We start from the raw sequence: 72,089 nt of genomic DNA, 5'->3' as shown, positions 1-72,089 counted from the left end.
AATAACCGCGGACGCCGACCAGGGCCAGACCCACCTCTTTCCTAGGTGGTCTCAACCTACCTTGTCGCTCCGCCATAAAGATTCACTCAGAGGGCCATCGGGACAAACGTCCTTTCGGACCCAATCCGTGAATCACTCGCGGGTACTCTACAAGCCGACCCGACTTTCGTCACCACAAGTATCATATAATATGTATATAAGTATATATCCGTGATCACCTCCCAAGTGATCATGGCCCGATTGTATAGCATGGCAGAAAGACAAGAATGTAGGGCCATTGATGATAAACTAGCATCCTATACTAAGCAATTAGGATTGCAGGTAAGGTATCAATAACTATAGCAACAATGACAGGCTATGCATCAGGATAGGATTAACGGAAAGCAGTAACATGCTACGCTACTCTAATGCAAGCAGTAGAGAGAAGAGTAGGCGATATCTGGTGATCAAGGGGGGGGGCTTGCCTGGTTGCTCTGGCAAGAAGGAGGGGTCATCTTCGATGTAGTTGAACACACGGACATCGACAGCGGTCTCGGAGTCTACCGGAAATAAGTAACGGAGGGGGAACATAACAGAGCAATCAAATGTAACACAAAGCAAGATGCGGCAATACGTTGTGCTAGGGGTGACTTAACATAAGGACAGGTGATAGCGGTGAAGGGGGGAAACATCCGGGATAGTATCCCAGGTGTTTTGCGTTTTCGGACAGATGAACCAGAGGGAGAAAGTTGTGTGTTCGCTATGCTAGGGATGTGTGGTGGACGAACGGGCTGTGTATTCGGATTCGTCTCGTTGTTTTGAGCAACTTTCATGTATAACACTTTTTCATCCGAGTTACGGTTTAATTTATATGATTTTACAAAGTTTTATTGTTTTTCTGAATTTTATTTTAACTCAAAACAAAGGGAAATTGTTATGTGCACCCAGTGCACTGCACCCAGAGTGCACCAGTGTGGCTGACTGGTGGGGCCAGTCAAAGAGGGTGCCTGGGCCCACCCGTCATTGACCTAATAACTTACTTTTATTTTTTATTAAATTTTCCTTCTTTTTTGATTAAAAGGGGATGGCCCCACCCGTAGGTGATAGTGGTCTTTTGGCCACACGCATAGCCGTGCGCAGCCACCGACCGGCCATGGCCACGGCTAGGAAGCCGCGAAGCGGTAGCGGCGAGGCCTGAGGCAAGGCACGGCGACACGCGAGGTACAATGGTGGTGCGGCGGGCGAGGTCGGCAGCAGCGAGGCCGCGCGTGGGTAGGCGGGTGCGGCGGCGGTCATGGGGGGCGTGTTGGGCGATAGGGATCCGCGTGTGTGTGTGGGCCGGCGACCTACAGCGAGCAGCGAGGCACGACCGAGGGCAGGTGCCGGGAACGGTGACTGGAGGCGGCACGGGGAGATGGGGCCAGAGGTGGGCGACAAACGCGGGAAGCGTCGGCGAGGGTGAAGGCGGTGGTGGAGGCAGACGCAGCTCTCGGGCGGGCACGGCGCTGGCCGGGGAAACACGACACGGGGGGCGGGGGGGCGCAGGTAGGTCTAGGCGACTGCGGTCGCGGCTGTATGGTGCGACGCAGAGGGACGGAGCGACGCAGACGTGGTCAAGCGTCGGCGGACATGGCAGCGACAGCAACAGCACAGGAGGAGGAGCCGACAGAGCAACGCGGCGGCAACGGCGAGGCCAATGGTACACGGGCGCGGGCAGGGCTCACCGGAGGTAGTGGCGAATGCGGCCGGCACGGCGGGTCACCTGCAGCCAGGGGAGGCGCGCGCTCGCGGCGGGAAGCGGCGAGGCACGGTGGGGGCAACGGTGGCAGTAGCAGACAACAACAGCGGGGCGGCACCGCGGTAGAAGGAGGCGAGATGGGGTGCGGCAGTAGGCGTGCACGGCCGGCACAGTCGGGGACGCGGCCAAGGTGTGGCTCGGGTGCACGGGATGGGTTCAAGTAGGTGCACGCAAGAGCGCGGGTGCGGCCACGGCGAGGTCCGGCCATGGCGGACGAGGGAGCTTGGTGCTTGTAGGCTTCGGTGGTACAACACGAAATCAACGAGAAAACAAAGGGGAAATCGAAGGGAGCTCATAACGGGGCTGTAGGGCAAGTCAGTGTGCTCGGGGATGCGTCGGGGATGGACTGGAGTAGCGGCAAACGACGGCGGACGGAGACGATGTACGCGGAGATGACCAAGTTGATGGCGAGCGTATGAGACGTCCCGGCTCGATTCGATGCTCAGGATAGACAGAGTCGAGGGTGGTGGTCCTCCCGGACATCTTCTCAGATGACATGAAGGCCGGTGGCCATGACGACGACGGCGGCCATGGAGGGCGTCGTTCGGTTGTATGTTGCGGAGGAGATAATAGCGCGAGGGAGGAGAAGGGAGAGGGCTAGGGTTTGCTAGGATTGGGGGTGGGGGTGGGGTGGGGATGCCTTGAAGGCGTCGGGGAGGTCGGGGATGGCGCCACACACGGCCTGGCGCAGCCATGGCCGGCGGATGGCCGCCATGCCCTGCCCCGTCCTCTGTAGCGAGAGGAGGGGATGGAGCGAGGTGGGCTGGGCCGTGTGTGCACCGATGCCACTAGGGCCCATGTGCACAGTAGATCTCTAGGCCCATATTCTTTTTATCCTTTTCTGTTTTATATTTTTGACACCGTTTTCTATTTTCCTTTTGTACCAAACGATTTTTGGTGAATATGAAATTTGGCACATAAATAATAGGGATTATTTTGAGCTAGCAGAAAAAGTTTGGGGGCAATTGGAGTTAAATAAATAATCGTTAATTTTGAAAAGGCCATTTTATTCATTGTTGGACCACTTATTAATTGCTAGGAATTTACTTGTGAGTCAAGTGAAGTTGGTTTCAACATGGCAATGATCAGGGCAATCTGTAGTGTATTGTGAACATTTTAGATTTATGGTTTGAAAACTTTTATCGTCTAACTTTATTTTAAATTTGAATTCGATCGGGATTTAAATCATCGCGAGATTGATAACAGTCATCGCGTTGACGTGGCATCATTAGTAGAGGGTTACTGTAGCCTAATTATCCGGGCGTCACAGACCCCAAGTAGGATTCGGCCTACTTGGGCACCTCCTTGGCTGCTCCTTCCTCCCCCACCTATATATATGTGGTAGGGGGGCGCCACACAGAACCAAGACAATTGTTTAGCCGTGTGTGGTGCCCCCTGTCGGTGTCAAAACCGGCATATCTCGGGTAGGGGTCCTGAACTGTGTGTCTAAGGATCGAAGGTAACAGGAGGCAGGGGACATGGTGTTTACCCAGGTTCAGGCCCTCTTGATGGAGGTAAAACCCTACGTCCTGCTTGATTGACTTTGATGAGTATAGGGGTTACAAGAGTTGATCTACCACGAGATCGTCATGGCTAAACCCTAGATGTCTAGCCTGTATGATTATGATTACCCCCACGAACTAAACCCCCTGGTTTATATAGACCCCGAAGGGGGCTAGGGTTATACAGAGAAAGGAATCTTCATATCTGAGTGCCAAGCTTGCCTTCTACGCCAAGGAGAGTCCCATCCGGACATGGGGGAAAGCCTTCCATCTTGTATCTCCATGACCCATGAGTCCGTCCCATGTCATATAGCCCGGACGCCCGAGGACCCACTAATCCAGGACTCCCTTAGTAGCCCCTGATGAAGCTATGTACCTAGGGTAGGGTCATGGACCTGTCCTAACTTCCCTACCCAAGGACATCTCTAGAAGAAATCACCTTTCAATCGACTTGGAGGTGTTCCACTCGACAGACTCGAAGACACTCGACCAAGAAGCAATCACTCGACCAAGATCCAACCACTCGACGGCCAGGAGACCTAAAGTCACTCCGCACGCTAACGGTCGGTCATTAAGTAGCTTTTATGGTCATCATAGCACTTTATTAGGGGCATTACTAGTAACGCCCGACCTTAATGTATTTGAAACCCTGCATAATGAGGGCCGGAGGGGTCTAGCGAACTCTATATAAGCCACCCCCTCCTCAGTGTAAAGGGTTCGCACCCCTATAATTCATACACACATAATCCAGTCGACCGCCTCTGGGCTCCGAGACGTAGGGCTATTACTTCCTCTGAGAAGGGCCTGAACTCGTAAACCTCGTGTGCTTACAACTACTCCCTAGCTAAGATCTTGCCTCTTCATACCTACCCCCCTACATTACTGCCAGACTTAGAACCACGATAGTTGGCGCCCACCTTGGGGCCGGTGTCTTAGCGATTTGTTGGAGGAGTTGCGATTTTTTCCGATCCAAATCATCATGGTTTCTGGCGGAGTTTTAGTGGAGGGCCGCGATATCCGTCTCGGTGCGCTCACGTTCATCGCTGACGACTCCGCTTGGCTTCAGGAGGCTCCGCTCGACGTGGACGCACTCCCTGTCCGCGGGGCAACGCACTTTCACGCGTGTGTTCACGGCGTCCTCTTGCGGCAACCGTCGACCCATTATCGGTCAGCCCCTGTGTTGTCCTCCCTCCCTGTTTCCCGCCGGCGCAAGCGCTCCGGTCAGTCGAGACTTCAGCGGTGGGTGAGACATGTGGTGGCACGCCAGTCGGCCACCCCTCATGTCGCGGCGATCGAGCCCGACGAATCCCTCTACGGCCTGTTCGACTGGCTCCGCAGAGACCGCATCCGAGTGCGACAGCAGTGATCCGGCGGCGGAGGTTTTGATGGTCGATGGACCGCGCAGTCCTCCCGGTTTTCCCCGCACCGACGGAGGCGCAGGTGGAGGCGACCCGTCGCATCCCCATGAGGAATATCTCCCCGAGCCTCTCACGTCGCTGCAGAGAGAAGAACTTCGTCACCGGAACATGGATGCACTGCACACTCCTATCGTTGGAGAAACCCCCGAGGCTCATGCCTTGGAGGACGCGCGCCTGGCAAACTTGGCTGAGCACACTCGACTGGAGAACCTCCAGCGAGCACTCGACGAGCGTGCGCGACAACGGGTTCCGGAATCCAGTCGACGTCAGCTCTTTCCGCCCCCGCAGGTATATCGAACTCTGATTTAGAATTTAGCAGCTGCAGCCCGTATAGCAGAGTCGATTCAGCCTTCCTAGTCAGAGGCTGGCAGAGGCTTGCTACAGATCAAAGCGTTACTCCGGGCAGCAGGATACCAAAATTCCGCTGTTTCTCAGTCACGGAACAGGATTCATAGCAGATCCATTGCTGCAGACACAGTCCAGTCGGCTCATAGCCCAAGATCGCCCCCGAGGCGTGAGGGACGTGGGGACCGGCGTGATCAGTACGGAAACCGTGAGCAGTATGATCACCGATTCGATCATGATGATCGACGTCGAGTGCCCACCCCTCCCCCGAGGAGTGGACGATATGTGCCTCGACAGCAGGATGACAGGCGCCCTCATAGTGTTGGATGAAGGACTCCAGTCGACCCCAGGGAACCAGGCTTTGATGCGAGATCCATTCTCGTTCAAGGTTTGGTCAACAGGAACAGAGCTCACCGAGAAGGCCACGACAGAGATGCACCTACCAGCAGCAGAGTACATGTTTCGGGGCCAGAGTGCTTTAGTAGAGCCATCAGGGCCATTGTGATTCCTCCCAACTTCAGGTTGGCGACTGGAGTCAGTAAGTTCACTGGTGAGCCCAAGCCCGATACTTGGCTTGAAGACTACCGAGTGGCTGTCCAGATTGGTGGTGGCAATGATGAAGTGGCCATGAAGCACCTGCCTCTCATGTTGGAGGGCTCGGCCAGAGCGTGGCTGAATCAGTTAGCACCCAGTAGCATTTACACTTGGGAAGATCTCGCCCGAGTGTTTGTCACCACATTTGAAGGAACATGCAAGCGACCGGCAGGGCTGACGGAACTGCGGTCTTGCGTGCAGAAGCCGAATGAAACTTTGAGGGATTACATCCAGAGATGGATCACGTTACATCACATGGTAGAGAATGTGCCTGATCACCAAGCAGTCTGTGCCTTCAAAGAAGGCGTCAAGTACAGAGAACTGAATCTGAAATTCGGTCGAACCGGAGACATGTCTCTGAATCGGATGACAGAGATTGCCACCAAGTACGCTAATGGTGAAGATGAGGATCGTCTCCGGAGTGGCAAGCACAAGTCAGTCGCCCAAGAAACCAGAGGAGGAAATTCCAATCGGAAACAGAAGCGGAAAGCCGAGCCAGCTGCTCCTGGGGAAGCCTTGGCTGTAACTCAAGGAAAGTTTAAGGGGAAACCCAAAGGGCCTTGGAACCCCAAGAAAGTTAAAGATCAAGATAGAAATGATGTGTTGGATTTGCCATGTCACATCCACACCAAGAAAGATGAAGAGGGTAATCTCATTTACCCGAAACATACCACTCGATAGTGTCGGCTCTTGATCCAGCAGTTCCAGGGCAAACAACCCAAAGATAAGGAAAATGAGTCGGACAAAGTTGAGAACAAAGAAGACAGTGATGATGGATACTGTCGGATTTCGGGTTCCGGCAGACCCTTGAGGTTCGAACACTGGGGTGCGCACGTAGATTTCGCCTCATACCTACTTACACCCCTCCGCCACGCAAAGATCTAAACTATGGAAAGAACAACACAAGAGACATAGGGTTTATACTGGTTCGGGCCACCGTCGTGGTGTAATACCCTACTCCAGTGTGTGGTGTGGTGGATTGCCTCTTGGGCTGATGATGATGAACAATACAAGGAAGAACAACCTTGCGAGGGTCTGTTCTTGGCTGGGGGGATGAACCGCTGGGAGGAGTTCAGTCGCCCTTCTCTCTCTCTCTACAACTGATGACGCCTTTCTCCTCTTAACCCTTCACCCTTCACCCTGCGGGTGGCTGGTCCTATTTATAGAGGCCCTAGTCCTCTTCCCAAATATCGAGCGGGAAGGGAGCCAACAATGGCGGGCTAATTTGAAAGGGGACAGCTAGTACCGGCTATCCTGACAAAAGTAGTCTTCGCCTACACAAAGCTCTGGTGGTGACGCCGTCTTGGGCTCCACGATGACCTCCGTCTTGCAGTCCTCCCGGTCTTGGTCTTGTTGCACCGAAATGGCAACCTTTGCCTGATGGCTCGGTACTCCGCGGCTGCGCTTGCCCACTTTGCACCAAAGAGGAAAGGAGGACACTGCACAGGCTGGCACCCGCCTGGCGCCCTTGGTCGTCATGGCTTGCATCACGGGCACCTCATGAGGTATACTGCCTTGATCTCTCCGCCTCCTCGCAAGCCAGCCTGATGAGGCCGTGCCTGAGGAAGCTCCGTGTCGTCCGCCCCACGAGGCTTGGCCCCTCGCGAGGGTCTTGGGATTGTGTTGGTGAAGATGGGCCGCGCTGGGCCCCCCTTTGAGCCATGCCGCATGCCGTAGGCAGGCAAGTCTAGGGACCCCCGTTCCCAGAACGCCGACAGTAGCCCCCGGGCCCAAGGCGCGCCCGGACTTGGCCGTGCAGGGAGGCGGAAGGGCAAGAGCGAAGCGCCGCGTGGCGGTTGATTGGACGTGGGCGCCTTAGCAACCGCGCGAGTTGATAAAGGAGCGGCATCCACCTAGGCTTTGCTTCTTGCTTTCCCCGGTTGCTGCTCAGATCCCCTTTCTTGCGCCTCTCCTTCCTTCCTCCAAAATTTCCAGATCTACTCCGACCGTATGACCTAGGAAGCCATGGCGCCTCGTCAGCCCTCGGCCGTAGCTTGGTACTCGTCTGCCCTGGACTCGCCGAACGTGTCGGAGGCGAGCCTTGCCCGGTTGCGCCGGATGGCGACGGTGCGGGGCATCAACGGGGCGAAGGTGTTCAAGGCCTGCTCCGCCACCCCTGAGGGTCAAGGGAGCACCTTCTATCCGTTCTTCGTAAGTGCCATTGCTGCTGGCCTGGTGCCTCCCTTCTCCGATTTCTTCTTCTCCGTCCTCCGCCATTATAAGCTACAGGCTCTACATCTCCACCCCAACTCCGTCCTTCTCCTGGCAATCTTCGCCTATTATTGCGAGGCTCACATAGGGGTGTAGCCCTCAGTGGCCTTGCTGCACCACTACTTCTACCTCCGGACCTCTCGCGGTCCTGCTTCCGCGTGCGCGAGCTTCATCGCGTACGGTGGCGCCATTGCCATTTCGAACCCCAGGAAAAGGATTGAGGGCTTCAGGAGCAAGTGGGTCTTGGTGGATGCTGAGCGCATCCACCCTCGGCTGATCTTGCCCACGGAGCAGCCTACGAGCTCCAGCGATTGGGGTCGGGCGGAGCTCGCGGACCCCCGCGCGAAGCTGGTGTTGGAGAAGATGGACACGGATCTGAGGCCGGCCAACATGGCGGCGGCGAAGCTGACCGGTGCGTCGCTGCTGAGGGAATTCCTGGAGCACCAGCTGGCTCCGCTTCGGCAGGATCTTCTTGGCGCCGACCCCCGCTTGGTGGCTGGGCGCTTGAAGCTGGCTTCAGGATGGGTTTGCTCCAACGCTTCGATTCGGGCGACGCTGGTCCAGGCCTCGACGGCTTGCGACGAGGAGAAGCAGGCCGTCCTTGAGGCGAAGTCTGCTCATGACGCAGCCCTGGGGGAGGTGGTCGACGTCCGTGGACGTTGCAAGGCGCTGGAGGACGAACTGCAAGACTTGCGGGACCAGCTCGCGAACGAGGTCCGCCTTCACCAAGAGCAGGAAGAAGGCGTAAAGGCTCGCGAGGCGGCCGTCAAGGAGAGGGAGGTCAAGCTCAGGAAATGTCGCGACCGCCTAGGCGCGCTAGAGCAGGAGTTGGGAGCGAGGAAGGCCAAGCTGGACAACAAGGCCCTGGTTCTTGCCGAGGACCGCGTGGCCTTCACAGAGATGGAGGCGAAGGCTCGCTCCTCGCTGAGGACGCTTTACAACAGCGGCCTGGAGAGCCCGCTGGCTGGCGCTGAGGACGGCCCTGCCAAGCTGCTTCCCTTCCTGGTTCGCGCTCTTGAAGATGCCGCCCTTGGCCTTGGCCCCACGGGCGAGGCCGAGGCACATGTCCTGTCTTCTGCAGCACTGACGCGTGTCCTCACCCACATCTACCTTCGCGATCCCGGCGTCGACCTCGACAACCTGCTGGAGCCAGTAAGCGGCGAGCGTGCCGCTGCGGCTGCTGAGGCCGTGAAGGGTCGCGTAGAGGCTCTGCTGGGGAAGTTCCGAGCCTTCAGCACCAAGCCGAAGCAAGGCGCTGCCGACCCCACTGCTCCATGAGGCGAACCCACTCCGCGCTGCTCCACCGCCGACAAGCGACTCGGTTGTGGTTCCTGTCCTGCCTTTAATTCCTGCACATGTATCATGCCTCGGGGAGGCGTTTAAACTTGCGTTTGGCATTGAGATAACAGTGTGGACTGTAATATTTGCTTTTGAATTCCTTGAAATTGGCGCTTTTCCTTCCTACTTGCTTATGTTCTACGTCGGTAGAGCCCGGCCCCGCGCATGCCTCACCCAGCGTTGGTCCCGACCGGAAACCAGGACGGGGCCAAGGAGTGAGGGGCTACGTGACAAGTTAGGCTCCTGAGTCGTGATGCTCAGGAGTCCCCCTTGGCGCACGAACAGCAAGTAGGGAGGTGTGATGTGGGTGGATCTCCCGTTCTACGTCTGCAGAGCCCGGCCGCGCGCATACCTCACCCAGCATTAGTCCCGACCGGAAACCAGGACGGGGCCAAGGAGTGAGGGGCTACGCGACCAGTTAGGCTCCTGAGTCGCGATGCTCAGGAATCCCCCTTGACGCTCAAACGTCCTTTGTACCTTGGCTCCACTCGGGGAGAGACGCGCGACGAACCAGGCCCGGGGGGACCTGGCTGGGCAGCGTGCGTCTGGGTGTGACCCAGGCGCAGCCCCCTCGCGCGGCACTCCCGAGGGGAGGCGTTACGATGAGGCTAGACACCGAGCACTGGGCTCCTTGAGGTTGATGCGGCCCGGGGGCCACCCTCAGTTGTTTATCACTAGCGCGGAGCATAGCGCTTCCGTATGTGTACGGGCATAGCCGCTCCTCGGCAGTGTCGTCAGCCAACACGGAGCATGGTGCTTCCACTGGTACGTGGGAGGGGGCCCCCTCCGGGAGGAGCCCCCGGGGCGTGTATAGCCCCGCCCTGACACATGGCTGGAACGGTAGGGCCTGGCGAGGTGTATCTGGGCACCCGTGAGCCAGCGCGAGACTCACGGGGCCCTACCTCTAGGCGGATTGCGCCTGGCACTGGGCCTTATCTTGTGATGTGTCTCTGCAAATTTGGTTAGATGTCGGCACTCTACGTCCTCGGGTCCCGGCCCTCGAGCTGGTCTCAGCCGTCGCTGGTATGCCAGGTCGCAATGCTGTGGACAAGGCCAGAGGGTGAGGGCTGGAGAGCTAGTAAGAGCCCTGAGTCGCGATGCTCAGGTACCCCCCCTTTAACGTGCAAGTGGTCGGCATAGAGAAGAAGAGGTGCCGCGGACTGGCATTAAATAATCAAGCATGGTGGGTCCAACGCATAACCGGAAATAAACGCAAATGGGATACATGCCGCTGGGCCTGGCCCAAGCGACTTGGGGATCATGCAGTCCGAGGGGCGCCCCCAATAAGGTAAGCTAACAACATGAAATAAAAGGGATACATGCCGCAGGGGCGGACCCATGCGGCCTGGGAATAATGCAGCCCTGGGGGGGCGCTCCCAGCTGGAAGTGAAACTTGAAAGATGTCAGCTGATGACGTTGAGGACGAAGGGGTGTTGGTGTAGCAGACTCGATGGGCTGCGGAAGCCGATCCTCACGAGCCCCCAGGCCCAGGGGCCCCGAGAGGCTCCGGAGGCGCTGGTGGCTCCTCGCGGACCATCTCCATCTCCGCCAGGGCTGCGGAACGCCTGGCTTCTTGTGCCTCCGTGATGCCCCTCATGAGGCGCTGGTACGTGGCAGCCGCGTTCGGCAAGCCGTAAGGCATGCGAACGTAGCTGTGAGGTGGACCTCCGCAGCGCCCCACTCGCGAGGGCCAGAGGCGCTCCAGAGAGGCGACTCGGTTGAGCCCTGGTATGTCGATGCAGAAGCGCAGCCCACCATCCTCGCCTGGATGGGGAGCCGCTGCTGGTAGGCGGCGGCCGCCTTTCATGACTCTTGACTCCTGTAGCTCCTGAATGGCCTTGCTGACGAACTCCTGAGGGTCTTGCTCTCCTTGCCTTGCTCCTTCTTGAGGGAAACGTGCTTCGAACATGCCTCCATGTGGTGCCCAAGCGCCTCCCTCGTGACCCTAGCTAGGTCGGTGGCCCTCCAGGGGAGAGCCCCCGAGCCCTGCCTGAGGAGGGTGCCGGGCGCGCTTTCCTATGCGACGGAAGGAGGTTCCCCCTAGGAAGGCGCGGGCCCAGAGGGGCCTTCCTCCTGAGGAGCCGGGCCGGACGATGTCTTCTTCTTCTTGGGGGCGGTCTCGGGAAGCCTCCTGCTTCCGCGATCCGGGTCTTCCAGTGACGCGGCCTGAAAGGCTCGTTCCAGGGAACACACCGCATCCTTCTCTTCACAGGGCATGGTGATGACTCTGCCACTTCCTGGCATCTTGAGGACGTTGTAGCCGTGGTGAGTAACGATCATGAACTTGGCCAGTGCTAGGTACCCAAGGATGGCGTTGTACGGCAGGCGAATGTGAGCGACGTCGAAGTCGATGAGCTCGGTGCGGTAGTTGTCGCGTGCCCCGAAGGTGACAGGAAGGCGGACCTGCCCAATCGGGATGGTGGAGCCGTCGGTGACTCCGGAGAAATGCTTGGTTGGCTGAAGCTGGATGTAGGGCACTTGGAGATTGTTGAATGTTTCCACGGACAGGACGTTGAGCCCCGCCCCGCCATCGATGAGGGTCCTAGTGACCACCACGTTGCTGATGATTGGGGAACAAAGCATCGGGAGGACTCCGGCTGTAGCCGCACACTTGAGCTGATCTGCTGAGCTGAACATGATGGCGCACGCCGACCACCTGAGAGGGCGCGTGGCTTCGAGCCTAGGGAGGACTGCATTCACTTCGCGGGCGAACTGCTTGAAGATGTGTTGAGAGGCTGGGGCTTGAGCCCCGCCCAGGATGCAGGCGATCGCGCGCGGCTCCTGGAAGCCCCCGGCCCCCTCGTCCTGGTGACGGTCCTCGTTTCTCCTTGGCTGCGGCGGCAGCGGAGGGAGGCCTGCGTTGCCTTGCGGGCGATCCTCGCGAGGCTGATCCCTCTAGTCTCCCTCACGAGGCGGGTCTTGCCAGCGATCCTCACGAGGTTGATCGCGCCACCCTTGGCGCGGGCCACGGTCTTCCCAGCATCCTGTGTTCCTTCCTCCTCCTCGACCGTAGCCCCGGTCACTGCGGTCAGGGCGACGGCCGATCCTTCCTTCTCGCACGGCTCGGAGCTCTTGACATTCGTTGGTGTTGTGGGTGTGGAGGTCGTGGTACACACAGTACCGGCTGCCCTTGGAAGGTTCAGGCTGATCTCTGCCCCGCTTGGTGTCTGGTTCTGCCGCAAGCACGGCAGCCCCCTTGCGCTTCACATCCTTGGCCTTGGGCTTCTTCTCTTCTGGGTCTGCGGCAGGCAGCTCGAGGAGGGAGAGACGCCCTTCCTCGGCCCTGGCACACTTGGTTGCCAGGTTGAACAGCTCCAAGGAAGTGCACAGGTCTTCATGCATCGCCAGCTCCTCCTTCATCTTGACATCGCGCACGCTGTCGGAGAAGGCTGAGATGATGGCCTCCTCAGTCACCTTGGGAATCTTGAGGCGTTCGTTGTTGAAGCGCTGGATGTACTTCTGCGGGGTCTCCCCAGGCTGTTGCTTGATGCCGCGCATGTCGCTCACGGCGGGTGGCCGGTCGTGAGTACCTTGGAAGTTGGCGATGAAGCGGGTGCGCATCTCATCCCAGGAGGAGATCGTGCCTGGAGCCAGGTTCAGGAGCCAGGTTTGGGCCCTGTCCTTGAGCGCCATGGGGAACCAGTTCGCCATGACCTTCTTGTCTCCATTAGCAGCTTCGATGCCCAGCTCGTAGAGCTGGAGGAACTCTGCAGGGTCAGTCGTGCTGTCGTAACGAGGAGGCAGGTCTGGCTTGAACTTGCCGGGCCACGCGACGCTGCGTAGCTCGGCGGTGAAGGCGCAGCATCCTGCTGTGGCCACGGGAGGCCTTGGGTGATGGAGTGCTTGGTCTTGCATGTCCCCACGCGCTACAGCTGGGAGCAGCGCGGGGTCTTGACGTGCGGGAGCAGGAGCATGGTCGCGACGTGCTGGAGCGAGGAGCGCCCGGGCAGCTTCTTGCGGGTGAGGGACTTCTTGGCAGCTCTGCTCTTGCCGTGCTGGCACCTGACGGAGCGGGTTCCGCCCAGGGGCCACGCGCCTTGGAGCCATGGTGCCTTCCTGAGGAGGAGGCGGCCGGGGCGCCGCCGGAGCTTCGTCGCCCACGCGGGGCGGGGTGCGGTGCAGCGGAACGGACGGCGCAGGAGAGCCCCCTGCGACGCGGACGAGCTTGGCGACGCGGTCGATCCATTCTTCATAGATGTCGTCGACGGGTCATTAGCGCAGGAGCTCGTTTGCCGCGATGAGCGCAGCTCGAGCCTCCATGGGCGCGCAGAGCGTGCGGGACGAAGAAACAGCTGGGGTGAGCGAGGGAGTTGCGGTGCGGCCGTCTTGCCGCACTGACGGATGCTGAGATGATGCTTGCTGCTCGTGCCCCGCCGGGCCGGTGGCGGTGTTGACGGCAGGTGACGAGGAACGGCGAGGACGCCCGCCGCCAGGGGCCGTCTGGGCGACGCGGGAAGCGAGAGCGGCCCGGCGCTCAGCGCGGGCCCGACGAGCGTCAGACATGGGCGTGATGGTCGGAGGAGAACGGGGTGGTGGAAGACGAATCCCGGCGCACCCCTACCTGGTGCGCCAAATGTCGGATTTCGGGTTCCGGCAGACCCTTGAGGTTCGAACACTGGGGTGCGCGCGGCGATTTCGCCTCCTACCTACTTGCACCCCTCCGCCACGCAAAGATCTAAACTATGGAAAGAACAACACAAGAGACACAGGGTTTATACTGGTTCGGGCCACCGTCGTGGTGTAATACCCTACTCAGTGTGTGGTGTGGTGGATTGCCTCTTGGGCTGATGATGATGAACAATACAAGGAAGAACAGCCTCGCGAGGGTCTGTTCTTGGCTGGGGGGATGAACCGCTGGGAGGAGTTCAGTCGCCCTTCTCTCTCTCTACAACTAATGATGCCTCTCTCCTCTTAACCCTTCACCCTTCACCCTGCGGGTGGCTGGTCCTATTTATAGAGGCCCTGGTCCTCTTCCTAAATATCGAGCGGGAAGGGAGCCAACAATGGCGGGCTAATTTGAAAGGGGACAGCTAGTACCGGCTATCCTGACAAAAGTAGTCTTCGCCTGCACAAAGCTCTGGTGGTGACGCTGTCTTGGGCTCCACGATGACCTCCGTCTTGCAGTCCTCCCGGTCTTGGTCTTGTTGCACCGAAACGGCAACCTTTTCCTGATGCCTCGGTACTCCGCGGCTGCGCTTGCCTCCTTTGCACCAAAGAGGAAAGGAGGACACTGCGTGGGCTCGCACCCGCCTGGCGCCCTTGGTCGTCATGGCTTGCGTCACGGGCACCTCATGAGGTACCCCGCCTTGATCTCTCCGCCTCCTCGCGAGCCAGCCTGATGAGGCCGTGCCTGAGGAAGCTCCGTGTCGTCCGCCCGCGAGGCTTGGCCCCTCGCGAGGGTCTTGGGTTTGTGTTGGTGAAGATGGGCCGCGCTGGGCCTCCCTTTGAGCCACGCCGCAGGCCGTAGGCTGGCAAGTCTGGGGACCCCCGTTCCCAGAATGCCGACAGATACCCCCAGGTCAATTCCACGTTGATGATTTTTGCTGATGTTGAAAGCAAAAGTTGACTGAAAGTTATCAACCATGAGGTGAATATGGTTGCTCCGGCGACACCCAGTTATCTGAAGTGGTCTTAGACTGCCATCACATTCGACCAGTCCGATCACCCAACGCACATTGCCACCCCTGGGAGGCAAGCTTTGGTGGTCGACCCAGCTGTTGAAGGCACTCGACTGACCAAAGTCTTGATGGATGGTGGCAGTGGTTTGAACATACTGTATGCTGAGACGTTGAAAGGGATGGGCATTCCGATGTCCAGACTCAGTACCAGCAACATGAGTTTCCATGGAGTCATTCCTGGGAAGAAGGCTGAGTCACTCGGCCAAATTGCTCTTGATGTGGTTTTCGGTGATTCCAGGAATTACCGCAAAGAAAAGTTGACATTCGAAGTTGTGGATTTCCAGAGTGCTTATCACGCTATTTTGGGCAGGCCAGCTTATGCACGCTTCATGGCTCGACCATGTTATGTGTATCTCAAATTGAAGATGCCTGGCCCCAAAGGTGTGATCACTATTACGGGCAATCAGAAGAAAGCAGAGGAGTGTTTTCAGAAAGGCTCAAAGATCACTGATGCTCAGATGGCAGTGGTGGAGCTGCAGGAGTACCAGAAGACTGTAGACCCGAGTGATTTGTTGCGAGCCAAGAAGCCTGCTACAGAATCAGCTTTTCAGTCGTCTGGTGAAACGAATCTGGTTCACATTCACCCGACCGATCCGAGTGCTGCTCCGACTCATATCTCAACAACACTCGACTCCAAATAGGAAGAAGCGCTCATCCAGTTCCTCCGTGAGAACTGGGACATCTTCGCATGGAAGCCTTCTGACATGCCGGGTGTTCCCAGGGGGCTGGCTGAGCACCGCCTACGAGTCGACTCAAAGGCGAAACCTGTCAAAGAACATCTCCGACGGTCCGCCGTCCAGAAGAGAAAGGCTATTGGTGAGGAGGTGGCTCGGCTCTTAGCAGCGGAGTTCATCCGAGAGATTTACCACTCCGAGTGGCTCGCCAACGTTGTCATGGTCCCCAAGAAGGACAAGTCACTTCGCATGTGCATTAACTTTAAACACATCAATCGGGCCTGCCCGAAAGATCATTTTCCTCTCCCCCGCATCGACCAGATAGTCGACTCGACTGCGGGATGTGAGTGACTGTCTTTTTTAGACGCCTATTCCGGGTACCATCAGATCTGTCTGTATGGACCTGACGAGATCAAAACAGCTTTCATCACCCCATTCAGGTGCTTCTGTTATGTTACCATGCCATTCGGCCTCAAGAATGCCGGAGCCACATTCATGAGGATGATTCAGAAGTGTTTGCTCACTCAAATCAGTCGGAATGTGGAAGCATACATGGATGATACCGTGGTCAAGTCACGGAAGGGTTTCGACCTGCTGACTGACCTTGCTGAAACCTTTGCCAACCTCAGGAGGTATGATATCAAGCTTAATCCATCAAAGTGCACATTCAGAGTTCCTGGCGGAATGTTACTCGGTTTTCTCGTTTCTGAACGGGGAATCGACGCCAATCCAGAAAAAGTCGGTACTATACTCCGGATGAAATGTCATGTGCGCGTGCACAATGTCCAGAAGCTTACTGGTTGCTTGGCCGCTTTAAGTTGATTCATCTCTCGTCTCGGTGAAAAGGCATTGCCTCTTTACCGATTAATGAAGAAGTCAGACAAGTTTGAGTGGACTCCTGAAGCTGATGCAGCATTTGCAGAGCTCAAAGCTCTGCTCTCCACCCAGCCGGTGCTTGCTACCCCAATCAGCAAAGAGCCTTTGCTGCTTTACATCGCAGCCACAGGACAAGTCGTCAGTACGGTACTTACGGTCGAGCGGGAAGAAGAAGGAAAAGCCTTCAAAGTTCAGCGCCCAGTATATTATGTTTCTGAAGTTTTGACCCCATCGAAGCAAAGATATCCTCATTGTCAGAAGCTTGTATATGGGATTTATATGACCACAAAGAAGGTTGCTCACTACTTCTCTGATCATTCCATTACAGTCGCCAGCGACGCTCCATTGTCAGAGATCCTGCACAACAGAGATGCAACTGGTCGAGTGGCAAAATGGGCGATTGAACTCCTTCCTCTAGATATCAGATTTGAGGCAAAGAAAGCTATCAAGTCCCAAGCAATAGCAGATTTCCTCGCCGAGTGGATTGAACAGCAACTGCCGACTCAGGTTCACTCGGAGCATTGTACCATGTTCTTCGACGGCTCCAAAATGCTTAATGGTTCCGGTGCCGGGGTATTATTGGTCTCCCCCCGAGGAGATAAGCTCAGATATGTTCTTCAGATCCACTTTGATTCCTCCAATAACGAGGCAGAATATGAAGCACTTTTATATGGGTTGCGCATGGCCATTTCACTCGGCGTCTGTTTCCTCATGGTCTATGGCGACTCAGGTTTGGTGGTTAATCAAGTGATGAAGGAGTGGGACGTCAGAAGTCCAGCCATGACTGGTTATTGCAATGCAGTGAGAAAGCCGGAGAAGAAATTCGAGGGGTTAGAACTTCATCACATACCCCGACTAAAAAATCAAGCAACTGATGATTTGGCGAAAATAGGTTCCAAAAGAGAAGCCATTCCCAGCAATGTGTTTTTGGAACACATCCACACACCATCAGTTCAGGAAGATCCCTTCACTGAAGAAGCCCCGCAGCCAAAAAGTGCCACGGATCCGATTGAAGTTGAAGTTCCAGCTGTGGTCGACCTGATCATGGAAGTTTTGGTCATCACTCCCGACTGGACGGTACCGTACATCGCGTACATCCTAAGGAAAGAACTCCCAGAGGACGAAGAAGAGGCTCGACAGATCGTCCATCGATCCAAGGCCTTTACAGTCATAAAGGGACAGTTGTATAGAGAAAGCGCGACTGGAGTCAGTCAGAAGTGTATAACACCAGAAGAAGGTCAGATAATCCTTGATGATATCCACTCGGGGACCTGTGGTCATCATGCATCCTCTCGGACCATTGTGGCTAAAGCTTACCGAGCGAGATTCTACTGGCCAAGGGCGAATGAAATGGCGAAAGAGATAGTCGACAAATGTGAAGGATGTCAGTTTTACTCCAATATGTCGCAAAAACCTGCGTCAGCCCTGAAAACCATTCCACTCGTCTGGCCCTTCGCTGTTTGGGGACTAGACATGGTTGGACCACTGAGAACGGGCAGGAGCGGCTTCACTCATGTGCTAGTAGCAGTCGACAAGTTCACCAAATGGATTGAAGCTAAGCCTATCAAGAATCTTGATGCTTGCACTGCTATCAGTTTCATCAGAGAGTTGATATTCAGATATGGAGTTCCGCACAACATCATCACTGACAATGGGTCAAACTTCGATTCTGACAATTTCAGAGCCTTTTGCGCCTCTCAAGGCACACGAGTCGACTACACTTTAGTCGCTCACCCCCAGTCGAATGGACAAGCGGAAAGAGCAAATGGTTTAATTCTCAAAGGACTGAAACCCCGACTGATGCGCGATCTCAAGCACACCGCAGGTGCATGGGTCGACGAGCTTGCATCAGTTCTTTGGGGATTGAGGATAACCCCGAACCGATCGACTGGAAGAACCCCATTCTTTCTGGTCTACGGAGCCGAAGCAGTTTTGCCGAGTGACCTGCTTCACAACGCACCCCGAGTCGAGCTCTACTCTGAAGATGAAGCAGAACAAGCCGGGCAGGACGCAGTCGACCTCTGGAAGAAGAAAGAGAAATGGCCATGATCCGATCGACCATCTATCAGCAGGACTTGCGTCGATTCCATGCCAGAAATGTGAAGAGTCGAGCCTTCCAAGAAGGAGACTTGGTCCTCCGAGTGGATCAACAGAAACCACACAAACTCGCTCCTACTTGGGAAGGTCCCTTCATAGTCACCAGAGTCCTCCACAATGGAGCGTACCACCTTTATAATGTCGATCGCCAGATTGATGAGCCACGAGCCTGGAATGCAGAGCTGCTCCGCCCCTTTTATACTTGAATTCTCACTCGGATGAGATGTAATAAGAAAAACTTCTGTAGTTTATCTATCAAAGACAAGAGCATTATAATTTTCCCAGTGATTGTTATTGTTTTTGTTTGCGTGAGAAATCCCCCAGTGGGTGGCTTAGCTACGAATCTGTTTCGCCTAAGTTTGTAAAAATAATTTCCTACCGAGTGGTGAGCCAGCCTCCCACTCGGAGGCTTAGCTACGAACCCGTTTTGCCTAAGTGTTTGAAAATCCTACCGAGTGGTGAGCCAGCCTCCCACTCGGGGGCTTAGCTGCAGTCTAGTACCCGCCTAAGTTTGAAAAATCCTACCGAGTGGAGAGCGACCCTCCCACTCGGGGGTTTAGCTGCAGTCCAGTACTCGCCTAAGTTTGAAAAATCCTACCGAGTGGAGAGCGACCCTCCCACTCGGGGGCTTAGCTGCAGTCCAGTACTCGCCTAAGTTTGAAAAATCCTACTGAGTGGAGAGCGACCCTCCCACTCGGGGGCTTAGCTGCAGTCCAGTACTCGCCTAAGTTTGAAAAATCCTATCGAGTGGAGAGCGGCCCTCCCACTCGGGGGCTTAGCTGCAGTCCAGTACTCGCCTAAGTTTGAAAAATCCTACCGAGTGGAGAGCGTCCCTCCCACTCGGGGGCTTAGCTGCAGTCCAGTACTCGCCTAAGTTTGAAAAATCCTACCGAGTGGAGAGCGACCCTCCCACTCGGAGGCTTAGCTGCAGTCCAGTACTCGCCTAAGTACGAAACACATCCCAATCCACAAGGACGACGAGGTGCAGGTCGACTGCCACCTTCTCCTTCGGAGATTCGCCACAAATACAACATGCGCTCCATCCCAATCCGCAAGGACGACGAGGTGCAGGTTGACTGCCACCTTCTCCTTGGGAGCTTCGCCACAAATACAATGTGCGCTCCATCCCAATCCGCAAGGACGACGAGGTGCAGGTCGACTGCCACCTTCTCCTTCGGAGCTTCGCCACAAATACAACGTGCGCTCCATCCCGACCCGCAAGGACGACGAGGTGCATGTCGACTACTACCTTCTCCTTCGGAGCTGCGCCACAAATACAAAAGTTGTCTCGAGTGAAGAACGAGTTCCACTCGACGGAGAATTCATGAAGATATTCAACGATAAACCAAGTTCAAATAAATCCTAAAGGTTCCAGACTGCAGATCGAAGTGCTCGGGCATTCAGCCCGAAAGAGTTTAACGGTTACAAAAATCACTCGGCATTCTGAGGCAAATTTAAGGTGGGGCCTAAAAGTTTGTTCACTCCGCAGGAGGAGGACTGGCAGGCTCGACGAACTCGTCCAGGTCGACACCGTCGGCGATCTGAGTGGCTGCAGCAATAAAAGTCTCCATGAAAGATCGGAAGTCATGCCTCTAGGTGTTGGCGACCTTGATCGCTGCCAGCTTATCTTCTCGCGCCTCCTTGCAGTGGACACGAACCAAAGACAAAGCCACATCAGCTCCACACCGGGCGGAGGATTTCTTCCATTCTTGCACTCGGTCAGGGATCTCGTTCAGTCGAGTCATCAGAGATTCCAGATCATTCTGAAGCGTCGCCCCCGGCCAAAGCATCGAGTCGATTCGAGAGACAACCTCCTTCAGGCGTGCGAGGTATCTTGTGGTGCTAGCGATACGGGACTCCAATCGGAGCACGTTCATTGCAGTTTCGTCGCAGACCGGGGAAGCGATAGGGTCCAGACCCGTCTCGACCCTTCCAGTTTCTTTATCAAAGTCTTGACAAAGTTCTGCAGCCAAAAGTCAGTTCAATCAACCGAGCAAAATCCGATGGCAAGCATCAACACAGTCGGATTAAAAGAAATACCTCCCAGCACGAGATAAAGCTTCTTGGCAAGGGTCCTCAGATAAGCTTCTGTGTCGTTCCTCTTGTGGATCGCAGACTCCAACTTTTCGTTCAGGGCGACCTTATCCTTCTTCAGGCTGGTCACTTCGCGGTTAGCTTCATTAAGACAAGATGTCAGCCTAGTCACCTCTTCTTCAAGCGTTCCGACTGAAGCAAGCTTCTCGTCTGCGAGAACGGTTTTGTCTTGGGCTGCTTTTTGCGCAGCGGCGAGGTCCGAGTCCTTCTTGTCCAGAGCCAACTTCATTTTCTCTGCAAAAGAAATAATCGAATCAAAGAAGAGACCAAAGAGATATATTGAAGTTCAGTCGGCAATCAGTTACCTTCCATACCAGTGGCCTCGTCTTGAGCTTTTTTCAGATTTTGCTGAGCCAATTCCAAGTCAAGGTTTAGCTGGATCTGCTGTTTCTCCAAGTCAGCAAAGCGAGCTCCAAGATCACAAGATTTCTGCAATCAGGGAGGGGAAGTTATTTTACAGCGAAAAACGACAAAGACAATAAATACTAAGACTATGGTCGACTGCCCGCAGCCCACCATAGTCTCGGGGACTACACCTAGTGGGTGCACTTTGCGTGCCCCTACCAGTTCTGATCCCACTCGACCGGCCCGCCGGAGTCGAGTGCAGGGAGTAAAAAAAGAGAGAGAAAGAACAACTGCGCCATCAAGAAAGAAGAATTCAGACCACAGAACTCAGACCACAGTCGACTGCCAGCAGTCGACCGCGGTCTCGGGGACTACACCCAGTGGGTGCACTTGGCATGCCCCCACCGGTTCTGATCCCACTCGCCCAGACCGAGTGGAAGAGCAAAACTACCAAAAACGACAGCAACTCGACACGGCCAGACTAGATCGAGCAAAAGAATCAAAATACAAAGACTACAGTCGACTGCCAGTAGTCCACCATAGTCTCGGGGACTACACCCAGTGGGTGCACTCAGCGTGCCCTCACTAGTCCGAAAATTCAATCGACGCACCCAGTGGGTTTACAGATGCAAAGATTTTCGGAAAGAGAGTCTTCAGATAGCATATCCTAACAGAACAAGCGGTGACCAACTAACCTGAACATTGCTTTGGAAAGCCGAGCTGGCGTCATAGGCGGCCTGACTGGCAGTAACGCCCTCGATGCGGCTATATCTCCCACGTGTCGAAGCACGACTCAGAGGCATAACCGCATTGAAAGCAATGCCGCAAGTGAGGTAACCTTCGCAAACAACCCATGTAATACAATAAGGGAAAAGATACATAGTTGGCTTACAATCGCCACTTCACACAATACATGAATAAAGCATTACAACATCCAAATACAATCAAGGTCCGACTATGGAACCAAAATAAAAGAAGAACCCCAAATGCGACAAAGGTCCTAGATTGACCCCAACAGGGCTCCACTACTGATCAACTAGAACGAAACAACACAAAGGACAAGATCTTCATCGAGTTCCTCCTGAGCTTGGTTGCATCATCTGCACTGACTCATCGGCACCTGCAAGCTGGTTTGGAAGTATCTGTGAGCCACGGGGACTCAGCAATCTCGCACCCTCGCGATCAAGACTATTTAAGCTTATGGGTAAGGTAAAGGTAAGAGGTGGAGCTACAGCAAGCAACTAGCATATATGGTGGCTAACATACGCAAATGAGAGCGAGAAGAGAAGGCAAAGCACGGTCGATAAAAGTATGATCAAGAAGTGATCCTAGAACAACCTACGTCAAGCATAACTCCAACACCGTGTTCACTTCCCGGACTCCGCCGGAAAGAGACCATCACGGTTACGCACGCGGTTGATGTATTTTAATTAAGGTCAACTTCAGGTTTTCTACAATCGGACATTAACAAATTCCCATCTGCCCATAACCGCGGGCACGGCCTTCAAAAGTTCAAAACACTGCAGGGGTGTCCCAACTTAGCCCATCACAAGCTCTCACGGTCAACGAAGGATATTCCTTCTAGCGGGAAGACCCGGTCAGACTCGGAATCCCGGTTACAAGACATTTCGACAATGGTAAAACAAGTCCAGCAACACCGCCCGAATGTGCCGACAAATCCCGATAGGAGCTGCACATATCTCGTTCTCAGGGCACACTCAGATTGTCTAAACTTCCGGTAGGCCAGCCCAGAGTTGCCCCTGGTGGCCACCGGCAGCTGACAGTTTGGACCAACACTCAGAGGAGCACTGGCCCGGGGGGGTTAAAATAATGATGACCCTTGAGTCTGCAGAACCCAAGGGAAAGAAAAGTCTAGGTGGCAAATGGTAAAACCAAGGTTGGGCATTGCTGGAGGAGTTTTATTCAAGGCGAACTGTCAAGGGGTTCCCATTATTACCTAACCGCGTAAGGAACGTAAAATCCGGGAACATAACACCGATATGATGGAAACTAGGGTGGCAAGAGTGGAACAAAACACCAGGCATAAGGCCGAGCCTTCCACCCTTTACCAAATATATAGATGCATTAATTAAATAAGATATATTGCGATATCCCAACAAGTAAACATGTTCCAACAAGGAACAACATCTCCATGTTCCAACAAGGAACAAACTTCAATCTTCACCTGCAACTAACAATGCTATAAGAGGGGCTGAGCAAAGCGGTAACATAGCCAAACAACGGTTTGCTAGGACAAGGTGGGTTAGAGGCTTGGTTCAACAATGTGGGAGGCATGATAAGCAAGTGGTAGGTATCGCAGCATAGGCATAGCAAAAGAGCGAGCAACTAGCAAGCAAAGATAGAAGTGATTTCGAGGGTATGATCATCTTGCCTGAGATCCTACAAGGAAGAAGAACGAGTCCATGAAGAAGACAAACGGACGTAGTCGGACGAATCCTCACAAACGCAACGTTATCGGAACTAACCCGAAGAAGCAACACCGGAAAGAAGCAAACAACATAGTAAACAACCACGACATAAGCATGGCATGATGCACAACCAAGTATGATGCATGTCCGGTTTAATGAAGCATGGCATGGCAAAGTGCACAAGCAATCCTATAAATTAAGTGGAGCTCAATATGCAACGGTGCATATTGACGAAACACCACGACAAGTTATTTGGTTCGATCTCATTTATGTACCTAACAATATTAAATGTTGATTAACATGGCAAGGGGTGAAGCACAACAAAACTACATATCTAGGCAAGTTTAAATGAGGCCGGAAACAACGAACAACAATTCCGGTAAAACCCCATATGCATATTTTAAGGTTTGGTACTGTTCTGCCCTAAACACAATTTTAGAGTTGATAATCATGCAAAGTAAAGTCGCCATGATAAACTAGGCATTTTTCCACCCCATTTACATATAAAGTTTGTTAAGTTTGGAGCTACGGTTATTTGGTTATGAAATAAATCATTTTAACAAGTTATTTAAGCAAATTAAAACAATCAGCTATTTAAACATTTCAAACGTGGATGAAAGTTGAAAATTTTTAAACTACATTAAATTCTAAGCATTTTACATATATATTTTGTTTAATTTGGGTGCAAGCATATTTAGTTATTAACAATACAAAAGAGTGGCATTCCTGTAATTATGCATACACTGGAAAAATACTAAAACCACAGAAGGGAAAAAAACATACGTGGGCCGGATTGCAACACAGTGCAGCGGCCCACGAGGAGATTTGGCCTGGCGGTTGAGGTGCAAAATAAACAGGAAAACATAGCAAAAAATGGGGCCGACTGGGAATTGATCCCGCGACCTCCTAAATAGAGGAGCAGCATGTTGACCGCTACGCTACTACTGCTTATTTGTGTTAAATGAGGGCGTTGCAAGAGTTGAACCGAAGCAAAGGCCAGGCCTTCTTCTTCGCGAATCACCGGCGAACTGGGTGACGGCGCCGGCGAGCAAGACGGCGACCGTCGCGAACATAGGCTGACGGCGGGGCTGCGGAAAAACATGTGTTTGTGCACGCACAGCAAGGCGGGCGCGTGCAAAGGCTAGATGTGCGGGAGCTCGAAGACGAGCCCGTGCTCGCCTCATGCATGAAGAGATCAATGACAGGAAAGAGCTGGGAGTTGCAGCTGCTCACCATGGGGGTTTTGCTAACGACAGATCGTACGGAGGGGCGACGGAGGCGGTGCTGATCGGCGAAGAAGGCGGCGGGAGCTGCAAGGCCATGGCGGAGGATTCGGGTCGTTGGTTCCTGTCCCCGACGAAGAGAGACAGAGAGAGGTGAGACAGAGAGAGGGAAAGGGAGAGAGGGCGCGAGGGAGGCCCGGCGGCGTGACCTGGAGGTGCTGGTGATCATCGGCGGTGAGGTGAGGCGGCGGGGACTCATGCGCGCGAGGCTGCAGGAAGCTCCAGCTGTTTGATGGACTTGGCTACGCGGACGCCGGGGTTGGGGTCCTCGGCCGCGGGGTGTGGAAGGAGGAGCTTATGCTCCTGGTTGCTGCACGGGGACGAGGAGGTGGGCACGGGAAGGATGGATCGGAGGGGATGCACTGGCTGGGCGAGGAGATCGAGGAGGATCGGGCGAGGGGATCCCGAGGTGGGAGGCGACCCGGTGGCGGCGGTGGAGGGACAAACCTCCTAGATTCTAGGGTTGGACCCGTATATATATAGCAGGTGGATCTAGCTAGGGACTAATTGGTCCCTCGACTATAATCGGATAGCCCGAAATAATTAGGTTAAGAAGTCCAAACAAGAATCCGATGATGATTTAGGGATGTTTGGGGATGATCCGGATGCAATAGTGACGACTGCCCGGGTCAGGTCCGGGACAGCTTTCGGACGCGCGCGCGAGGAGGGCCGATGCACCAGGCAAGGAGGGGTTTCGGGGCCTGGCGGTTGATAGCGGTCTGTGCAGAAAGCTTTGGGCTGAGAGAAGAGAAGAGAGAGAGACCCAACGACTGTTTCCGGAGACCGAAAATGTCCGACGTTAGACCGGCTATACTGCCGCTATAGTTATCCGTTGGGGCATCAAACGGACTCCGAATGCGATGAAACTTGGCAGATGACCTACTGACAACATAACAACACCGCACACCAAGTTTCATCCCATTCCGAGAACATTTTCCCGGCCACTTATAAAATAATATTTTGGAGGTACCGCGGGCGCGTGCGAGTGTGGTTGGGCTCAGAACGAACAACGGAGAGAACGGGGAGATATGGACAAATGCAAGTTTTGAAAACATGATGATGCAATACACATGATGACAGGACAAGATGCAACACGCAAGAGAATGACGTGGCAATGCCAGCGAATAACTGGAAGACACCTGGCACAACGGTCTCGGGGCGTTACAACACTCCACCACTACGAGAGGATCTCGTCCCGAGATCTAGAATGGCACTGGAGGGAAAACAGAAGGGAAAGAGAAGAGGTAAAATTAAGTTGCTTCTTTGACAAACGAGTGAGACCAAAGAACCTTGAAAAGGTTAATCCATTTCGAGAAAAGAATACAACGGAGATGAACGAAGTTGAAAACACTCCATTAGAAAAAGAGGAACAAGGGAGAACAACTTCGGGAAGCACTCCGATTGAAAAGAAATGGAATTGAATAAGAACTTGGCCAGATGAGAACATACTTGATGAAATCACAACACACTGCCTCCGAAACTATTGAATGAATGTAACAAGGGGTAAGAACGATTTCAGACGGCACTCCGGTTGAGAAGGGAGCCAAAACTTGACAGAATGGGAAGAACTTGAAAAGAGGGCATGACACTCCGGTTAAATGGATAACCCAAGAAAAGAACATGATCCTGACAAAACAAGAAGATGGGTTGAAGAGAGCAACATCACAATGCCTCCAAAAAAAAGAAAGAATGGAATGGAATGAACGAAGGGAAACAAGATCTTGAGGGAGCACGCTTACAACAAATGCTAGAACGGAGTTGTAGGAAAACCAACAACAAAAAGAATAAACTTGATATGGTCTTATGGAATATATCTCAAATATATGAGGTGACAACCTGCCGCTCACGGGAAAAGAATTGGATTGATATGAACAAGGAGACGAGAAAGCTATATCACCGGGAGGATAAAAGAATAACTTGGGTCATTTATAAGCACCATAATAGCAACAAACCTTAGAGAAGGCTTTAGGTGAAATATAACCCAAGATAACTCCAATGACGAGATTGATGGATTTAAAATATCTCGTTCATGAAAACATGTGAATCATGAAACATGAATTCAAATTATCAAGAATGACATAATACCACCTCCAATGATACGGAAGAAAGAATTGCACTCCGGATTACAATATGAAGAAAGCTTGAGCTTCTTAGGAAAGAATCTCGATGAAAAACTTTGAGAAGGAAATTACATCCTTGAAGAACCATCATGTAGAGCCTTGATGAGGAACTCCGTTAAACAAAAGAATGATCAAACGGAAGAAAAAAGGAGTTGAAAACACAAGGTGAAAATTTGTAATGATTTAGATGGATCTCCGTGACGAGGTAATTGAGAGAACTTGGAACTCCGGGAAAAGAAAAATGAACAAATGAAAACGAGAATTTGATGAGCCTCCGGAACAGGGAATTGAGTTCACTCGTTGAAACAAAAATAAGAATTACGTTATGCATATCCTTCACCAATTTAAATTGATGACAAGCAACGGATTTGGCATACCACTTATTCTCGTTGAAAGGATTAGGAGAGATATCGATAACTTGATAAGGTCTTCAATGAAACACCGGTAGGATTGAAAATGAACGAAGTAAAGATAAAGAAACACCGGGAAAAATTAGCAAATGAACGAAGATACATGAGAGGGTTTAGATCCATGGGAACAAAGAGATCATGAACGGATTAGAGGATATTCGAACGATGTGCCGGTAAAATTAGGAGGATGATAACTGACAACTGAGAATGAATAAATCTGAATTGGTGGACTCCGGATAACACACTGAGAAGACTCTTGAATTGCTCCGGATAGGTGAAAAGAATTCTCACAATCAAAACAATTATGAGAGGATGGCAGAGAATGGGGCAAGATTTAAAAGAAACTCTTCTTCGGTCTTCAAAATCCGAGAATGACGATGAGAAACACCATCATGAATTATTTAGACACTTCGGAATGAAGAATGGAAAGGTTGAGCCAACGATGAAAAGAATTTAACCGATCTTGGAGAAAGACATTTGACTGATGCCAATTCATTCTTACGTCAAACTTCGAAAAGAAATTTGAGGATAGCTCCGGGAAAATAAGAAGAGTCAGGTAAGATCCTGGGAAAAGACCTGTGGGTTAGGGCCTACTCAAAAGAAACACCATTGAATGATTACTTAGGAAGAGATAATGCACCGGTTAATTAAATGACTAGAATGAGATAACATCCTCGAAAGAGCTTGAACGAAAATAGAGTGTAAGCACGAATCTTCGAGATATCTTGAGCACTCCGGAACAATAGAATAGCGAGCGGTGAAAGATTGTGAGGTGCACCGGCATGAGAAATCATTAGAAACGAGGGAAAAGGGATATGATCAACACCAAAAACTTGAATTGGTTCCACCGGAGAAGAAAAAGAGCAAATAATGATGAACTAGTAGAGCATCTTCATGAGAACCACCGGGTAAGAACATGAAGGAAAAGAATGGCGAGACTTCACATGAATAAAAGGATACTTGATTACTACATCGGATTCCTTGCAGAAAAGGGTGGGAGGGTGGGAAAACAAAGACAACTTGGTATGGATGAAACAAACACCGTTGAGAAGAAATGATAATTGATCTTGCTGATGTTGAAATAATCGGATCCACTTGAAGAGAAAACACGCCGGTGAAAAGGATTGACAAGACAATCTTGATGATCAAGAAGGATTGGTATCCACATCGGAGTATGAGAACACCATTTGGGGAAGGTATGGAATCAACACTTGACATTGAAGCAACTCGAATACCACAACTCAAAACAAAACAAAGGATTGACTTGCAGAATAAGCCAGAACAAACATATGATAGAGATTTCATCCGTAGTTTTCGTGGTGGGGCCTACACGGGCTCGATCGTACATCCTCATCATGTACAAGGCAGTGCACATGACATATGAAGCGTCCCCGATTCGGCATAGCCAAGGACTCTTTAAGACACAACGAGACCACTATAAAACCGATCGTGAATAGGCAGACCACTAGACGTCAAACCCCAATTTCATATCATACACCTGTCGGAAAGATATCCTAAGAGCTACTTGAATTCCCACTTATGAAACTCCCGAACCTTTCCGGTTATGCAATCAGGTGTTGGGGATACAGGGGAAGCATAATATCTCACCCAAAACTAGCAAATCCTACATCCAGCTGTATCCATCCTTCAACACATAACCAAGAAACCTTCGGAAATCATCTACCTCAACCTTTGAAAAGCATCCGTTATACGAGTTATGGCAATACTCCCGAACTCCCGCCCCAGTACTGGGTGGCGTCGAGGTTATCTCACCAATGAACTGCATAAAAGAGATTTTCGATGTCGGCGTACTAAACTCAGGTATTCCAGAACTGCAACGATAAAATTGTGACGATAACACCTCGGAGCTCAACTCCCCGGGACACTGCCACAACCCCTAAATGACAGGAGGCACCAAGAACAATGTTCTCATCACAAAACCATCGAAACGATTCCAAGATACCCGCGTGATCCTAAATTTTTTTAGTGAAATTTGAGAAGAGAAGAGTCAAAACTCTACGTCAGGATGCCTTACCAGAGCGATGAGGGGACTGGGGAGTAAAAAGAATTCCTAAACTCTTATATAATTCCTAAATGACTCAAAACATTTTCTAGACTCAACTCGTCCGCTAATTCGATCAAGCAGTGGGGGCTCCTAAGGTCGGGGATGGCTTTGATTACCAACTTGTAACGCCCTCGATGCGGCTATATCTCCCACGTGTCGAAGCACGACTCAGAGGCATAACCGCATTGAAAGCAATGTCGCAAGTGAGGTAACCTTCGCAAACAACCCATGTAATACAATGAGGGAAAAGATACATAGTTGGCTTACAATCGCCACTTCACACAATACATGAATAAAGCATTACAACATCCAAATACAATCAAGGTCCGACTATGGAACCAAAATAAAAGAAGAACCCCAAATGCGACAAAGGTCCCAGATCGACCCCAACAGGGCTCCACTATTGATCAACTAGAACGAAACAACGCAAAGGACAAGATCTTCATCGAGTTCCTCCTGAGCTTGGTTGCGTCATCTACACGGACTCATCGGCACCTGCAAGCTGGTTTGGAAGTATCTATGAGCCATGGGGACTCAGCAATCTCGCACCCTCGCGATCAAGACTATTTAAGCTTATGGGTAAGGTAAAGGTAAGAGGTGGAGCTGCAGCAAGCGACTAGCATATATGGTGGCTAACATACGCAAATGAGAGCGAGAAGAGAAGGCAAAGCACGGTCGATAAAAGTATGATCAAGAAGTGATCCTAGAACAACCTACGTCAAGCATAACTCCAACACCGTGTTCACTTCCCGGACTCCGCCGGAAAGAGACCATCACGGTTATGCACGCGGTTGATGTATTTTAATTAAGGTCAACTTCAGGTTTTCTACAATCGGACATTAACAAATTCCCATCTGCCCATAACCGCGGGCACGGCTTTCAAAAGTTCAAAACCCTGCAGGGGTGTCCCAACTTAGCCCATCACAAGCTCTCACGGTCAACGAAAGATATTCCTTCTAGCGGGAAGACCCGATCAGACTCAGAATCTCGGTTACAAGACATTTTGACAATGGTAAAACAAGTCCAGCAACACCACCCGAATGTGCCGACAAATCCCGATAGGAGCTGCACATATCTCGTTCTCAGGGCACACTCAGATTGTCTAAACTTCCGGTAGGCCAGCCCAGAGTTGCCCCTGGTGGCCACCGGCGGCTGACAGTTTGGACCAACACTCAGAGGAGCACTGGCCCGGGGGGGTTAAAATAATGATGACCCTTGAGTCTGCAGAACCCAAGGGAAAGAAAAGGCTAGGTGGCAAATGGTAAAACCAAGGTTGGGCATTGCTGGAGGAGTTTTATTCAAGGCGAACTGTCAAGGGGTTCCCATTATTACCCAACCGCGTAAGGAACGTAAAATCCGGGAACATGTGACACCCCAAAAATTTGGCCTTGTTTTAATGGATTAAAATTTTGCCAGGATTTAAAACTTTGAATTTTTGAGCTCCATTTTGATTTTTAAATCATTTCCTTCCCTGTTATTATGAGTTTTTCCCAGAGAGAAAACTTTTCAAATATGTTATTGGACTTGTTTAAACTCTCAAGTAAAACTTTCCCTTATCCAATATAACTAATTAACTAATTTAGTTGCTTGATCATTGTTTTTTTGAAAATGGTTTTTCAAGGTTAAATGGCCTTATTTGAACTACAACCATTTGATAAATTCACTTAAAATTCCAACCAAAATTTGGAGATGTCATGTGATGTTTTTAAATCACTTTTGTACAAAAATATCTTTTATTTATGTAATAATTTGAGCTCTGCATCAACTTTTCCTTCTCTGGTCCAGAGTGCATTTTGCACTACAACCCTTTTAAATATTTCTTCCTGGCCTCCACCAAAATTATGGGATGAGGTTAATGGCCTAAGATTCCACATTATGCAAAAACCTAGTGCTGTTCTTTGAAAATATTGAGTGAATCAACCTCATTTTCATTCTGGACCAACTTGATGGTTTGTACAGCAACCATATTTTTGCTTGCTCTTTAACCCTTGATTATTTCTCCTACTTGTAGTCCTCCATGTTAAACCCTTAAGTCCAGGAGCATGCACCTTTTGGATCATTTTTGGTTCATGAAATAATGCCATTTATTTCCTGTCCAGAATTGAAGTTTTGTAAAACTTGCACTAACAAGTTGCTGCATTTGACCAACTAACCCCACCACCCTTTTGTACATCTGAAGAGACCCCAATCTGGAAGATTTGGCCACTCCAAGAAAAGCCTAGGTGCCTGTGGCATTTTGTCAAACACCTTAGGGGCATGATCAGTTTTGACATGATTTTTGTTTTGCACTGTGACCTTGCACCTCTGATCAAACTAGCATGTCCACTAGCATCTCAACTAGCCCTAGACTAGAACTGCTAATCCTCAGCTCCAACCAAGCCATCTAGCAAGCCACGGCTTTTCGCCGAACAGATGGTGGGCGTGCTCTGGGCGCGCCCAGAGCGTGCGTTTGGCACGCCAGTGCGCTCGAGCCGCCGCGTCTCGCCCCGCACCCGTTCCGACTCGTTCCGGCCCTTGGCCAATAGCTGCTAGCACGCCACGTATCCCCGCACCGCCACGCCACCCCGACCACCCCTGGCACCCCACAGCGCCGCCACCAGAGCCCTCTTGGCGGCACGCCCGCGGCCGCATCCACCACCGCCATGGGCAGCACTGCCCCGACCACCACAGCGCGCCAGCTCGCCTCCATGGACAGTGGAGCTTTCGTCGGTAGCTCCTGGAGCCGACCAACCACCGCCACGTCGCCATGCAGCACAGTACGGCGGTCGCCGACGTTCTTATCCTCGGCCATCATCGGAACCGCCCCCGATTGCCTATATAAACCCACTCCGAGCTCTTCATGCTGGACAGGAACCCTCCTCGATGCCATAGCAAGGCCCCTCTAGCTCCCATTCCTCCAGAGGCCGTCGTTCCCTCCATCTCTGGCAGTTTGGGCCGCCGCCGCCCTCCGGTCGATTCCGAGCAACCAGAGCTGCTTCCCCTCCATACTCTCCTCCATTAGCTCCAAATCGACCCCAAGAACCCTTTCCCACTTCCATTTTCACCCGGGAGCCACGGTATGCCGAACGCCATTCCCTCCCGAAGCTTCCCCTCCGCCATGGAGGAAGGTGCTCTCACCCTCAAGCTCCCCCGCGCCCCCAACCACTGCAGATGGATGCAGTTCCTCCTCCCGATCACCCCCATATCGCGAGCGCATCGAATGGTGGCTTGTGTCGCCGGGGATCGCCGTTGGAAACGGCCCGTGTCTCTGTCGAGGCGCGCACGGGGGGGAAGAAGATGAACCCGACAGGTGGGGACCACCTGTCGGTGAGCCAACCCAAGCCACTAGTGGCGCAACCCGACCGATACGTTTTTCTCTGGTGGAAGCGTATTTCCGGTAAGTACGCGACCAATCTCAGAAGACGTAGTCCAGGCGAACCGTTTTCCGTTTTCTATCTTTTTTTTAAAAACAGAACTTTGACTAAACTTTGACTGGGCTTAACTTTTTAAATATAACTCCAAATGACTTGATTCTTTTTCTGTTGCTTCCCAAATATGATCTAGTTTATTTTAAGATTTAATTGAAAAAATTTCAGAACAACTTTTTGCGCTGTTTTTATTTTGTGTGTTAATTCATTTATTTCTAAAATAGGATTTTTGAAGAGAGGAGAAATATTTCAAGAGTTTGGAATGCACCCTGCCTTCCCGTGACCTGAAGGCAAGCATTCTGAACCCTGGCATAATATTTTTGTGTGTTCGATGACACGTTCATAACATCACCTCACTTTGGAGAAACTTGTTATTTCATGTGATATGATCATATGCATGAGTGCATATTAGTGATTTCCATGCTGTTGGAAATGAACACACTTGTGATAATAATCACCCTCATATGCCATGCATGCATACCGGCAGGAACCTGGGAAAACCTCTGCCTTGGGTAGGCATGAGTTTGTCGCCGGTCTCCGTCGGGACGGTTATGTCTGGTATGGCATGGTAAGGTGATATGAGCGGTGACTCAGCTGGATGAAATATATTCGTTATGCTAATCATGCAGGGAATACTTAAACCTCCTGAGTCGACCGTAGATCGAGTCTTGTGCCAGTAACCCCCATACTTGTTTTGTACTACCACTCATCTCTACAGCAAGTAGAGTACGGTTCAGTAAGTTGTCAACCTCTTTCTAGCACACACCGTATAGAGAGGCCATGGTGGAAGATACCGGTTGTAACTGGTAGGCAGGCCACCTGGTCCGGGGGCATGGGTGTTTCCGGTTGGGACCGAGAGGGGAGGCCACCCCTTAGAGCGCGCGATATAAATTTGATCCCATGCTGTTGGAAATATGCCCTAGAGGCAATAATAAAAGTATTATTATATTTCCTTGTTCATGATAATTGTCTTTTATTCATGCTATAACTGTATTATCCAGAAATCGTAATACACGTGTGAATACATAGACCACAATATGTCCCTAGTGAGCCTCTAGTTGACTAGCTCGTTGTGATCAACAGATAGTCATGGTTTCCTGACTATGGACATTGGATGTCGTTGATAACGGGATCACATCATTAGGAGAATGATGTGATGGACAAGACCCAATCCTAAGCATAGCACAAAGATCGTGTAGTTCGTTTGCTAGAGCTTTGCCAATGTCAAGTATCTTTTCCTTAGACCATGAGATTGTGCAACTCCCGGATACCGTAGGAATGCTTTGGGTGTATCAAACGTCACAACGTAACTGGGTGGCTATAAAGGTGCATTACAGGTATCTCCGAAAGTGTCTGTTGGGTTGGCACGAATCGAGACTGGGATTTGTCACTCCGTGTAAACGGAGAGGTATCTCTGGGCCCACTCGGTAGGACATCATCAGAATGTGCACAATGTGACCAAGGGGTTGATCACGGGATGATGTGTTACGGAACGAGTAAAGAGACTTGCCGGTAACGAGATTGAACAAGGTATCGGTATACCGACGATCGAATCTCGGGCAAGTATAATACCGCTAGACAAAGGGAATTGTATACGGGATCGATTGAGTCCTTGACATCGTGGTTCATCCGATGAGATCATCGTGGAACATGTGGGAGCCAACATGGGTATCCAGATCCCGCTGTTGGTTATTGACTGGAGAACGTCTTGGTCATGTCTGCATGTCTCCCGAACCGTAGGGTCTACACACTTAAGGTTCGATGACGCTAGGGTTATAAAGGAAGTTTGTATGTGGTTACTGAATGTTGTTCGGAGTCCCGGATGAGATCCCGGACATCACGAGGAGTTCCGGAATGGTCCGGAGGTAAAGATTTATATATGGGAAGTCCTGTTTTGGTCACCGGAAAAGTTTCGGGCGATATCGGTAATGTACCGGGACCACCGGGAGGGTCCCGGGGGTCCACCAAGTGGGGCCACCTGCCCCAGAAGGTTGCGTGGGCCAAGTGTGGGAGGGGACCAGCCCCTAGGAGGGCTAGTGCGCCCCCCACAAGGGGCCAAGGCGCAAGGGAGAGTGGGAGGGGGCAAACCCTAGTCCAGATGGGCCTTAAGGCCCATATTGGTGCGCCTCCCTCTCCTCTCCCCTCTTGGCCGCCTCCCCCTTTGCCATCTAGGGCTGGCCGCACCCCTTGGGGGTGGGAAACCCTAAAGGGGGCGCAGCCCCCCCTTCCCCCTATATATAGTTGAGGTTTGGGGCTGCCATACACATGAGTTCTCTCCCTCTTGGTGCAGCCCTACCTCTCTCCCTACTCCTCCTCTCCCATGGTGCTTGGCGAAGCCCTGCGGGATTGCCACGCTCCTCCACCACCACCACGCCGTTGTGCTGCTGTTGGATGGAGTCTTCCTCAACCTCTCCCTCTCTCCTTGCTGGATCAAGGCGTGGGAGACGTCACCGGGCTGTACGTGTGTTGAACGCGGAGGTGCCGTGCGTTCGGCACTTGATCATCGGTGATTTGAATCACGACGAGTACGACTCCATCAACCCCGTTCACTTGAACGCTTCCGCTTAGCGATCTACAAGGGTATGTAGATGCACTCTCCTTCTACTCGTTGCTGGTCTCTCCATAGATAGATCTTGGTGATTCGTAGGAAATTTTTGAATTTCTGCTACGTTCCCCAACAGTGGCATCATGAGCTAGGTCTATTGCGTAGATTCTTTGCACGAGTAGAACACAAAGTAGTTGTGGGCGTTGATGTTGTTCAATATGCTTACCGTTACTAGTCCAATCTTGTTTCGACGGTATTGTGGGATGAAGCGGCCCGGACCGACCTTACACGTACTCTTACGTGAGACAGGTTCCACCGATTGACATGCACTTGGTGCATAAGGTGGCTAGCGGGTGCCAGTCTCTCCCACTTTAGTCGGAACGGATTCGATGAAAAGGGTCCTTATGAAGGGTAAATAGCAATTGGCATATCACGTTGTGGTTTTGCGTAGGTAAGAAACGTTCTTGCTAGAAACCCATAGCAGCCACGTAAAACATGCAAACAACAATTAGAGGACATCTAACTTGTTTTTGCAGGGTATGCTTTGTGATGTGATATGGCCAACAAGAATGTGATAATATATGTGATGTATGAGATTGATCATGTTCTTGTAATAGGATTCATGACTTGCATGTCGATGAGTATGACAACCGGCAGGAGCCATAGGAGTTGTCTTTATTTATTGTATGACCTGCGTGTCATTGAAGAACGCCATGTAAACTACTTTAGTTTATTGCTAAACGCGTTAGCCATAGAAGTAGAAGTAGTCGTTGGCGTGACAACTTCATGAAGACACGATGATGGAGATCATGATGATGGAGATCATGGTGTCATGCCGGTGACAAGATGATCATGGAGCCCCGAAGATGAAGATCAAAGGAGCTATATGATATTGGCCATATCATGTCACTACTCTATTTGATTGCATGTGATGTTTATCATGTTTATGCATCTTGTTTACTTAGGACGATGGTAGTAAATAAGATGATCCCTTACAAAATTTCAAGAAGTGTTCTCCCCTAACTGTGCACCGTTGCTACAGTTCGTCGCTTCTAAGCACCACGTGATGATCGGGTGTGATGGATTCTTACGTTCACATACAACGGGTGTAAGACAGTTTTACACAGCGAAAACACTTAGGGTTAACTTGACGAGCCTAGCATGTGCAGACATGGCCTCGGAACACGGAGACCGAAAGGTCGAGCATGAGTCGTATAGTAGATACGATCAACATGAAGATGTTCACCGACGTTAATTAGTCCGTCTCACGTGATGATCGGACACGGGCTAGTTGACTCGGATCATGTAATCACTTAGATGACCAGAGGGATGTCTATCTAAGTGGGAGTTCATAAGATGAACTTAATTATCCTGAACATAGTCAAAAGATATTTGCAAATTATGTCGTAGCTCGCGCTTTAGTTCTACTGTTTAGATATATTCCTAGAGAAAATATAGTTGAAAGTTGACAGTAGCGATTATGCGGACAGTAGAAAGCTTATGTCCTTAATGCACTACTCAGTGTGCTGAACCCCAAACGTCGTTTGTGGATGTTTCGAACATCGAACATACACGTTTTGATAACTATGTGATAGTTCAGTTAAATGGCTTAAGTAAAGGCACCAAAGATGTTTTTCGAAACATCGCAGAACATATGAGATGTTTCGAGGGCTAAAATTGGGATTTCAGGCTCGTGCCCACGTCAAGAGGTATAAGACCTCCGACTATTTTCTTAGCCTGCAAACTAAGGGAGAAAAGCTCAATTGTTGAGCTTGTGCTCAGATTGTCTGAGTGCAACAATCACTTGAATCAAGTGGGAGTTGATCTTCCAGATGAGATAGTGATGTTTCCCCAAAGTCATTGCCACCAAGCTGCTAGAGCTTCGTGATGAACTATAACATATCAAGGATAGATATGATGATCCTTGAGGTATTCGCGATGTTTGACACCGCGAAAGTAGAAATCAAGAAGGAGCATCAATTGTTGATGGTTGGTGAACCACTAGTTTCAAGAAGGGCAAGGGAACAAAGGGATACTTCATGAAACGGCAATTCAGCTGCTGCTCTAGTGAAGAAACCCAAGGTTGAACCCAAACCCGAGACTAAGTGCTTCTGTAATAAGGGGAACAACCACTGGAGCAGAATTACCCTAGATACTTGGTAGATGAGAAGGCTGGCAAGGTCGATAGAAGTATATTGGATATACATTATGTTAACGTGTACTTTACTAGTACTCCTAGTAGCACCAGGGTATAAGATACCGGTTCGGTTGCTAAGTGTTAGTAACTCGAAATAAAAGCTACGGAATAAACGGAGACTAGCTAAAGGTGAGCTGACGATATGTGTTGGAAGTGTTTCCAAGTTTGATGTGATCAAACATCGCACGCTCCCTCTACCATCAAGATTAGTATTAAACCTAAATAAGTGCTCTTGCACCTAAAGGAATGGTTTATTGAATCTCGATCGTAGGGATACACATTTTCATGCCAAAAGATAAAAGATAGTAATGATAGTACCACTTGCTTGTGGCACTGCCATGTAAGTCATATTGGTATAAAACGCTTGAAGAAGCTCCATATTGATGGATCTTTGGACTCACTCGTTTTGAAAAGTTTGAGACATGCGAACCATGTCTATTGGTGTATACGCATGAAGAAACTCCATGAAGATGGATCGTTTGGACTCACTTGATTTTGAATCACTTGAGACATGCAAATCATACCACATGGGAAGATGACTGAAAGCCTCGTTTTCAGTAAGATGGAAAAAGATAGAAACTTATTGGAAGTAACACATTTTGATGTGTGCAGTCCAATGAGTGCTGAGGCATGCAGTGAACATCGTTATGTTCTTACTTCACAGATGATTCGAGTAGATGTTGAGAATATTTACTTGATGAAACACAAGTCTGAATTATTGAATGGTTCAAGTAATTTCAGAGTGAAGTAGAAGATCATTGTGACAAGAGGATAAAATGTCTATGATATGATCATAGAGATGAATATCTGAGTTACGAGTTTTGGCACACAATTAAGACGTTGTGGAAATTGTTTCGCAATTAATACCGCCTGGAACACCAGTGTGATGGTGTGTCCGAACATCATAGTTGCACCCTATTGGATATGGTGCGTACCATGATGTCTCTTATCGAATTACCACTATCGTTCATGGGTTAGGCATTAGAGACAACCACATTCACTTTAAATAGGGCACCACGTATTTTCGTTGAGATGACACCGTATGAACTATGGTTTAGAGAAACCTAAGCTGTCATTTCTTAAAAGTTTGGGGCTGCGACGCTTATGTGAAAAAGTTACAGGATTGATAAGCTCGAACCCAAAGCGGATAAAATGCATCTTCATAGGACACCCAAAACAGTTGGGTATACCTCCTAATTCAGATCCGAAAGCAATATGGATTGTTTCTTGTACCGGGTCCTTTCTCGAGGAAAAGTTTGTCTCGAAAAGTTGAGTGGGAGGATGGTGGAGACTTGATGAGGTTATTGAACCATCACTTCAACCAGTGTGTATCAGGGCACATGAAGTTGTTCCTGTGGCACCTACACCAATTGAAGTGGAAGCTTATGATAGTGATCATGAAGCTTCGGATCAAGTCACTACCGAACCTCGTAGAACGACAAGGACACGTACTGCTTCGGAGTGTACGGTAATCCTGTCTTGGAAGTCATGTTGCTAGACAACAATGAACCTACGAGCTATGGAGAAGCGATGGTGGGCCCGGATTCCGATAAATGGCTTGAGGCCACAAAATCCGAGAGAGGATCCATGTATGAAAACAAAGTGAAGACTTTGGAAGAAATACTTGATGGTCGTAAGGCCATTGGGTACGGATGGATTTATAAAAGGAAGACAGACAATGATGGTAAGAATTACCATTAAGAAAGCTCGACTTGTCGTTAAGATATTTTCCGACAAGTTCAAGGAGTTGATTACGGTGAGGTTTTCTCACTCGTAGCGATGCTAAGAGTCTGTTGGAATTGGATTAGCAGTTACTGCATGATTGATGAAATCTTGCAGATAGGATGTCAAAACATTGTTTCCTCGACGTTATACTTGAGGAAAGGTTGTATGTGATACAACCGGAAGGTTTTGTCAATCCCGAAAGATGCTAATAAGTATGCAAAGCTCCAGCAATCCTTCTAAGGACTGGAGTGAGCATCTCGGAGTTGGAATGTATGCTTTGATGATGATCAAAGATTTTGGGTTTGTACAAAGTTTATGAGAAACTTGTATTTCCAAAGAAGTGAGTGGGAGCACTATAGAATTTCTGATGAGTATATGTTGTTGACATATTGTTGATCAGAAATGACGTAGAATTTCTGGAAAGCATATAGGGTTATTTTGAAAGTGTTTTTCAATGGAAAGCCTGGATTAAGCTACTTGAGCATTGAGCATCAAGATCTATAAGGATAGATCAAAACGCTTAATGGTACTTTCAAATGAGCACATACCTTGACATGATCTTGAAGGTGTTCAAGATGGACCAGTCAAAGAAGGAGTTCTTGCCTGAGTTGTAAGGTACGAAGTTAAGACTTAAAGCTCGACCACGGCAGAATAGAGAGAAAGGACGAAGGTCGTCCCCTATGCTTAAGACGTAGGCTCTTCAGTATGCTATGCTGTGTACCGCACCTGAAGTGTGCCTTGCCATGAGTCAGTCAAGGGGTACAAGAGTGATCCATGAATGGATCACAGGACAGCGGTGAAAGTTATCCTTAGTAACTAGTGGACTAAGGAATTTTCTCGATTATGGAGGTGGTAAAAGAGTTCGTCGTAAAGGTTACGTCGATGCAAGCTTAACACCTATCCGGATAGCTCTGAGTAGAGATACCGGATACGTATAATGGAGCAACAATTTAGAATAGCTCCAAGTAGAACAGTTATTTGGAATAGCTCCAAATAGAGCGTGGTAGCTACATCTAGGAGATGACATAGAGATTTGTAAAGCACACACGGATCTGAAAGGTTCAGACCCGTTGACTAAAACCTCTCTCACAAGAAACATGACCAAACCCCAGATCTCATTGAGTCTTAATCACATGATGATGTGAACTAGTTTAGTGACACTAGTAAACTCTTTGGATGTTGGTCACATGGTGATGTGACCTGTCAGTGTTAATCACATGGTGATGTGAACTAGATTATTGACTCTAGTGCAAGTGGGAGACTGTTGGAAATATGCCCTAGAGGCAATAATAAAAGTATTATTATATTTCCTTGTTCATGATAATTGTCTTTTATTCATGCTATAACTGTATTATCCGGAAATCGTAATACACGTGTGAATACATAGACCACAATATGTCCCTAGTGAGCCTCTAGTTGACTAGCTCGTTGTGATCAACAGATAGTCATGGTTTCCTGGCTATGGACATTGGATGTCGTTGATAACGGGATCACATCATTAGGAGAATGATGTGATGGACAAGACCCAATCCTAAGCATAGCACAAAGATCGTGTAGTTCGTTTGCTAGAGCTTTGCCAATGTCAAGTATCTTTTCCTTAGACCATGAGATTGTGCAACTCCCGGATACCGTAGGAATGCTTTGGGTGTATCAAACGTCACAACGTAACTGGGTGGCTATAAAGGTGCATTACAGGTATCTCCGAAAGTGTCTGTTGGGTTGGCACGAATCAAGACTGGGATTTGTCACTCCGTGTAAACGGAGAGGTATCTCTGGGCCCACTCGGTAGGACATCATCAGAATGTGCACAATGTGACCAAGGGGTTGATCACGGGATGATGTGTTACGGAACGAGTAAAGAGACTTGCCGGTAACGAGATTGAACAAGGTATCGGTATACCGACGATCGAATCTCGGGCAAGTATAATACCGCTAGACAAAGGGAATTGTATACGGGATCGATTGAGTCCTTGACATCGTGGTTCATCCGATGAGATCATCGTGGAACATGTGGGAGCCAACATGGGTATCCAGATCCCGCTGTTGGTTATTGACTGGAGAACGTCTCGGTCATGTCTGCATGTCTCCCGAACCGTAGGGCCTACACACTTAAGGTTCGATGACGCTAGGGTTATAAAGGAAGTTTGTATGTGGTTACTGAATGTTGTTCGGAGTCCCGGATGAGATCCCGGACATCACGAGGAGTTCCGGAATGGTCCGGAGGTAAAGATTTATATATGGGAAGTCCTGTTTTGGTCACCGGAAAAGTTTCAGGCGATATCGGTAATGTACCGGGACCACCGGGAGGGTCCCGGGGGTCCACCAAGTGGGGCCACCTGCCCCAGAAGGTTGCGTGGGCCAAGTGTGGGAGGGGACCAGCCCCTAGGAGGGCTGGTGCGCCCCCCACAAGGGGCCAAGGCGCAAGGGAGAGTGGGAGGGGGCAAACCCTAGTCCAGATGGGCCTTAAGGCCCATATTGGTGCGCCTCCCTCTCCTCTCCCCTCTTGGCCGCCACCCCCTTTGCCATCTAGGGCTGGCCGCACCCCTTGGGGGTGGGAAACCCTAAAGGGGGCGCAGCCCCCCCTTCCCCCTATATATAGTTGAGGTTTGGGGCTGCCATACACATGAGTTCTCTCCCTCTTGGTGCAGCCCTACCTCTCTCCCTACTCCTCCTCTCCCATGGTGCTTGGCGAAGCCCTGCGGGATTGCCACGCTCCTCCACCACCACCACGCCGTTGTGCTGCTGCTGGATGGAGTCTTCCTCAACCTCTCCCTCTCTCCTTGCTGGATCAAGGCGTGGGAGACGTCACCAGGCTGTACGTGTGTTGAACGCGGAGGTGCCGTGCGTTCGGCACTTGATCATCGGTGATTTGAATCACGACGAGTACGACTCCATCAACCCCGTTCACTTGAACGCTTCCGCTTAGCGATCTACAAGGGTATGTAGATGCACTCTCCTTCTACTCGTTGCTGGTCTCTCCATAGATAGATCTTGGTGATTCGTAGGAAAATTTTTGAATTTCTGCTACGTTCCCCAACACATGCTACGCGAGGTTGTAGCCTCCCCACTTAGAGTTTGCTTAACAGGTGCCGTGGGTGATTCCAGACACGTGTGAGATAAGCTGGTGTGTGCAAGTTAGGTGTGTTTTCAACAAAAAGACCGTAGACGGAATTAGTCCTGCTGGACTAAAGAACCCCGTTACACGTGGGTAAAGAGTACACCCTCTGCAGAGAATAAACCTATTCGAATAGCCGGGTCCATGGTTAAGGATTACAGTCTGGGATGGGTCAGGTGTCGGTCTTAGTGTCGGTCTTCGGAGGTGAAACTGTTAACCAGAAATGGAATTACTACTCTTGACTTGTGATAACTATGATTATTATTATTGTTGACTAACCCGTGATATTATTGTTATTATCGAGTATCTCTGGGATGGTTCTACCTCCGGGATATTCACTATGATTGCTTCTTTTAAAGCCCTTTATGTGGTGTCGCTCAGACGCCCGACTGTGGCATTTCTTTTAAAGCCCTTTATGTGGTGTCGCCCAGACGCCCGACTGTGGCATTTCTTTTTTAAGCCCTTTATGTGGCGTCGCTCAGACGCCTGACTGTGGCATTTCTTTTAAAGCCCTTTATGTGGTGTCGCTCAGACGCCCGACTGTGGCATTTCTTTTAAAAAGCCCTTTATGTGGTGTCGCCCAGACGCCCGACTGTGGCATTTCTTTTTAAGCCCTTTATGTGGTGTCGCTCAGACGCCCGACTGTGGCATTTCTTTTAAAGCCCTTTATGTGGCGTCGCCCAGACGCCCGACTGTGGCATTTCTTTTTTTAAGCCCTTTATGTGGCGTCGCTCAGACGCCCGACTGTGGCATTTCTTTTAAAGCCCTTTATGTGGTGTCGCCCAGACGCCCGACTGCGGCATTTCTTTTTTAAGCCCTTTATGTGGCGTCGCTCAGACGCCCGACTGTGGCATTTCTTTTAAAGCCCTTTATGTGGTGTCGCTCAGACGCCCGACTGTGGCATTTCTTTTAAAAAGCCCTTTATGTGGTGTCGCCCAGACGCCCGACTGTGGCATTTCTTTTTAAGCCCTTTATGTGGTGTCGCTCAGACGCCCGACTGTGGCATTTCTTTTAAAGCCCTTTATGTGGCGTCGCCCAGACGCCCGACTGTGGCATTTCTTTTTTTAAGCCCTTTATGTGGCGTCGCTCAGACGCCCGACTGTGGCATTTCTTTTAAAGCCCTTTATGTGGTGTCGCTCAGACGCCCGACTGCGGCATTACTTGTTATTTGTTTCATAAATTTTTATACTACCATATTATTGCATTTTTATAAATAACTTGCTTGCACGCATTAGAGTTTCATTTATCTTTTGTGACTGACGTCATGAGCATAAAATATTTTTAGCACATCATTGTTATATTATACCTGTGTTCATAATGTTTGCGAGTACATTCAAAGTACTCACTGGCTTGTCCCTGGCTATTGTCTTGGCCAGATTTTTCTTGCATGGAGAGGAGCGACGCGATGCCAGCCCCGGAACCCACTCTATGGAGATAGCAGCCTCACGAAGATAGGAATTAACCTGGTCAGCTGTTCCCGTGGGAAATGGAGTCCCATAGACACTGATGTTTCACAGCTCGCTTCCGCCATCAACCACTAGAAACCATTTGTTGTACTCACAGGCCAGAATGATCTTGTACTACATATTTTGTATTTTGCTTGGAATTTCTGTATCAAGTTGGAGCCTCATCAGCTAACAGTAATCCTGGGGCTGATGAGCACGACGGTCTTTTCTAGAAATTTATTACCCCGGAAAACCCGGTCGTGACAGACTTGGTATCAGAGCCAGGCTGACCATTGGCTAATCCTATCTTAGCCAGGTCAATAAACTTAGGCAAACCAACCCACCAGACCATAGCCAAACCCCAGCCAAGCTTCTCGTGCAAGATAGCCACACAGTGACCCCGACACCGTTTGGCAGTCGGGCCCAACCTATCAACCTAACCTGTCACTCATGCGCCAGAGACCGGCCCCTAAATAGTCCTTTCTCGCAAGCGTTCAAAGGAAGACTCCGTCCCCTTTTCCTTATAAAAAGGGCACGCTAGTCCCAACACAGCACCGCACAACCTCTACCCCAAACCAAGCCACAATGCCTGGACCTATAGTGCACAACGAAACCACAGCAACCAACCTTGGAGGTTTTGTGACCATCCTCGCAAACCTCACCCGTCGTGCCTATGCGTTAGAGGAGCCACCAGAATATGTTGTGTATCAAGGACCCATGAGCGGTGAAGACCATCAATTCTGGGCCACTGTGCACATTTACGGTAGGAGTCTAGCACCCGAGCGCCCCTACAGGTTCACCGGAAGGACAACTTCCTTTGAGCCACAAGCCATCCAGCTAGCCGCTCGAGAGGCTATAGTTCATCTCAGGCACTTGTCGCCCAGAGTTAAATGTCGCTCATTCCACTACTACCCCAGACGTGAAGGGTATGGTAGACCACCCCAAGTTGCCAACGGAGATCACGAGACGGACCCCGCATTGTTGCACCTAGTGCGCTATGTAAGTGCACTAGAGGCACTGTTCGACCAGATCACTATTGATCTAATTGCAGCTCGTGGAGAGCTGGTTCGTCGAGCCCCGGCGAGAGGAGAAAACGAGCCCAACACCGACAACCCAGTCGTGCTGTTTGGACAACCTATCGAGACCCCGAGATCTGCCCCAGCCATCGGCCAAGGTGCTGCGATAACCCCAGAGGTGCTTCGTTGCATTTTGGGAGCACACTCCAACGGGGTTGTGGCCAACAATCCCCGCGATGGTCATCATCACTACCCCGACCCTGCAGTTCCTCCGCCATCTCCGACTAATCCCGGCAGAGAGACACGTGGAGAAGCCTCGACATCCATCAGGCACGCCCGTTTAGACATAAACGAGGTAGACTAAGCCGTATGAGTAGCACCAAGTTTCAATGTATCCTCGTTTTGTAATCATGCGACCATGTATATTAACGCAGCCTGTCGTTGTGCCTCTGTTTTAATAGTAGCCTTGCATATTTAGTCAGCGCATAGCTGCATATTTTTCCGGGCACAACTACCAAAACCAACCCGACGACAACCACAGTAACACGTCTCTTTATGAGATATGTGTATCTCTGACACTGGCTCGACCTTTGGAGCTAAGCTGGCAGATTTATTACCTTTCACCACGGTAAAACGACCCGGCTCCATTGCTATATAAAGGCCACCTTGTGACCTTACCCAGCAACCCTCACTTTGTGCACAACACTCACGCTTTTTCCTGTCATGCCGAACCCCAGCATTCATCTGAGGACCCCAGATGCAACCCCAGGTAGCTTTGTCAAATTATTGTGGGATTTTACCCGCAGTACCATGGGTTCTACCCAGCCACCCCAGTACGAGCTATTCAAATCGAGGATCACCCCATCCACCTCGGAATATTGGGCAGCAGTACACATTCCTCCTGTAGACCCCAATCAAGATCCAACAGAAGTTTCCTTCATGGGGAAATCTATGCCAACCCCACACTTGGCCATAGAGGCTGCTGCGAAAGAAGCAATTGCTCGTCTTCGATCCGCAGTACCCTATGCCCGCGAACGAGGATATTATTACTTTCCGAGTCGTGCAGCACCCGGAGAAGTAATATCTTTTCCCGGTGGACGTATTGAGAGAGACCCAGTTCTGGCCAACCTTATCCAGTACATCATTGCTCAAGAGCATTTAAACCAGCGAGTGATGGATTATCTCCAGAGCCTCGCAGATTTAAATCCTCAGATTGCCATCGGCAGACCACTGAGACCCGACCCGGAGAGACGCATACATCGACTGGTCAATCCACTTCCTCCGATAGAAGAGGAGTGTATTCCTTTACCAGAGACATTTTATCAGGACCCCGTCCAGTTACCATTTTCATTTTAGACGTCACTAATGTATTTGTTTTTGCAGCATTTATATTTGCGTGTATCTTATGCATGGTACCCAAATTTGTGCGACGAGTCAATTATTTTGGCTTCTACTAATGTGTGTAGTTTTTGTTGTGGTTTATGCTCCTTTAAATTAACTGTTTTTCCCTCGCAAAATCCTGGAGTGAGATTTTTTTCCCTGAGTTGCTACACCTGCCCCTTCTCACGACGTGGATTATTTAATTTCACGCAGCACCCCGGCAGCAGACTCACAACCGCTCATACACATATGGAGTATTTGTTTTTCACAACAGCTTTTAACAAATCTCGAGGACGAGATTTTTTCTTAAGGGGGTTAGTATTGTGACACCCCAAAAATTTGGCCTTGTTTTAATGGAATAAAATTTTGCCAGGATTTAAAACTTTGAATTTTTGAGCTCCATTTTGATTTTTAAATCATTTCCTTCCCTGTTATTATGAGTTTTTCCCAGAGAGAAAACTTTTCAAATATGTTATTGGACTTGTTTAAACTCTCAAGTAAAACTTTCCCTTATCCAATATAACTAATTAACTAATTTAGTTGCTTGATCATTGTTTTTTTGAAAATGGTTTTTCAAGGTTAAATGGCCTTATTTGAACTACAACCATTTGATAAATTCACTTAAAATTCCAACCAAAATTTGGAGATGTCATGTGATGTTTTTAAATCACTTTTGTACAAAAATATCTTTTATTTATGTAATAATTTGAGCTCTGCATCAACTTTTCCTTCTCTGGTCCAGAGTGCATTTTGCACTACAACCCTTTTAAATATTTCTTCCTGGCCTCCACCAAAATTATGGGATGAGGGTAATGGCCTAAGATTCCACATTATGCAAAAACCTAGTGCTGTTCTTTGAAAATATTGAGTGAATCAACCTCATTTTCATTCTGGACCAACTTGATGGTTTGTACAACAACCATATTTTTGCTTGCTCTTTAACCCTTGATTATTTCTCCTACTTGTAGTCCTCCATGTTAAACCCTTAAGTCCAGGAGCATGCACCTTTTGGATCATTTTTGGTTCATGAAATAATGCCATTTATTTCCTGTCCAGAATTGAAGTTTTGTAAAACTTGCACTAACAAGTTGCTGCATTTGACCAACTAACCCCACCACCCTTTTGTACATATGAAGAGACCCCAATCTGGAAGATTTGGCCACTCCAAGAAAAGCCTAGGTGCCTGTGGCATTTTGTCAAACACCTTAGGGGCATGATCAGTTTTGACATGATTTTTGTTTTGCACTGTGACCTTGCACCTCTGATCAAACTAGCATGTCCACTAGCATCTCAACTAGCCCTAGACTAGAACTGCTAATCCTCAGCTCCAACCAAGCCATCTAGCAGGCCACGACATTTCGCCGAACAGATGGTGGGCGTGCTCTGGGCGCGCCCAGAGCGTGCGTTTGGCACGCCAGTGCGCTCGAGCCGCCGCGTCTCGCCCCGCACCCGTTCCGACTCGTTCCGACCCTTGGCCAATAGCTGCTAGCACGCCACGTATCCCCGCACCGCCACGCCACCCCGACCACCCCTGGCACCCCACATCGCCGCCACCAGAGCCCTCTTGGCGGCACGCCCGCGGCCGCATCCACCACCGCCATGGGCAGCACCGCCCCGACCACCACAGCGCGCCATCTCGCCTCCATGGACAGTGGAGCTTTCGTTGGTAGCTCCTGGAGCCGACCAACCACCGCCATGTCGCCCTGCGGCACAGTACGGCGGTCGCCGACGTTCTTATCCTCGGCCATCGTCGGAACCGCCCCCGATTGCCTATATAAACCCACTCCGAGCTCTTCATGCTGGACAAGAACCCTCCTCGATGCCATAGCAAGGCCCCTCTAGCTCCCATTCCTCCAGAGGCCGTCGTTCCCTCCATCTCTGGCAGTTTGGGCCGCCGCCGCCCTCCGGTCGATTCCGAGCAACCAGAGCCGCTTCCCCTCCATACTCTCCTCCATTAGCTCCAAATCGACCCCGAGAACCCTTTCCCACTTCCATTTTCACCCGGGAGCCACGGTATGCCGAACGCCATTCCCTCCCGAAGCTTCCCCTCCGCCATGGAGGAAGGTGCTCTCACCCTCAAGCTCCCCCGCTCCCCCAACCACTGCAGATGGATGCGGTTCCTCCTCCCGATCACCCCCATATCGCGAGCGCGTCGAATGGTGGCTCGTGTCGCCGGGGATCTCCGTTGGAAACGGCCCGTGTCTCTGTCGAGGCGCGCACGAGGGGGAAGAAGATGAACCCGACAGGTGGGGACCACCTGTCGGTGAGCCAACCCAAGCCACTAGTGGCGCAACCCGACCGATACGTTTTTCTCTGGTGGAAGCGTATTTCCGGTAAGTACGCGACCAATCTCAGAAGACGTAGTCCAGGCGAACCGTTTTCCGTTTTCTAACTTTTTTAAAAAACAAAACTTTGACTAAACTTTGACTGGGCTTAACTTTTTTAAATATAACTCCAAATGACTTGATTCTTTTTCTGTTGCTTCCCAAATATGATCTAGTTTATTTTAAGATTTAATTGAAAAAATTTCAGAACAACTTTTTGCGCTGTTTTTATTTTGTGTGTTAATTCATTTATTTCTAAAATAGGATTTTTGAAGAGAGGAGAAATATTTCAAGAGTTTGGAATGCACCCTGCCTTCCCGTGACCTGAAGGCAAGCATTCTGAACCCCGGCATAATATTTTTGTGTGTTCGATGACACGTTCATAACATCACCTCACTTTGGAGAAACTTGTTATTTCATGTGATATGATCATATGCATGTGTGCATATTAGTGATTTCCATGCTGTTGGAAATGAACACACTTGTGATAATAATCACCCTCATATGCCATGCATGCATACCGGCAGGAACCCGGGAAAACCTCTGCCTTGGGTAGGCATGAGTTTGTCGCCGGTCTCCGTCGGGACGGTTATGTCTGGTATGGCATGGTAAGGTGATATGAGCGGTGACTCTGCTGGATGAAATATATTCGTTATGCTAATCATGCAGGGAATACTTAAACCTCCTGAGTCGACCGTAGATCGAGTCTTGTGCCAGTAACCCCCATACTTGTTTTGTACTACCACTCGTCTCTACAGCAAGTAGAGTACGGTTCAGTAAGTTGTCAACCTCTTTCTAGCACACACCGTATAGAGAGGCCATGGTGGAAGATACTGGTTGTAGCTGGTAGGTAGGCCACCTGGTCTGGGGGCATGGGTGTTTCCGGTTGGGACCGAGAGGGGAGGCCACCCCTTAGAGCGCGCGATATAAATTTGATCCCATGCTACGCGAGGTTGTAGCCTCCCCACTTAGAGTTTGCTTAAAAGGTGCCGTGGGTGATTCCAGACACGTGTGAGATAAGCTGGTGTGTGCAAGTTAGGTGTGTTTTCAACAAAAAGACCGTAGACGGAATTAGTCCTGCTGGACTAAAGAAACCCGTTACACGTGGGTAAAGAGTACACCCTCTGCAGAGAATAAACCTATTCGAATAGCCGTGTCCATGGTTAAGGATTACAGTCTGGGATGGGTCAGGTGTCGGTCTTAGTGTTGGTCTTCGGAGGTGAAACTGTTAACCAGAAATGGAATTACTACTCTTGACTTGTGATAACTATGATTATTATTATTGTTGACTAACCCGTGATATTATTGTTATTATCGAGTATCTCTGGGATGGTTCTACCTCCGGGATATTCACTATGATTGCTTCTTTTAAAGCCCTTTATGTGGTGTCGCTCAGACGCCCGACTGTGGCATTTCTTTTAAAGCCCTTTATGTGGTGTCGCCCAGACGCCCGACTGTGGCATTTCTTTTTTAAGCCCTTTATGTGGCGTCGCTCAGACGCCCGACTGTGGCATTTCTTTTAAAGCCCTTTATGTGGTGTCGCTCAGACGCCCGACTGTGGCATTTCTTTTAAAAATCCCTTTATGTGGTGTCGCCCAGACGCCCGACTGTGGCATTTCTTTTTAAGCCCTTTATGTGGTGTCACTCAGACGCCCAACTGTGGCATTTCTTTTAAAGCCCTTTATGTGGCATCGCCCAGACGCCCGACTGTGGCATTTCTTTTTTTAAGCCCTTTATGTGGCGTCGCTCAGACGCCCGACTGTGGCATTTCTTTTAAAGCCCTTTATGTGGTGTCGCTCAGACGCCCGACTGCGGCATTACTTGTTATTTGTTTCATAAATTTTTATACTACCATATTATTGCATTTTTATAAATAACTTGCTTGCACGCATCAGAGTTTCATTTATCTTTTGTGACTGACGTCATGAGCATAAAATATTTTTAGCACATCATTGTTATATTATACCTGTGTTCATAATGTTTGCGAGTACATTCAAAGTACTCACTGGCTTGTCCCTGGCTATTGTCTTGGCCAGATTTTTCTTGCACGGAGAGGAGAGACGCGATGCCAGCCCCGGAACCCACTCTATGGAGATAGCAGGCTCGCGAAGATAGGAATTAACCTGGTCAGCTGTTCCCGTGGGAAATGGAGTCCCATAGACACTGATGTTTCACAACCCGCTTCCGCCATCAACCACTAGAAACCATTTGTTGTACTCATAGGCCAGAATGGTCTTGTACTACATATTTTGTATTTTGCTTGGAATTTCTGTATCAAGTTGGAGCCTCATCAGCTAACAGTAATCCTGGGGCTGATGAGCATGACGGTCTTTTCTGGAAATTTATTACCCCGGAAAACCCGGTCGTGACAGAACATAACACCGATATGACAGAAACTAGGGCGGCAAGAGTGGAACAAAACACCAGGCATAAGGCCGAGCCTTCCACCCTTTACCAAATATATAGATGCATTAATTAAATAAGATATATTGCGATATCCCAACAAGTAAACATGTTCCAACAAGGAACAACATCTCCATGTTCCAACAAGGAACAAACTTCAATCTTCACCTGCAACTAACAATGCTATAAGAGGGGCTGAGCAAAGCGGTAACATAGCCAAACAACGGTTTGCTAGGACAAGGTGGGTTAGAGGCTTGGTTCAACAATGTGGGAGGCATGATAAGCAAGTGGTAGGTATCGCAGCATAGGCATAGCAAAAGAGCGAGTAACTAGCAAGCAAAGATAGAAGTGATTTCGAGGGTATGATCATCTTGCCTGAGATCCCGCAAGGAAGAAGAACGAGTCCATGAAGAAGACAAACGGACGTAGTCGAACGAATCCTCACAAACGCAACGTTATCGGAACTAACCCGAAGAAGCAACACCGGAAAGAAGCAGACAACATAGTAAACAACCACGACATAAGCATGGCATGATGCACAACCAAGTATGATGCATGTCCGATTTAATGAAGCATGGCATGGCAAAGTGCACAAGCAATCCTATAAATTAAGTGGAGCTCAATATGCAACGGTGCATATTGACGAAACACCACAACAAGTTATTTAGTTCGATCTCGTTTATGTACCTAACAATATTAAATGTTGATTAACATGGCAAGGGGTGAAGCACAACAAAACTACCTATCTAGGCAAGTTTAAATGAGGCCGGAAACAACGAACAACAATTCCGGTAAAACCCCATATGCAGATTTTATGGTTTGGTACTGTTCTGCCCTAAACACAATTTTAGAGTTGATAATCATGCAAAGTAAAGTCGCCATGATAAACTAGGCATTTTTCCATCCCATTTACATATAAAGTTTGTTAAGTTTGGAGCTACGGTTATTTGGTTATGAAATAAATCATTTTAACAAGTTATTTAAGAAAATTAAAACAATCAGCTATTTAAACATTTCAAACGTGGATGAAAGTTGAAAATTATTAAACTACATTAAATTCTAAGCATTTTACATATATATTTTGTTTAATTTGGGTGCAAGCATATTTAGTTATTAACAATACAAAAGAGTGGCATTCCTGTAATTATGCATACACTGGAAAAATACTAAAACCACAGAAGGAACAAAAACATACGTGGGCCGGATTGCAACACAGTGCAGCGGCCCACGAGGAGATTTGGCCTGGCGGTTGAGGTGCAAAATAAACAGGAAAACATAGAAAAAATGGGGCTGGTTGGAAATTGATCCGACGACCTCCTGGATAGAGGAGCAGCATGTTGACCACTACGCTACTATTGCTTATTTGTATTAAACGAGGGTGTTGCCATAGTTGAACCGAAGCAAAGGCCAGGCCTTCTTCTTCGCGAATCACCGGCGAACTGGGTGACGGCGCCGGCGAGCAAGACGGCGACCGTCGCGAACATAGGCTGACGGCGGGGTTGCGGAAAAACATGTGTGTGTGCACGCACAGCAAGGCGGGCGCATGCAAAGGCTAGATGTGCGGGAGCTCAAAGACGAGCCCATGCTCGCCTCATGCATGAAGAGATCGATGACAGGAAGGAGCTAGGAGTTGCGGCTGCTCACCATGGGGGTTCTGCTAACGACAGATCGTACGGAGGGGCGACGGAGGCGGTGCTGATCGGCGAAGAAGGTGGCAGGAGCTGCAAGGCCATGGCGGAGGATTCGGGTCGTTGGTTCCTGTCCCTGACGAAGAGAGACAGAGAGAGGTGAGACAGAGAGAGGGAAAGGAAGAGAGGGCGCGAGGGAGGCCCGGCGGCGTGACCTGGAGGTGCTGGTGATCATCGGCGGTGAGGTGAGGCGGCGGGGTCGCGAGGAAGACGGCGGAGCTCTGTATCGGGAGGAGCTTGGCTCTCCTGGGAGTTGCACGCCGCGGAGGGAGACAGGGAGCAGCGGGAGGAGGAGACACGCTGGCGTGGGGAGGCTCGGGGTTGTGGAGCTTGTGCGCGAGCAGAGGAGCTCAGGGACTCGTGCGCGCGAGGCTGCAGGAAGCTCCAGCTGTTCGAGGGACTTGGCTACGCGGACGCCGGGGTTGGGGTCCTCGGCCGCGGGGTGTGGAAGGAGGAGCTTATGCTCCTGGTTGCTGCACGGGGACGAGGAGGTGGGCACGGGAAGGATGGATCGGAGGGGATGCACTGGCTGGGCGAGGAGATCGAGGAGGATCGGGCGAGGGGATCCCGAGGTGGGAGGCGACCCGGTGGCGGCGGTGGAGGGACAAACCTCCTAGATTCTTGGACCCGTATATATATAGCAGGTGGATCTAGCTAGGGACTAATTGGTCCCTCCAATTATAATCGGACGGCCCGAAATAATTAGGTTAAGAAGTCCAAACAAGAAACCGATAATGATTTAGGGATGTTTGGGGATGATCCGGACGCAACAGTGACGACTGCCCGGGTTAGGTCCGGGACAGCTTTCGGACGCGCGCGCGAGGAGGGCCGATGCACCGTGCAAGGAGGGGTTTCGGGGCCTGGCGGTTGATAGCGGTCTGTGCAGAAAGCTTTGGGCTGAGAGAAGAGAAGAGAGAGACCCGACGACTGTTTGCGGAGACCGAAAACGTCCGACGTTAGACCGGCTATACTGCCGCTATAGTTATCCGTTGGGGCACCAAACGGACTCCGAATGCGATGAAACTTGGCAGACGACCTACTGACAACATAACAACACCGCACGCCAACTTTCATCCCATTCCGAGAACATTTTCCCGGCCACTTATAAAATAATATTTCGGAGGTACCGCGGGCGCGTGCGAGTGTGGTTGGGCTCAGAACGAACAACGGAGAGAACGGGGAGACATGGACAAATGCAAGTTTTGAAAACATGATGATGCAATACACATGATGACATGACAAGATGCAACACGCAAGCGAATGACGTGGCAATGTCAGCGAATAACTGGAAGACACCTGGCACAACGGTCTCGGGGCGTTACACTGGCGTCCCGCACCATCTTCACCTTCTCCATCATAATGCCCGCCTGGCGTATGGCTTCCTTGGCAGCATTCACTTCGTCCTCTGGGACATGATGGATCGCAAAAACTGAAGGTGGGTCGGCAGGAGCTTGAGCAGTCGACGAAGAAGGCAGGGCACTCGACAATGGTACGACGAAGATAACAGAACCCCGATTGGCATCACCAGCGTCCTGAACGACTGGTTCCGCCATCGGCGTCGACTGTGGCACCTTGCTTGCAGGAGCTTTCCTATTTTTCCTCGTCAAAGGCCTCTCAAGCTCTTCATCATCATCATCGGGGAGGTCAATAATGTTAGGAGCTGTTCAAAGATCAATCGCCAAAATCACATCACCCAATGGTACACATTGCAGTTGAGTCGACCGAATAAAGACAGAATGACAGAAATCATACCCAGATTGGAAGTGACTGCATCCTCCATTACCTCATCCTCATCTCTGTAAGCTGAGGTCCCGGAAGTAGCAGCGCTGCCAGTTCCAAAGTTCGTCTGGTTAAATCAAGAAAAAATAAACAGCATGGAGCGTCGAGTGAACACAAAGGGAGACACTCACGCAGAAGCGACGGGGATGTCAATCTTAATCTTCGGCAACGCCTTCCGAGGCTTCTGCTCTGCAACTTTGAGATGCTTTGACACTTTTTCAGTTGGGGTTGGTGAAGATCTCCGAGGACGCTTTGAAGACTGACCAGTCTGAGCAATCGCCTTTTCACGGGCGCTCGGTCGTTCTTGGTCAAGCTTGGATCACCTCTCCCTGTGAGGAGGCAACTCGACTTCTTCTTCGTCACTTGAGTCGTCGCTTTCTTCGTCCTCTTCTCCATCAGAATGCCATTCGCCACTGTCGCGCCGCTCACCTCCCCTTCTAGATCTTGCTCTTGCTCTCCGTTGGGCACTGAGTACGTTTCGATAAGGGCCTAAAAGAAAGCAGGAAGAATAAAGTCAGTCGACGCAGTATAGACAGCTGCGCGAGTGAATTCAGATTATAATCAAAAGCTCAGAATCGGACCTTTTCTGGTTCGTGGGACTGGTCGAATGGAGGAACTCTCCTGGCTCCCCTGGGGTTGTCCTTGTTTCCGGTGATGCCCGTCAGCCACCCCTCTAGTGTGTCGTCATCGACCTCCTCCGGGTGAATCTGAGTGGTGTCGTCAAGACCCGAATACATCCACATCGGATGGTCTCGGGCTTGAAGAGGCTGGATGCGCCGCCGAAGGAAAACCTCCAAGAGATCCACACCAGTGAACCCGTCACGGATAAGCTGGACCACTCGTTCGACCATCACCCTAACTTGTGCCTTCTCCTCCGGGATCACCCTCAAAGAGGAGGGTTTCCTCACTCGGTCCATGGTAAAAGGAAGGAGGCCAGTCGACTGCCCTGGCGTCGGCTCGTCTTTGCAGTAAAACCGGGCCGACTGCCATCCGCGGACCGAGTCGGGAAGAATCATGGCCGGAAAGGAACTTTTCCCTCTCATCTGAACACCAAGACCTGCACACATCTGAATCACTTGTGTTCTCTCGTCATTCGGATTGGCCTTTTTCACCGTCTGAGAACGACAGGTGAAAATGTGCTTGAAAAGACCCCAATGAGGCCGACAACCCAAGAAATTCTCGCACAAAGACACGAAAGCAGCGAGATACACGATTGTGTTGGGAGTGAAGTGGTGGAGTTGTGCCCCAAAGAAATTAAGAAATCCCCGAAAGAAAGGGTGAGGAGGCAAGGAAAATCCACGGTCGACGTGGGTGGCAAGGAGAACGCGCTCACCCTCCCGAGGTTGCGGCTCGGATTCTTTCCCCGGAAGCCGCGCCGATCCATGGGGGATCAGTCCTCCGTCGGCTAGGTCATCGAGGTCTTCTTGGCGGATCGCCGAGCGGATCCAGTCGCCCTGGATCCAGCCCTTCGGCAGGCCGGCTCGTGAGGAAGATCCACCCCGACTGGTCGCCTTCCCCTTCGCCTTTGCCGTCGCCTTCTTCACCCGCTCTAGAGCCGCCATCTTCTCCTTCCCCATCGTCACCGGCGAGACGCGTACGGAGCGCCAGCGCTGGGGCGAGAGCGAGCGCAACGAAGAAGCCTAAAGAGGAGAAGAGGAAATGAGAATGCACTGTTCAAGAAACCCCGGTCCGACGCCTTATATGAGGTCGCTTCCGAGTGGCTGACTGGTAGGCCCGGACGATCCTGTCAAATCCCGTAACAATCGCGCGCGCGATACGTGGAGAAAAAGGTGGCGCGGAGATCGAGGCGGCTCCGCCCTATCCCATCCGATTACTGCGGCCTCCCCCGTCCCGCGCGCTTCCCAAAATTCAAATCCTGTGAAATCTGCAGGCAGCAGAACAACTTGTCAGATGGAAGATCTCCTCCACACCGTCACTCGGAGCTTTTCAAGTAAAGAAACTCACTCGACAAAAAATTAAGAATGGATCAAGGCGATTGAAAAGGAAGTTGCTGTCATCACTCAGGTTCATTGATCCGAAACAAGATATGCTCATGGCATGAAAAATGAGTCGGAGAAGTTCTCAACTCCTTCCCCACTCAAACCTCGATCCATTTGGGGGCTAATGATGAAGCTATGTACCTAGGGTAGGGTCATGGACCTGTCCTAACTGCCCTACCCAAGGACATCTCTAGAAGAAATCACCTTTCAATCGACTTGGAGGTGTTCCACTCGACAGACTCGAAGACACTCGACCAAGAAACAATCACTCGACCAAGATCCAACCACTCGACGGCCAGGAGACCTAAAGTCACTCCACATGCTAACGGTCGGTCATTAAGTAGCTTTTATGGTCATCATATCACTTTATTAGGGGCGTTACCAGTAACGCCCGACCTTAATGTATTTGAAACCCTGCATAACTGAGGGCCGGAGGGGTCTGGCGAACTATATATAAGCCACCCCCCTCCTCAGTGTAAAGGGTTCGCACCCCTGTAATTCATACACACATAATCCAGTCGACCGCCTCCGGGCTCCGAGACGTAGGGCTATTACTTCCTCCGAGAAGGGCCTGAACTCGTAAACCTCGTGTGCTTACAACTACTCCATAGCTAAGATCTTGCCTCTCCATACCTACCCCCCTACATTACTGTCAGACTTAGAACCACGACAGCCCCCGAACCAGTGTTCAATGACGACGTGTCCGACGCGCAAATTGTCTTCGGCAATTGCAAGGTGGGTTCCTCCTCCGAATACTTCAAGGCATCTGAACCAAAGGACTGTGTACGGCTTTTACATCTTCGGTCTTGGTAAGGTGAATTCTTCAAACAGCTCGGTTTTACATTAAATGTTATACCCTTCGGCTTCTGTGCCATTGTCGCCCCGGCTGCCACGTGTCAGACGAATACGAAGGGTTCAAGTATTTTTACACATAGCACCCGGTCCATGTAGGGAAGGCGTGTATTTAAGGAGATTGAATCTCATATGCCATTCCACACCAGGCGAAAATCTTAGAACTTGCCACAAGAAACCACAGAAACATGGCCGGCGCTCCTAGTTCCTCCTCCCGTCCCCACGGTCCTCAAAAAGGCGATTGGGAGAGCTGTTCGGTATCCCATGCCCAACTGATCAAGCTTCAGGTGCAGGGATACCTCCCTTCCGCAGATCTAGTCCTCATTCGGGCGGGATTAACTTCCATCAACAGTGAAGCCCTAGCGGAAAACTTCCCCAATCCTACCAAGGGGGAGCGAGTGTGCTTCATTTCCTTTCTATTAAGAGGCGTTGGATTTCCAATACACCCTTTCCTCCGAGGTCTCCTGGAGTACTATGGCCTCCAACTGCACAATCTCACGTCGGGCTCCATTCTACACATCACGGGCTTCGTCGCTCTTTGCGAGCTGTTCCTAGGCTGCGAGGCCCATTTTGAGTTATGGAGGAAACTTTTCTGCCTCGTCCCTTGCTCCCAAAAGGGATCCATATTTGAGGTGGGGGCGCTGAAGTGTGGCGCATAGCCGGGACAGGATACCTGTCTGACACTCCGAAGAAGGCATCCGAAGAGTGGCCTTCGGAGTGGTTTTATATCGAAGATGTTGTTCTCCCAAACCCAATTGGACAAGGCCTTCCCAAATTTTCTAGTGCTCCGTTAAGGAAGCGCCATAGCTGGTGCCCCCGGAGCCTCGAGGAGGAAGACAGTGCGGAGGTTAAAAAGTTAATGGGAAGATAAAACACTCGTCTAGTCCAGACTATTGATAATCGAATTAATGGCGATTTCGATAACGCGAGGCGTTCAGCCACTCCAATCCAGAGGACTCCCCATGTGGCACTACAACGGGGAAGATGATGCATCGCATTGCGGGCGCAAGGGTCCGGACAACTTTGCCGCCTTGGCCACCATGTTGGCTAATCTTTATAAAGGGGAGAAATAAGAATTCACTTGCCTTAAGTGCCGAGAGGGCTTTTCCATGTACAACCCTCCTACTTGGGTGAGCTTTCCATCCATAACCTCACTCAATCCTCTTCCTGAGTCTCTAGTTGAACTTAACCCGACCATTTTTAACAGGAATGGAGAAAGGTTGCCACGGGGATCTATAGCCCTGCTCCGCAGCCGGAGGACCACATTCGGGACCTGGATCCCGGATTTGAAGAGGATGCGGATATATTCGTGGAGCTCAAGGAGGGGGTCTTCTATCAGGCGAGCTATGACGGCACAGAAGTGGCCATTGTAGCCGATTACCCCGGCCTTCTCCCTTCTTCCCATGTAAGTACCCAGGGGGCGTATCTTTCAAAAGAGTTTCAAGGAGGGGGTCTTCTATCAGGCGAGCTACGACGGCACAGAAGTGGCCATTGTAGCCGATTACCCCGGCCTTCTCCCTTCTTCCCACGTAAGTACCCAGGGGGCGTCTCTTTCAAAAGAGTTTTCCCATTACGCCTCACCCACCGCACTGTCTCGTGCTTCAAAGGGGCAGCGCTCGTCTCGCCACGCCGCATCAGGATCGTTCCTTAAGAAGGCGACGCCTACACAGGGCGGGTCTTTGAAAAGAAAGGTGGATGGCGGCACGGCCATGCCTTCATCGAAGAGGTATGGTTTTTAATATGCCCCATGGCAATCATACCAAATTGTAACATTCCTTACTACGCCATATTTCAGGAAGAGCGGTCGCTGGACTGTATCCGGAGACCTCGCCGGACATGCGTCCATGAATCCAACCCCGGACCCTGCCTCCAGGGCTAGAGTTGATACGGGTGCAATGCCGGATTGTCCTATTTCTGAGAATTAGGATAATGTATCCGTCAGCAACTCTAAAGTGAAGAGTGCAATGAACCATCGGCGCCGGAGGGTTGCTATGCGTGACCCCAACTTTACTGAAGAGGCATTCAATGCCTTCATCTCGGCGGACGCATACATCCGAGCTGCTCGGGGTGGGCTTGCTGGAGCCACTTACCAGCTTTCAAAGGATATGCGAGTAAGATCGTACTATGTAGATTTAATAATCATATACCAGTAGCCCCCAAGACTTGAAATAGTTGAAGCAACTGATTTTAAGGATCATTGTACAATCAGGTACTCACGAAGAAGAACAACATGCTGTCTCCAGAGCTGGAAAAGTGTTGGACCCAGCTAACTACTGTTACCGCCGAATTGGAGAAGTCCAAGGAGGCACCGACTGGCAATGTCCCCTTCTGTTCGGAAAATATAATCATGTGCCAGTAATGTTTATTCAAATAAACACTATTGTATTTACGATGGTAGGATCGTTGGATTAGCTGGAAGAGAAACTGAAGGCCGCGCAGGCAGATAAACAACATGCCAAAAGGCAAGAGGCCGCTGTTCAACGTGTACTGACACGGACCAGGGATGAGAAGAACAAGCTGCAGGATGCCAAAACCTAGCTAGGCGAAGAGCTGAAAGAGGTGCGAGCCCAACTGGTGGACGCCTTGAAGGAGAACCAAAAGCTGAGAGGCAGCATATTCAGTATGCCTTTTAGCTTACTTTCGTACAGTTCGCCAATGCGAATTTTAACAAGTTTATTTCTGTAGGTGTGCTGACTGGGCGGCCCGAAGAAGAGGTGTCCGGATTTCAGGGCGATCTGCTACAAGAGCTGTCTAAGGTGCATGCGCGAGCTCGGAAGGCAATGAGAAACATCACTAAAGGCTTTATGGCCAGCCGATTCTCCTCCAAGAAGTATGGAGGAACTCGTTAATTTATTCAAGGGAGCTCGGCGCCGTTTTGGGCTATGGAAGATATCAGCCTGCCGAGAAGGTGCTCGGGAAGCCTGGGCCATGGTGAAAACATGGTACACCGTACTTGATCCAAATCATATGGCACGGGTCGGACCTCAAGGATCCGATGGTCAGGAAATTCCGGTCAGCCTAGTGTGCGACCAAGTGAAGATGGCCGCCAAGTTTTCACAACATGATTGTAAACTAGACAACCTTTTAGAGGGTCTAGAGGAAGAATAAGTTTTTGAGTCCATGTAGCAATGTACTTTTATCGACAAACTTGTCTCCAGCTGAATTTGTAAAACAATTGTCATGGCAGACGTTCTGCTTCGACCTCTGAAAACTCTGTGTTTGGAGTTTTTCTGAATACTATACCGTAGGTAAACACCAAAGTATGTTCGAAACCAGGCAGTCTGGTCATAGTTGCTTGAACAGACAAGTTGTATTCGGGGAGTTATGTTATATTACATTTGATTGTAAGAAACATCTTCCAGAGTGAATAGTTCCGTTAAGGGTTCCTTTCCCTGGGCCGACATGCGGTTTTTCTTTTCTTTGCATACCGAAGTTGTGATGCGAAAAATCACAGTACACTTTGTAGTCTGGGGTTTTTGTATTGCAACTAGGGTAGTTCGTCTTTTGCTCGCCGACCAATTATTCCCTTAAGAATGCTAGCTTTCGGCTTCACCCGTCTGAGGTACATGTCCGGATAACCCGGCTGTAACAATCGCAGAGGTGCTCCCTTTATGCCCTAGCCAAACAAGTGAGAACGTAGGGCATAAGCACAGGAGCCAGGCAACCCAGCTTGGCAAAAACTGAAGTCATAAAGGTGCATATAATGGTGAAGAAAAGACATATATGAGTAAGCGACACATATATACGGTGAGCTTGATGCTCGAAAAATAATAATAAGCTTCTTGTGAAAAGAAGCCCCCAGGTATTGTGGGGTATATACAATTAAGGATGTATACCCCTCAGGTGTGCGGTTTATCTGAACACGAGCTAGGAGTCGTATAAAAACGATAAAAAAGAAAACAGTGAAAGGGAGAAAAGAAGGAACGAGGAAAAAAGGTATATGCGCGGACCTAGGCGTAGAATCTTCAGAGCCTTGCCGCGTTCCATGGGTTTGGCTCCAAGCGATTATCCGAAGCATTGCGAAGGCGATAGGTTCCTCTAGTGAGAACTTCATCTATAATGAAGGGACCCTCCCATTTGGGCTTGAACTTGTCCTTTTTCTTCTCTAGTAGGCATAAAATGAGTTCACCGACATTGTAAGTCTTTGCCCGTACTTCTCTGCTTTGATATCGCTGAGCCTGCTGTTGGTAGAATGCGAAACGGGCCTTCACGACATCGCGCTCCTCCTCCAGGCCGTCCAAGTCATCCTGTCGATCGAGCTCGGCTTCTTTCTCTTCGTACATGTGCACTCGAGGTGAGTCATGAATAATGTCGCAAGGCAAGACCGCCTCCGCGCCATACACCATGAAAAAAGGTGTATATTCGGTCGTGCGATTGGGCGTGGTCCGCATCCCCCAGAGTATGGAGTCGAGCTCCTCAACCCAGTGTTTATCTGACTCCCTTAAGGATCGCACTAGTCTGGGTTTAATGCCACTCATTATCAAGCCATTAGCCCGTTCGACTTGACCGCTTGTTTGAGGGTGATAGACGGAGGCATAATCGAGATTGATGCCCAGATTAACACACCAAGTTTTTACCTCGTCGGCTATGAAGTTAGAGCCGTTATCTGTAATGATGCTATGTGGGACACCATAACGGTGTACGACACCGGATATGAAATCTATCACTGGTCCAGCTTTGGCCGTTTTAACTGGTTTGGCCTCTATCCACTGAGTGAATTTATCCACCATGATCAGCACGTATTTTTTCTTATGGCTTCTCCCTTTAAGGGGTCCGACCATGTCAAGCCCCCAGACCGCAAAAGGCCAAGTAATGGGGATTTTTTGTAGGGCGGTAGGCAGCATATGTCTTTGATTGGCGAAAATCTGACATCCTACACAACGTTGGACGAGGTCTTGTGCATCCGCTCGGGCCATAGGCCAGAAAAACTGGTACGGAAGGCCTTACTTACAAGGGCCCGAGCTGCGGCGTGATGACCGCCAAGACCAGCATGAATTTCAGCCAAAAGTTTCCGCCCCTCTTCTTTGGAGATACATCTTTGATGGACTCTGGTAGTACTTTTTTGTAGAGTTCACCTTCATGAACCTTGTAGGCTTTTGAGCGTCGAACGATACATCGAGCCTCATTCTGGTCCTCAGGGAGCTCTCGCCTCTTAAGGTAGGCCAGGAAGGGTTCGGTCCATGGGGCAATCACCGCCATGATTACATGGGCCGATGGTGTTATTTCGTTGGCCGAGCCCCCGATGATATTGGAATTGTGTTCGAAATCTGGGGGTATGATCAGCTCCGGACTGGTGTGGCTGCTCTCGTCCTGCCATACCACGGATGGCTTGAAGAGCCTCTCCACAAAGGTGTTTGGTGGGACGGGGTCGCGCTTAGCGCCCATGCGAGCAAGGATGTCCACTGCTTGATTACTCTCTCGGGCCACGTGATGAAACTCGAGCCCCTCAAACCGAGCTGATATTTTAAGTACGACATTGCGGTAAGCCGCCATCTTCGGATCTTTGGCATCAAATTCTCCATTTATTTGGGATATTGCAAGGTTTGAATCCCCGCGCACCTCAAGGTGTTGTATGCCCATAGAGACGGCCATCCGAAGTCCATGCAATAAGGCCTCATATTCGGCTGCATTATTAGAATCTGTATACAGTATTTGGAGCACATAACGGACTGTGTCTCCCATGGGGGATGTCAGGACGACACCAGCCCCAAGTCCAGCTAGCATTTTAGAGCCATCAAAGTGCATCACCCAGTTGGAATATGTGCCATACTCTTTTGGGAGTTCGGCCTCTGTCCATTCGGCGACGAAGTCAACCAACACCTGAGATTTAATGCCTCGGCGTGGCCTACATGTTATTTCAAATGGTAAGAGCTCAATGGCCCATTTGGAAATCCGGCTGGTGGCGTCGCGGTTGTTTATGATATCATTAAGTGGTACTTCGGAAGCCACCATGATCGAACACTCTTGAAAGTAGTGCTGCAGCTTCCGGGATGCCATGAAGACCGCATACGCTATCTTTTGATAATGTGGGTATCGGGATTTGCATGGTGTGAGGACCGTCGATACATAGTATGATGGCTTTTGAAGTGGGAATTTATGTCCCTCTTCTTCTCGCTCGACGACGAGCACCGCACTCACCACCTGGTGTGTTGCGGATATGTATAGTAACATGGGTTCGCTGACGTTTGGTGCAGCCAAGATTGGGTTGCTTGCTAACAAAGCTTTTATTTCTTCCAGTCCGGCTGTTGCAGCCTCCGTCCACACAAAGTGGTTTGTGCATCAGAGCAGGCGATATAGTGGCAGTGCCTTTTCTCCTAATCTGGAGATAAAGCGGCTCAAAGCTGCCACACATCCGGCTAGTTTTTGGACTTGCTTGAGGTCTGTTGGTGTAGCCAACTGTGACAGGGCTCGAATTTTGGCTGGGTTTGCCTCAATTCCCCTATTGGAAACAATGAACCCAAGCAGTTTTCCAGCAGGAACGCCAAAAACACACTTTTCCGGATTAAGCCGTATGTCATATCTTTGGAGGTTGTCGAATGTAAGGCATAAGTCGTCAACCAGTGATTCGACATGCTTAGTTTTGATTACTACATCATCTACATATGCCTCAACTGTCTTGCCGATTTGCTTTTCCAGGCACATTTGGATCATGCTTTGATATGCGGCACCGGCATTTTTGAGCCCGAAGGGCATGGTGTTGAAGCAGAAGGGCCCGTATGGGGTGATGAATGCCGTTGCGGCTTGGTCGGATTCCTTCATTTTGATTTGATGGTATCCAGAGTATGCGTCGAGGAAGCACAATGAGTCGTGTCCTGCGGTTGCATCAATAATCTGGTCGATGCGAGGTAGTGGGAAGGGATCCTTAGGGCAGGCTTTATTAAGGTCCTTGAAGTCGACACACAAGTGCCAGGATTTGTCCGTCTTTGGCACCATGATCAGGTTTGCTAGCCAGTCCGGATGTTTGATCTCTCTGATAAACCCGGCCTCGAGTAGCTTGGCTAGCTCCTCACCCATAGCCTGTCATTTGGGTCGGAAAATCGCCGCAACGTTTGCTTGACTGGTTTGTATCCTTTCAGTATATTGAGACTATGTTCGGCCAGCGCACGTGGGATTCCTGGCATATCCGAGGGGTGCCAGGCGAAGATGTCCCAATTCTCGCGCAAGAACACGCGCAATGCGGCGTCGACCGTCGGCTCCAGTTGTGCCCCAATGGAAGCTGTCTTCTTGGGGTCCGTCGAGTGAACTTGAAATTTTACTATCTCGTTTGCTGGCTTAAAAGAAGTGGATTTTGGCCTTTTATCAAGAATTATGTTGTCTCTATCCACTGTGGAACACAGAGCGGTGAGCTCCTTGGCCGCTAGGGCTTCGGATAGTGCCTCGAGGGCCAGGGATGCGGTTTTGTTTTCGGCATGGAGTGCTATGTCCGGATCACTAGTGATAGTGATAAAACCATTGGGCCCGGGCATGTTGAACTTCATGTACCCGTAATGAGGTATGGCTTGAAAGTGTGTGAATGTGTCTCGCCCTAACAGGGCAAGATATCTGCTGTTGAAAGGGGCCACCTGGAAGATTATCTCTTCGGACCTATAGTTCTCTGGTGTGCCGAATACCACATCGAGTTTAATTTTCCCCGAGCATCTTGCTTCCCGACCGTGGATAATTCCTCAAAAGGTTGTATTACTCTGCTCAATGCGACCCCTATCCATTTACATTTTATTGAGCGTGTGCTCATAGATGAGGTTCAGTCTGCTGCCAGCGTCCATTAACACTTTAGTGAGCCGTAAGCCATCCACGATTGGGTTTAGGACCAAAGCGTTCGGTGCCCGGACTGAGCGGGACCTTGGTTCATCATCGATATTGAAAGTAATCTCCGTATCGTTCCAAGGGTTTATTGCTGCTATTGGGTAGACTTTGACGAGGTCGCGGAGCGCCCTTTTGTGTCAATCATTTGATGAGAAGGTCTCGGAGACCGTGAATACTTTGAGATCGTCACCCTCCGACGAGTTCTTCTCTGGGGTAGTATTCGTGAGGATACCCTCGCCGCTCTTGGCCACCTGCCGGAGTATCCAACATGCCCGTAGGTTGTGCGTTGGTTCGGTATTCAGCGTCGTGTGTATTTGACAGGGCCTATCGAGCCATTCCTCGAAGACAATTCTATGTCCTATAAAGGGCTTAATTTTCTTGTCCACGGGATGATGATCAGGTGCCCCACGAGGGTGCATCCTTTTTGCCCGTCCGGGAGATGGCTTAAAGGCTTCCGATTCCCAGCGGGCTGTCTGAGTTTTCCAAGCGCTTTCCATTGCGCAGTACTTCTGCACTATGTGAGCCAAATCTGCAAAGTGCACTATGCAACGGCGGTTGAGGGCATTAAGGATTCCCTCATCCGTACAGTTGTTGAGAAATACTGAGATCGTGTCATCGTCGCAACAATCTTTAATCTTGTTTTTAACAAGTAGGAATCTAGCCCAAAAGTGATGGACTGTTTCCTGAGGTTGCTGTCGTATATACATTAAATCACATATGTCCGGGGACCGGAATTGCTTGGAGAGTATTGCTTGTGGTGGGCGGGTGGGATTAAATCTGACCCGTGGCCCACTGTAGAATCTGGGTTTTGAAGAATTTCTGAAGTTAATGGCCCAGGTTCCAGAGTGTCCTGAGAGTTTTTAGGCTCGAAGCCTGGTTCTATGTTCGGAGGACAGATAGTTTCTCGAAGATGGGCGTCCGGCTCGTAGAGCTCGGAGATCTGAACATAGTTTGTTTTTAGCATAGGAGGAGCGGTATCCTCACCTTGCTCTTCCACGACGGTCACCAGGTGGGTGACCAGTGGGGATATGATTTCTCTCTAGTCGGGTTTAAGCCCAATCAGACCATAATCTGTTGAGACCCTAGGGCGGCGATGCGATCTAGTAGTTCGTTTAAAGACGAAACATCTGTCAAATCCATCTTACCGACGCTTTCGGGGTTGATGCGGAGATGATTTTTGGCAATCCAGGGGACCGCCTCAGGCTTTATGGCCAGGCGGGCGCCTATGGTGAAATTGCCGATCTGGAGGATCTGCCCAGGAACTAGGGCTTTTCCAGAGGTGATTTTATCGTTGATGATGAGGCGAACCATCGATCCTTCTATCGACAACATGGAGGAACTCTCAATGAAAGCACCGATGTCGGTGTCAAAACCGGCAGATCTCGGGTAGGGGGTCCCGAACTGTGTGTCTAAGGATTGAAGGTAACAGGAGACAGGGGACACGGTGTTTACCTAGGTTCAGGCACTCTTGATGGAGGTAAAACCCTACGTCCTGCTTTGATTGACTTTGATGAGTATAGGGGTTACAAGAGTTGATCTACCACGAGATCATAATGGCTAAACCCTAGATGTCTAGCCTGTATGATTATGATTACCCCTACGAACTAAACCCACTGGTTTATATAGACATCGAAGGGGGCTAGGGTTATATAGAGTTGGTTTACAGAGAAAGGAATCTTCATATCCGAGTGCCAAGCTTGCCTTCTACACCAAGGAGAATCCCATCCGGACACGGGGGAAAGCCTTCCATCTTGTATCTCCACAACCAATGAGTCCGACCCATGTCATATAGCCCGTACGCCCAAGGACCCCCTAATCTAGGACTCCCTCACCCCCTCTACAGTTTAGTCCCTCGGTCATTGTTGGGCATATTACTACTGGAGGTAAACCGGCCTTATGTAGCCGGGTTGACTCTTTGAAGATTAGAAGCCCATGAAGATGCAAGGATGATGGCGCTTTACGGAAGGCCCAAGGCCCAAAGGCGGGTTACAACCTGTAAATGTAAACTGACCTAGTCATGTATCTTGTATTGTAAGATAGGAAGAGTAGAGACCGAACCAGACACGTTTATGATCCGGCTTCGGGACTCTGTAGCCCGGCGGGCGTCAACCTATGAATATAAAGGGACGACCCGACCGCGGTTTAGGGACAGACAACAACTCGAGAGCCAGACAAAGCGTATTCGCTCCCTGGCCTTCGAAACCCTAGCAATACCAATCACAACTAGACGTAGGCTTTTACCTTCCTCGAAGGGGCCGAACTAGTATAAAACTCCCCGTGTCCCCTTGTCCGGTTTAACCCCTTTAAGCTAACCCGTAGCGATGGCTCCACGACTAAGTCCCTTCACAAGGACATCTGCCGTGACAAACCCACGACAGTTGGCGCCTACCGTGGGGCTATCACATAATGGTTTTGAGTTCTTGAAGGGCAGCTTCGATGGAATTAAGGGATACGCTGTGGGCCGGATGACGAAGAGTCGTCGTGGCAAGCTCTACATCGACAACGCAGGATGGGGTCCCGAGGCCGATTCAATTGAATACGGGTACCGGGTCCCCTTTGGTGGGATTCACGTCTTCATCGGCAAGATAGGCGAACCGGCCCCTGAGCCGGACATCTGCACCGACATCATCGAAACGGCTCGGCGTGCAAGTTCTTCACCGGTTCAGCCCGAGGCAAGGCATGTTTTCGTGGGTGTCATCCATGGATCGAGGTACGAGGATGGGCCGGTGTCCGATGGAGAGACCATGGTCTGTTCTGATGACGAATCTTCTATAGAGACCGAATCACTTTACCAGTTGCATGACGGTCAGATTGATGGAGGATTCGAGGGCAACAGTATTCCGGATTCCCCTAATCTGCCAAACCGGGCTGCCATCTTGATGGCCGGCACACAATCAGCACCTCATTCATCTACCGCCGCAACAATGCTCTCCGGTTCAGCAACGGCCACACCAGCAGGGGCAGGAAGCTCAGCGCCGCCTCCAGCCCAAGTCCTGTCTGATTTGTTCGACGCTTTGGCAACATTGATGGCCACAGAGGTGGATGCGGCAGCCAAGGATCAGCACAATGTGGAGATTGCAAAAGTGAAAGATCAGATAGCCAAGGCTAAAGCGGACCTGGCGACAGAGAATGCTAGGATGGCTATAGAGTGGGCTGAATTGGAAGCACATGCCTACCAGATTAGGCTGGATCAGAATGCTTCAGAGGAAGTCATGAGAAGAAGGTATCGATCGCGTCTCCTGTCGGTTTATGAGCCGCAGAATCTCTTCAACACACCGGGATCAGGAGCTGGTAACCAACCCATACTAAACCGGGCGGAGGCGCCAGGAACAGGGGCGCCGGTTCAACCGCACACGATGGACCCCCCTCTCCAGAAAAACATTGTGCCATAGTATGTACCAACACCTCCTGGGCATTATTCCAACCTGTTGGACAGCATTGTGGCTGCCGCTTCACGCCTAGCAGCCCTCCCAACCGACAGCGAGTCACCAGTTGCAGTGGAAGCACGTCGGGCCAGGGATCTCCTTCAAACAACACTAAATCAACAGCAGGCGTATTCACACAGTCGTGAGAGGATTCATTCCACTCCCCGTCCAAGCCGGAGCTATAATATACACGTGGAGGATGAACCGGCCGTGTCCAATAGTGCACGTCGCCGAAATTCACCATGAGGAAACAACCCATCAGGGGGAGGCGCTAGTGCACAGGATGTTGTGGACCATGGCCGCACACGTCGGGAGGCCGAGTTGGCAGCTCGACACGGAGCACGACAACATACTCCGGTTCACCCTACGGCCTCAGTGGAGCCAGGTGTGGTGTTCAGTTCCTTAGGGGTGCCGTGTCTTACCCCCGCTTTGCGTAATGTGAGACTACCCAAGGATTTCAAGGGACCTCGTAAGGTACCAAATTACACCGCTGATTTGCAACCAGAGGCGTGGGTGGAGAGCTATGAGATGGCAATGGAGATATTAGATGTGGATGAGGCAGCGTGTGCTAAATATTTCAGCATGATGTTGGAAGGAACAACTCACACTTGGTTGAAGAGCTTACCAACCAATTCTGTCGGATCATGGGCTGAGTTAAAGCACCGGTTTATCCAGAACTTCAAAGATACTTGTAAGCAGCCGATGTCAATCGTGGATCTGGCCGCTTGTGTCCAAGAGGAAGGGGAGTCCACGACCCATTGGGTCAAACGGGTCTCAGCGATTTTGCATTCATCAAATCGTATCAATGCAGACACTGCATTGTTAACATTGGAAGGCAATTACCGTTTCTTACCACTCAAACAGAAGTTGGGAAGACTCAAATGTCACTGCAATGATATGTCAACGCTCATGGCCGCTTTGGTTAAATACACCGATTCAGATAATACCAAGGACCCAGACTCAGAGGAGGATAAACCGGGGAAAGGTAAGAAGAACGGCAATGCCAAGGGTCAGCAGCATAATCCGGCAGGCCATGGAAACGGCGGTAAGCGCAAGGCCGACAACAACTTGGACTTTGTTGCTAACACCAATGCACAGGAGAATGGCCAGCGCCGTAAGGGAAAGCAGCCCCAGAGGGGCGGAGGTTCAGGCCCCAATTTGGAGCGCCTGTTAAATCAGCCCTGTCCAAAGCATGGATCAAAGGAGAAGCCAACATCACATCTTTGGAAGGACTGTTATATCATGCGGGATTTCAAGAATTCCTATATGTTCCAGTATGATAACAACCCACCCGGTGGTTCAGGAGGAGGTTTCCATGGGCCGGGCTATGGAGGTGGTGGTTCCGGTTTAGGGTTTCAAGGCAACCAAACCGGACACGTAAATCAAGGGCACCAAGGCAACCAGGGAGGTTACAACCATCAGGGGAATCAGCAGCAGCAGCAGTCGGGTTATCAGAGCAATCCCAAATAGCTAAATAGCGGGCAATATCATGTCTTCACTACTAGTTTGTGTAAACATGATCAGAAGCTTCACAAAAGGGCAGTAAACTCTGTTGAACCGGCAGCACCTTAGTATTTACGCTGGTCTGAGCAACCTATTCTGTGGAGTAGATAGGATCACCCACCCCGGGTTGATAATCCAGGTCACTTGGCCCTGGTGGTAGCCCCTCAAGTTGGGGGATACAAGTTTACCAAAGTACTCATGGATGGGGGAAGTAGTATCAACATTTTATATTATGATACATTCCGCCGTATGGGGTTGACAGATAAGAATCTTAAACCATCGAATACGGTCTTTCATGGTGTGGTGCCTGGTAAGTCTGCATATCCTGTTGGCAAGATAGCTTTGGAGGTAGCTTTTGGAGATGACTATGATTCAAGGTCAGAAACATTGACATTTGAGGTGGTAAAGATCAAAAGTCCGTACCACGCCTTGTTTGGGCGGCTGGCCTATGCTAAATTCATGGCGAGGCCGTGTTATGTTTATCTACAGCTTAAAATGCCAGGTCATAAGGGGACTATCACAGTACATGGAAGTAGAAAGATTGCTTTGGAGTGTGAGGAAGGTGATGCGGCTTATGCTGAGTCGGTTTGTGCCACAGAAGAGTTGAAATTCTATAAGGAGCAAGTTGATCCGGCAGACATGACCTCTTTGAAAAAGCCAACTATAGAACATGATCCGGCGTTGAAGTTCAAATCGGCTACAGATACTAAGATGGTTGACTTTGTTCCTGGCGATTCATCCAAACAGTTCAGCATCAGCGCTAACCTGGATCCCAAATAGGAAAGCGCGCTCATCGAGTTCATTCGTGAGAAACGGGACATCTTTGCATGGAAACCTTCTGACATGCCAAGTGTACCGAGGGGACTCGCTGAGCACACACTCAATATTGATCCTATGTTTAAACCGGTCCGGCAGTTCCTCCGCCGCTTCAATGAAGAGAGACGGAAGGCTATCGGTGAAGAGGTAGCCCATCTATTGGCCGCAGGGTTTTGTTATCGAGGTTTTTCATCCAGAGTGGTTAGCTAATCCGGTGCTGGTTCTTAAGAAAAACGGCACTTGGCGCATGTGTGTGGATTACACAGATTTAAACAAGGTTTGCCCTGCAGACCCCTTTGCTCTCCCTCGCATTGATCAGATAATTGATGCTACAACAGGTTGTGACCGTTTGTGTTTTCTGGATGCTTTCTCTGGTTATCATCAGATCAAAATGGCGGTTAAGGACCAGGAGAAAACAACTTTAATAACTCCCTTTGGAGCCTTCTTCTATGTCTCCATGCCTTTTGGACTCAAGAGTGCCCAGGCAACTTACCAGCGATGTGTTCAAAATTGCCTTCATACATAAATTGGGCGCAATGTTCATGCATATGTGGATGATATTGTGGTAAAATCCAGAAAGGAGGAGACATTGATAGATGATTTAAAAGAAACCTTTGACAATCTCCGGATTTATAAGATGATTCTCAATCCGGAGAAGTGTGTCTTTGGTGTCCCGGCAGGCAAGATCTTAGGTTTTCTGGTGTCAAACAAAGGCATTGAGGCTAATCCGGAAAAAATTGCAGCAATTACATCCTTGGCTAAACCGGCGTGTATCAACGATGTTCAACGTCTGGCCGGCCGGATTACAGCCTTGAGCCGGTTTATCAGTCGCCTTGGAGAGAAGGCCATCCCCTTATATCAGATGCTCAAGAAAATAGATAACTTTGTCTGGAGTGAGGCAGCTGATAAAGCGTTTGAGGATCTGAAGAGGCAGCTAGCTGAATCGCCCGTGCTTGCAGCACCAATCGATAAAGAGCCGTTACTATTATATGTGGCTGCTAATGCACGAGCTGTTAGCGTAGCTATTGTAGTAGAGCGCAAGGAGCTTGGCAAGGAATATCCGATTCAACGGCCAGTTTATTATATCAGCGAGGTGCTCATTGAGTCAAAGCAGAGGTATCCGCATTGGCAAAAGCTGGTGTATGGAGTATTTATGGCAAGCCGGAAGCTTAAACATTATTTTCAGGGCCATCCCATCACAATGGTCAGCTCAGCTCCTCTGGGTGATATCATTCAAAACAGAGAAGCAACTAGCCGGATTGCCAAGTGGGCTATTGAGCTTGGACCTCATGGGCTCAAATATATACCCCGCATAGCGATCAAATCCCAGGCACACGTGGACTTCATCAATGATTGGACAGAGTTACAGGCACCTAAAGAGAAACCAGATAATACATATTGGACTATTCA

This window comes from Triticum aestivum, chromosome 6A (assembly GCF_018294505.1).
Source record: "Triticum aestivum cultivar Chinese Spring chromosome 6A, IWGSC CS RefSeq v2.1, whole genome shotgun sequence".
Classification (NCBI taxonomy): domain Eukaryota; kingdom Viridiplantae; phylum Streptophyta; class Magnoliopsida; order Poales; family Poaceae; genus Triticum; species Triticum aestivum.
This window is presented reverse-complemented; position numbering follows the sequence as displayed.